At 37.6% G+C, this 72089-nt stretch overlaps 2 protein-coding genes across 3 annotated transcripts; both read right to left on the bottom strand.

The window, feature by feature from the left end:
• Positions 1-18424: 18424 nt before the first annotated feature.
• map2k6 (mitogen-activated protein kinase kinase 6) lies at positions 18425-53886 on the bottom strand. 2 transcript variants are annotated; one of them, XM_055175109.2, is made up of 12 exons: positions 53481-53886; positions 40078-40141; positions 39863-39911; positions 35228-35341; positions 31163-31282; positions 30667-30783; positions 29838-29889; positions 29484-29611; positions 26402-26479; positions 23556-23695; positions 22748-22793; positions 18425-20064 (listed from the first exon to the last, which is right to left on the bottom strand). In XM_055175109.2, the coding sequence occupies exons 1-12, from the start codon at positions 53566-53568 to the stop codon at positions 19987-19989; spliced, it is 1074 nt and encodes a 357-aa protein (XP_055031084.2). In that variant the 5' UTR covers positions 53569-53886; the 3' UTR covers positions 18425-19986. The 2 variants fall into 2 exon arrangements, with proteins under 2 accessions (XP_055031084.2, XP_055031083.2); XM_055175108.2 differs by lacking the exon at positions 53481-53886 and adding an exon at positions 40304-40478.
• A 1940-nt stretch (positions 53887-55826) lies between these two features.
• On the bottom strand, positions 55827-66616 carry btbd17a (BTB (POZ) domain containing 17a). Its single transcript, XM_055175107.2, has 3 exons — positions 66298-66616; positions 64143-64428; positions 55827-57364 (listed from the first exon to the last, which is right to left on the bottom strand). Exons 1-3 carry the CDS (start codon positions 66377-66379, stop codon positions 56281-56283), a joined length of 1452 nt encoding a protein of 483 aa, XP_055031082.2. The 5' UTR covers positions 66380-66616; the 3' UTR covers positions 55827-56280.
• Positions 66617-72089: the final 5473 nt, after the last annotated feature.

The following is a 72089-nucleotide window of genomic DNA, read 5'->3' as shown; positions in this document are numbered from 1 at the left end:
TGAAACTTTTGCGTGCTTACGTGAAACCTTCATGTGCAGAATTTTTTTTTAAAGTTTAGTTTCGTGTGCGCACGTGAAACTAAACCCGATAGTTTCGTGTGCGCACGTGAAACTAAACGCGAAACTAAACTTTATTTAATTTTTGCTCCATGTCCCATTAGGGGCTCTGTACTAAGGTGACATTGGCATAAAAAAATCTAAAGTTTATTTTCATGTGCTCACGTGAAACTTTTATGTGCTCACGCGAACCTTCATGTGCAGAATTTATTTTTAAAGTTTAGTTTCGCATGCTCACATGAAACTATCGCGTGCACACGTGAATTTATCGTGTGCGCATGTGAAACTTTCGCTTTCATGTGAGCACACGATAAATTCATGTGTGCACGCTAAACTAAACTTTATTTAATTTTGCTCCATGTCCCCTTAGGGGCTCCGTACTAAGGTGACAATGGCATAAAAAAATCTAAAGTTTAGTTTCATGTGCTCACACGAACCTTCATGTGCAGAATTTATTTTGAAAGTTTAGTTTCACATGCTCACGTGAAACTATTGCTTGCGCACATGAAAGCAAAAGTTTCATGTGCGCACACGATAAATTCACGTGTGCACGCTAAACTAAACTTTATTTAATTTTTGTTCCATGTCCCCTAAGGGGCTCCGTACCAGTGTTGTTTTCGTCAACGATGACGATAACAAAATGATTTCGTTGACGCACTTATTTTTAATGACACTAGCTAAACGCGACGATGACTAGCTAAAAATTTCTCTAAGATGACGAAAACATGACGAGACGCTTTCGAGTTTTCGTCGACGAAACGAAAATGATTATAAGTCTGACGTTCATAATGCATGTCATTTCTGCCTATTTTGCGTGAAATCTGTCTGTTTTTAGCTCAAAAGTATCAGCAATGCTGCCGCTTTCTATCCTTGTTTTGGTTCAACACTCAACAAAAGTGAGTGAATCTTTTGCTTTCATGTGCGCACGCGATAGATTCATGTGCGCACGCTAAACTAAACTTTATTTAATTTTTGCTCCATGTCCCCTTAGGGGCTCCGTAGTAAAGTTCTTAATATATACACATTTTATTTATCCAAAAATATCAAATTTAACCGTACTACTTTTGCACATTTCTAATTGCATGAAAATAAGCAAACAGTAAAGTAGTTACATTTAGATGAGAGCCATTGAAGGTTAAGCGCAAAGAAAATAAATATAACAAGATTGAGCACTGCTATTGCTATGAATAGCAATCCTCCTGTAAAACTCAGTGGTAAAGCATTGCATTAGCAGCACAAAAGGTCATGGGTTCGAACCCAGGGAACACAAATACTGATTAAAAGAAATGTATACCTTGCACTGTATGGTGTCTGCCAAATGCATAAATGTAAATTAATTGAATGGGGGATGATGCAATGCTCAATATGGCCGCTCTGGTGTCGGAAGCCCCGCCTTCCATTTAAATGAACCAATCATCAGTCGATAAAGGCAGCTATTGTAGCTTCTCATTGCATTTCTCACTGCTAAAAAACCCATACTGTACCTTTAATGGCTCCAACTCAAAATTACAAAACAAAATTAAAACATCCTTCCCTTACCCTGTGTCCACCTTTGTGTACATACTGTATCGTAATAACAACTACTAGTTCCTTTGTTCTGCATTGCCCTTTTTGTTTATGTCTCCCAAATGACTTCTGACCCACTTGTGCTCACTTGTGTGACCTTGCGATAAAAAAACTAAAATGATAACACTAAGTACTACTTGTTGTTGTTGTTTTTGTTGATAGGAGATTATCACGGGGTCAAGTTGCAATTTAAAAGTATCTCTGACTCATGAAAGCCAACAGGAGTTAACAACCACAGAGTAACTGATATACATCCATAAAGCTTCCAGACATCCTGTAATAGGTTGAAGGCAATACAACAACATTTTGGATTTGGATTCATGCCTTGTGGGAATAAAATCCATCATGATGGTTAGAAAATCTCACAGTTTCCCGAACGGAGACCCTTGTTACGTGATTCTGCATGTGAAGGCGGGTGAGTTAGCAGACGGGCCGTATGAACATCCAAGACTCATGGATCATTTCCACCTTTTGCTTCTTATTTGACCTGCTGTATATAAAGCTTACAAACATCCAAACAAAATACTGGCTAGAGAATACCCATCCGTTTGTATGCGTGCAGAGCAAATGTAAAATTCATCACAGATGTACGATGTAGACAGATTATATTTCTTAAAGTCACAACTGACACTATTCCTTAATACTCTTTTCTGGTCTTATTGTACATGAATCATCTTTGCACATTATTTAAAAAAATGAACCTGTATCCTGTTTTGTTCAAAATAAACACCACATTTTAGGCCGACCTTCTATTTACTCTTACTAGGAATTAAAGTGCTTTTTCCTGGTGACGTTCAATCACCGAGAGCTGTCAACCAGGCAATGGGAAACAACAAAAGACGTTTTATATTAATAATGTTTTGGCAGCAAGGTAGAATCCACTGTAGGGAGCACAAAGCCACAAAGCTCTTCCCTATAATTCATCATCTACTGTACACCAGTTTACTAATGGACTATCCATTGCAATGGAGATGATGTACTGTAAACATTTCCTTGCATATTTATCATGGTCCCTAACTATAAAATGTGCACATTTGTGTCTGTTGTCTATACACATCCCTCTCCATTATGATTTAATACAATACAATCAATACAACATGCACACAAACTTATTAATGCATCTTTAATAAATATTTTAAACAATAATTTTTAAAGCAAAGATATCACTTTTGGTCACTTTATATATTATGTCCATATTTAAAAAATAGTTATCGCCAAAATCAGTATTGTATCTGGTCAGTATGATAAAGTAAATTCTTAATTTTGGGCAAAATCGGATATCGACCGTGTTATCCTGTCATCTTTTCTTCCTTTTTTTCCAAAACGCGATAAACGCCAGTCCTCCTTCTCTGCAAAATGCAATAAATCCGCTCAACCAATCACAGTGCACCATTCCACGCATTGTAAACAATAATGGTGGTGCGTTGAATACACACTGAATCCTAGTTTTCCTAATACCTTGTACTTCATGATCAACAAACAAAACAAAAACAAAATTTTGATGGCATTCATAAACCCGTGGTGGTTTTCTGTAGCGGGGAAGAAACGTAAGCCATCAAAATCAAATAATTTACGCGAGAGGCACTCGGCAAAGGAAAATGCCGGCTGTTGCTTGTTCTCACATGACAACATCAAACTTTTGTCATGCTTTCACATTGATCTCAGGGGATCTTATGAAAAACTTTCCATTATTTTACTCAAAGTCAACGAAAATCTAGCAGGACCAAAACATTTTACAGCTGATCGCTGTCAGAAAAGTTCAGCGACGACGTCCCAAGGATGACAGCAGCAATGACAGTGTTCTTAATATGACAAAGTAAGTGTTTTGGTTAATGCCATTAATGTTTATTTTTTATCAATGGATACCACTAGTCAACTAAATGAATATAACATGGCAAAGATGAATGCACATTTATATATTGAGTCAATAGATTTATAGCATTTTGAAAAAAAACTTGTCATAGATTTATTGCATTTTGCAAAAAAAAAATATAATAAATCTTTAAAAATCAAATAATGGATTTGAATTTAATGTTATTATAACCTAAATATGCTATGTGAAAGTTTGTAACAGAAAATATTGGTTTTCATCTTGTCACTTTCTTGGTCTAGAAAACACATTTTTACCAAAATTAGTCAAAATGGATTTAATGCGTTTTGAAACCAAATTCTTCAAATATTTGCATCATAATTTAAAGACTTTAATATTACACTAATGTTAATGCTGATGAATTTATTGTGCTTATATGATGGCTCATATAGTAACTTTTTAAAAATGTAATCATGTGATGTTTTTGAATGTGTGTGCCCATTTGGTTTGTCTGTTAGAAGGGGCGTGTATCTGGACAGACACAGACAGCTGCAGTGCCAGGATGGCATATACAGGCTTTGAATGGCACGTTGATGGGCAAAGATCTGTTTGGCACACACAAATAATCACGTACATCACAGACACCCCATGCAGCGAGATAAAGACGAAAACAGGGCGTGAGCCAAAACTGGACCAAAGAATGTGAGAAGTATCCACCAACCCCTGTTCCAGAAACATGAGTGGTAGATGGGGAGGGGCACGGGTAGAGTTGGCATAGATACACATCAGGGCCTAGCAATTCTAAGGCTTATTTCCTTCATTATCCCAATTACAGATCAATCCTTTCATCAAGAGGAGCAGAAGAGCATGCTGGAAGGAAACGGGCTGGGGCTGATCCAACAGACTTCCATTTGGATCTGTTACATCATCTAATAATTGTGTAATCATATCACATGTTTTGTGCATCGTAACAGGCGGGCCAAGTGGTCAGAATGACAAGGATCGAGCCTTGTGATTTGGCTTTGCCAGAAACACACATGCTTGCCATGCACCTGCTGCAGCTGTAACCATATCTTAGCAATAGATACTGTCTGTGCAGTCATTAAAGCGTATTGAATTGATGTTTTTATTAAAAATTTAAGGGTTGCCTACCCCTAGACCAGGGGGAAGCAACGTTGGTCCTGCAGAGTTTAGCTCCAGCAAAAAACTACAGGTATCAAGGTCTAAAGAGTCACCTGAAAACTACAGGTAGGTGGGATTTTATCAGGGTAGGAGCTAAAATCTGCAGGACATCTGCAATCCTGGACCGACATTGCCTACCCCTGGTCTAGACTAAATGGGTCAATGTTTAGTTAAGAGCCACTTAGTCCCTACTGGTATCTGGCGCAACTACACCATCTGACTTTTTCATCTTTCAAATAAAGCCATCTGACAAAATAATTTTTTATTACTATTTTTGTAATAGATGTTTTAAAGGGACATTCCACTTTTTTTTAAATATATGATAATATTCCAGCTCCCCTAGAGTTAAACATTTGATTCTTACTCTTTTGAAATCCATTCAGTTGATCATTAGCATCGCACTAGAAAATAACCAAAGAGTTTCAATATTTTTCCTTGGTTCCTTTCAATGCCTGGGGACTATTTTCGGGCAGTGCGTAATATCACTACGCCTCCATGTTACAGCAGCAAAGTTATTGATTATTACGGCAGAATGAGAGTATAGTCCTAACCATCCCTACTAAAAAATCCAGCTAAGACCAGCATAAGCTGGTGAGCTGGTTTCAGCTGGTTCCCAACTTGGTTTTAGCTGGTTTTGCTGGTGTAGGAAGCTGGTTTTGCTGGTGTATCAAGCTGGTCTAGGTGTGTTTTGGTCACATTTTAAGCTGGTCTAGCTGGACTTAGCTGGTCATGCTGGAATACCAGCTGGCCCACCAGCATGACCCGCTTTGTCAGGCTGGGAGGACCAGCATAACCCACCTTAAACCAGCTAAAACCAGCTACCAGCTTATGCTGGTTTTAGCTGGATTTTTCAGTAGGGATATCTGGCTAGAAATCGCAACTTTTAATTTTCTGTCGATCTTAGTACACTACAGGAGAATCAAGTTTTAAATAGGAAAAATATTGAAACTCTTTGGTTATTTTTTAGCTCGATGCTAACGGTCTAATCAGATTCAATGGATTATACTAAGCTATGCTAACAGTGGTACCGCCAGGCCCGGAGATCGACTGAATGGATTTCAAAACGGTAAAACTGAACTGTTTAACTCTAGGGGAGCTGGAAAATGAGCCTATTTTCAAAAAAAGTGGAGTGTCCCTTTAACATTGCCTGATTTTTTGAGGTTTTAAGCTAGTTTATTGCAATTAATGCTGATTGTTAATCAAACTGGTGAATGCCTTGAAAGGCATGCATGCATGAATTTTCTACTGAGCCAGATTCACCAAAAATCTTGATGGTTAAAGGAATAGTTCACCAGAAAATGAAAATTATAATAACTTTGCAAGGCACAATTCAAATGAAAGTTCACCTCGATAACATCAAAACTCATTGGTTTTTGAGAGTCTCGTGATGCATATGCATACAACAACTACGAGACATGCAAGACCCAATAGGATTTGACGTTATTGATGTGCCGCCATATTTTAACTTACTGCGCTTATTTGTATGCTTACAATAATACATTGATTAAAAACATGTATATTTTCTGGTGATCTATTTATTTAAGGACATTTTTTCTATGTATTAGACAAGCAGATGCGCCATTTATATCTAGTTTAAACAACCTGTTTATTCTTTCAAATACATAATTTTTTTCTCCCCCGCTCTTGCGTTGTTGTTTAAGGCATGCTAAGCTGAGACAGGAAGTGCTTTTTGTACACAGGATGCACTTTAAAACACCACACAGCAAATAACGTTAACACTTCGCCTTCCCATAGCCAAACACCGTGACACACACACTTCCCTTCACACGGCTTCATCCTCTACAAAAAAGCACGTTGGAAAATCCACCGGGTTTGTAGACATAATTAGCCTACGCTATTGATTGCGACCCTGAATCGCTTAACTACTCAGGTTTGGTAAAAATAGAAGCAAACAACTACTCTGAGGTCAGCTGTTAACTATAACATTACCACGCACCTAACCGTTGTGATGACTGAGACTACATCCTCGGTTCTCTTTGAACGCAGACAGAAGGAAGGCACTCGTAATGAGAAACTAGAAGGAAGTCCGTGTAAACGTGCAGTAATGCCTCACTTTTCACCGCGAGGAAGTGATGGTGCTGCTATTCTCTCACCTTTCGGGCAATATCATGTGGCACAGTTACGGCATGAGGCACTTTTTCCACAAAAGGAAGTGCTTTTATTCCAGTAACAAGACCATTAATTCAGACTATCATTAAAAGGAAAGGATATGCACACACACACACAGTCCCTACTTATCTTTCTCTCTCTCTTTCCCTTTCTTTTTTGCTCACACACAAAAACACATACACTATTCATTGCCTTCCCCCCAAGGTAAAATGACTGAAGAGGTGAATGAATCAATGAAATCCATCTGAGAGGACACGACCACCCACTTTCCATTCACAATTCTCCCCGCTGCATCTTAAATTATTTCATTCCCACTTTTTGCTCACACAGCTCAAGGAGAAGGGGGGGGGGGTGTAACAGGATGTTGTTTAAGCGCCGTATCCTGTTTTTTCCTTTTTCCCAATGAGGAACGCCACTGCAGGTGCAACGGGGTGAGTGCCCCCCCTTTCTTTTTCCATCTTCCAAACTCATCTTCCTCCACATCCACTACATCTGTTATGTGACGCTCCCTATTAAAAACTTCGACAAATATTTTGCTTTTTCTAGCACGAACACATAAGAAAAAAATATAAACAGTTTTGTTGTTCTAGTGGCTGTTGTTTTGAAGTTTTCCTCATTCAGTTTCTCCATTAAGGTTTATAGCCTACTGAACTTAAACATTATTATTAATAGAAAGGATAAACTCATATTAACTTTAGAAATAAAAAATACCAATATGTAAATACTTTTGCCAGATGCTTTTATGCAAAGCGACTTACAAGGTATACATTAGAGCAAACCCGCAACCAATAACGCATTGCACTACCAGCTGAACTATTGGCGTACATTGCATGCTGTTACGTGCAAGAGTCTGATTGTTACCTTATGTAAGATCCTTATGTCATGTCTTTTTAGTCCATGCATTAAAAATAGCCATAGAGTTAACAATGTCCTATAATCATAAGTCACATAACCCCTCAGGTTCCTCCCAGCATGCTTTTCTGTTTGAGCGGCCTGGCATGAGAAGCAGACAGATTGATATAAAGGTCCGGTGAGACCCTGCGTTTCGGGTCAAGGGGTCTTTTGTGCTGCAATCAATTTGCAGCGACCTGCTTGGAAAGAAGAAACGGATGTAGATGTGCATTAAGACCTTCTTTAACCAGAGGCCCGATTTGTGGACACAAAACCACCATTTTAAATCCAATGTGAATAGGGTTACGTAAACACGTAGATATCTGAAATGAGTATAATATTGAGTTCAGCTCAGGTAGATGATTTTAATGAACGCAGGGGCTTAAAGAAGACCCCTCCACACGCACTTTTCCTCGAAGAAGGGGAGAGGAAACGACGGGTGAGAAAGCTGCACTTCATTACAAATCATTTTCCCATTTTTTTTTAAGTGCAGTCATAACAGTTTCCATGACATCATCAGCTGTCAGTATGGGAAGTCGGTCCTTTATATTGTGAAACCCAAACCAGGGCACGGAGAGGAAACCGCCCCCCCTCACGCTACGAGAAGTCCCACTGAGAAACACACTCACGATGATGAATGTTATACATGTGTGTAAAGGTGTGAGAGTCGTGCACAAAGCCGTGGAATAGCATTGATAGTTATGAACATTTTGATGCAGACGCTCACAGGTCTGCAAATGTCTTGCTACATCACGATCGACGTTAAACGTCAATGAGATGTTTAAAAAAGTACAACTTTTAACTTTAATTAAGGAAAGGAAAAGCAACATATTTTAAGTTGTAACTGTAAACATTAGTTAATGCACAATGAACAAACATGAACAATTAACACAAACAAAGATTAATAAATGTTAAAAAAAACCCGATATTGCTTATTGTTCACTAGCTAATGCATTTACTATTGTTTTTTTTTAAAGCACTAAAAGGGAAGTTAAGAAAAGTGTGTATATACTGTATACAGTACATACAAGACAAACACATAGCACATTGAGAAAGGCAAAAAAAAAATTCCTATTTAAATTAAGCACCTTAATATTTACAAATATCAAATTTGACAACAATGCTGGTGTACAGAGCGTATTTTAATACTTCCCCTGAACGTCTTGTGTTTACGACCCTCAGGCCTTGAATCTCATGAGTAAAAGGAAGCAGGTCCAGGGCCAAGTGGGTAAACAGCTTTGCTAAAAATTGGTGAAGGTTTACTGTAGTTAAAGGTTTAGTCCACCTGACAGAACGTATGGCTCTCATCATAAAAATATGGGTGAATAAATGCTTGAAATTAGTTTAATAGACATAAAAAATAATTAAATGTATACTCAAATCAAATATTATAAATGGATGAATTGGACTGGATAGTAAATAAAAGTTTCACTGTCAGAAAAAGTCCCCAGCTGTCACTATGGCAGTACCCCTTCAGAAGTACATCTTTGTACTTAAAGGAATAGTCTACTCATTTTCAATATTAAAATATGTTATTACCTTAACTAAGAATTGTTGATACATCCCTCTATCATCTGTGTGCGTGCACGTAAGCGCTGGAGCGCGCTGCGACGCTTTGATAGCATTTAGCTTAGCCCCATTCATTTAATGGTACCAATCAGAGATAAAGTTAGAAGTGACCAAACACATCAACGTTTTTCCTATTTAAGACGAGTAATTATACGAGCAAGTTTGGTGGTACAAAATAAAACGTAGCACTTTTCTAAGCGGATTTAAAAGAGGAACTATATTTTATGGCGTAATAGCACTTTTGGAAGTACTTCGACTCGGCGCGGGAACACCCTCCCTCTCCCATTATGAGAGTGGGAGGGGGAGCGGACTTTTCGGGCGGGTCGAGGTGCTCCCAAGAGTGCTATTGCGCCATGGGATGTGGTTCCTCTTTTGAATCCGCTTGGAAAAGCGCTACGTTTTATTTTGTACCACCAGACTTGCTCGTATAACTACTCGTCTTAAATAGGAAAAACGTTCATGTGTTTGGTCACTTAAATCCGCTTAGAAAAGCGCTACGTTTTATTTTGTAAGACTAAACTTGCTCGTATAACTACTCGTCTTAAATAGGAAAAACGTTGATTTTGTTGAGTGTTTGGTCACTTCTGACTTTGTCTCTGATTGGTACCATTGAATGAATGGGGCTAAGCTAAATGCTATCGAAGCGTCGCGGCGCGCTCCGGCGCTTGCGTGCGCGCGCACGGATGATGGAGGGATGTATCAACGGTTCTTGGTTGAGGTGGTAACATATTTTAATATTGAAAATGAGTAGACTATTCCTTTAAAGAGTGCATATTAGTACCTTTGAGGTAGATATTAATTGCTTCTTAAAGTGACAAGCACAGCCTTGGGTTTAAATTTAGCCATAAAATGTTTGTATAGGTTTATTTAACCCAATGTGCTATTTTTATGTTACTTTAACTTGTTTAACAAATTAAGTTAATGGGGACTTTTTTAAGGTGTAAAATAAATCGTTGGTGTCCCCAGAGAACCTATGTGAAGTTTTAGCTCAATATACCATATAGATATTTTATTATAGCCAGTGGCGTGTTTACCCACCACGCAAACCACGCAATTGCGTAGGGCCTCGCGGGCTTGGGGGGCCCCCTACTGGCCACAAGGTGTGCGAAAGTATGTTACGTTTATTCAGACCTAAATAGGCACGGATAAAGCACGCGCGAGCGAGAGATGTGCAAGTATGCACGCAGAATAATATATGCGCGCATCCTCGCGAGGGCACATATAGTATGGGAAGCCGAACTCATCAAAAGAAGGACAAAACTGCGCCACTCGAGTGATCTGCGCTGCGCGAACCAATTATATGCGCGGCTATGGCGTTTAATCAGACCCAAAAGTCGCGCGCACAAAAACCACTCGCGAGCGAGAGATACGAGCGCGCAGAACACTATTCGCGCGTGGACAAGCATCCTCGCGAGCGCGCAGATGAGCGAACTCTACGGGACAGCGCACCTCTGCTCTGCACAGCGCGCACAAAAAGCAGCCACACAATATCACTTAATTCTATATACTGAATATTATTGTTGTGCAATTCAGGTGAAAAACCTTTGGCAATGCGGCATGGGGGGCCTTGGTTCTTGGACTTTGCATAGGGCCCCCAAAATGGTAAACACGCCACTGATTATAGCATGTATATAGAAGGTCTGAGCAAAAATGTGCCGTTTATAGGCGTGTTCTTTTAAATGCAAATGAGCTGATCTCTGCACTAAATGGCAATGTTGTTGTTGAATAGTGTAGATTAAGGGGCGGTATTATAACAAGATCCCCTTCTGACATCACAAGGAGAGCCAAATTTCAATGACCTATTTTTTCACATGCTTGCAGAGAATAGTTACTGGGTGGATCTTATTCACATTTTCTAGGTTGATGGCAGCACTGGGGACCCAATTATAGCACATGGTAAAAGTCAGATTTTCATGATATGTCCCCTTTAAACAATTTCAACCTGTTTTTATACGTTATGTCAGCTTATCACAAGACACAACCTAATATAGTAGGTTGCGCAAAGACGCAAATAGATGCAAACTCATGCTGGGCAATGCAAATGGCGCAAATTGGGCAGCACGACTGCCACAAAAACACGCACTATTCGCCTCAAATGCATCTTCGTACAATTATTCAACTAGAGCAAAATTTGCATGACACAAAGTTAAATGTCACATGTAATCTAGAGCGAGGAATGTGTATGCAGCAGGACACGTTTGTAGCGTTTATGTGTCTGGACAAAACGTGTCTTCCGGTCTCTGTTTGTTTATGCCTAGTGGCTAAACTGAACTCGGGAACAAAAACCTTGCCAAAAATAACACATATTTTGGTTTCCTAAAGACGAGGGGAGACGACGATAATAGATCGCTGCTATATGAAGAGAGGTTTGGCAGCTGATCTGTACAGTTAACATTGTATACATTAATTTCACACAGTAACGCTAGCTCAGTGTAATTTTTGATATGCTTTAACTCCCTACTAAAAAATCCAGCATAAGCTGGTTTTAGCAGGTCTCCCAGCCTGGTTTTAGCTGGTGTAGCAAACTGGTCTAGCTGTGTTTTTGGTCACTTTTTAAGCTGGATTTAGCTAGTCAGGCTGGGCGACGAGCTGACCCACCAGCTTTGCCAGGCTGAGAGGACCACCTAAAATACCTCCACCTTCTCTGCTGAAAAAACAATAAAACCATTACAGGAATTCCTAATGGTTTCCATTAAAATACCAATAGGAACCATTAGCTTTTACCATTAAAACCACTACAAAATTCCTTTTTGTAGTGTGTTTTGGGACACATTCCATTAGGATTTAATAGATACCAATACATACCAGTAGAGACCAACAGAGACCCATAGAGACGATTATAGTTTCCAATACAACCAATAAAATTCCCATTAAAACCAATCAATCCAATATAATTTCTGTGATGGTGTCTATTGGTTTTATAGCAGGGTTAAACCAGCTATTAGCTTATGCTGGTCTTAGCTGGATTTTTCAGTAGGGCTGATTTAAACTAAAATAATCTAATTGTTGTTTATTTTGCTTGTTATAAGAAATAAACTACTCTAAATGACTGTTGATTCTTTGCATAAGTTTCCTGGAAGTTACATTTGTTCCATGAAAGCCGTTTGTTTGTTGTTACTGCTGAAACCGTCTATGTTATTGCTAAAGCTAATGTTTGTGAAAACCACACACAATTAATTTGTCCTGATGTGGTGGCACACCCAAACATGAGCTACATGATCAGGTATAATAATCATGTTTCAAACACTTTGCATTTGAATGAAATTTAAACCCTCAAATATAAAACATACTCCTTTTTGTTTACCCATATGTAAATATTAAATGGTCCCTTCTTCTCTTAAGCAAGACCTAGATGTAGGACAAAGTTCATTTATCAAAGGAGATCCTGAAACGGGCCTTGAAGTCGCTAAAAATACCTTCTTTATCCCAACCGGACATTATTTAGCACAAGATCATGGGGGAAGGGACGTGCGTCAAAACACTACGCATCAAAGCAGGTGGCCGTGAATACGTTCCTGTTATCATGCAACACAGAGGCCACAAAAGAGGCCACAGAAGTTTGTCTTAACTCCCTCACTATTTTCCCATTAGGACTTTTGGACAGCCAAGACTTAATTTTGTCATGTTTTGTCTGACGTCTTGCTGTTTTTGGCTTTTCTTATGCAAAATACCCCCAACAAGTTCAGCGAGTTTATGATCTTCTGTATACACAGACTCAAAAAGCTACGTGACTGCTGCCTAAAGCCTATTCGGCTAAAAAAAATTGTCAAAGCTTGAGCTTTTGATTAAACACTGGAACACCGCCATGTGTCAAATGTCCACTAGCCCATTTTTCTCTTTCTGATAGGAAGGGAAGAACAAGAAAAGCAATTGCGAAGTTAAATACCTTCTTTACTGAGGGCCTTTTGCCCCAATGGAAAAAACCTGTCAGTGTAACATACAGATGTGGTTATAACGATTATTAATGTAAAAATTAGCCATATAATACGGCCTGCTTTATTTCCAACTGCTGCAATGCGTGTAACTTGAACTCAAAACCTCTTTGAATCTGGTGTATTAATGCAATCCGTCTTCAGCTCAGATGCACAGTAGCTTTACAAAAAAATAAAGTAAAATTTGCTGACAAAAAGGCAAAAGAAGGTCCTTGAGCCAAAAAGTCACTTTGCCCTTTTAACTAATGCCTCTATACACGCAGGTTGTTGTACATTTACTGCCGACCGCAACACACACACAAAAACATTTTGCACAAGTACCTGCCAGAAGCATCGTGCCTATTTAAAATATGTGGCCTAGAAACACAAATGAATGATTAATAAGTTTGTAATGCATTCAGTTTGAAACTTTTGCGTCAAAAGTCTTTAAATGGCTGATTTATGATGGCTTTTTAAAAGCTCCCCATGTCAACTTTTCTACTTTTCCCAACTTTCAGTGGCGCATAGGGTTTCACAGACTATAAAATAGTAATACAAGCAAGTATAAATTGATATAAATGGTTCTTAGGTAAAAAAAAAGGTTTTCTATGGCTTGGCTGTAAGTAACGCATTTTAAGAGATTTATTGAGCTTGCTCCATTTACACTTTTACAGACCTGCTGTATGCACGTATAAGATAAACCGATAGAGTAAATTTACAAGCCTACAGACCCCCCTACAGATCCGTTGTGATCTTCCCACTGTTTTTATGGCATCGGAACAGGAACAGATGTGTCCTTGCGTTTCCTTGAATTCTTTATTTCTGAACATTCAGTGGATATTAACGTGCACGCAAATCTCAGATTAATTAAAGTCTTGTTGTCATATTCTGGTTAAAGGAGACAGATTCATCAGAATCATCCTTTTGAGAGCACTTGGTTGAAGTGAAACTCGCGTACGTTTATACGTACACGGGACACGTTTTCCATTATGTTGTACAGGTGACATGTTGAAAAACCTGGGTTTAATCAGAGAGTCCACAGATAGAGAGACTGTCACATGGAAGGCCGAAACAAAACAAATACGCACCATCTCGAGATAACATTTTTGACACCTACAGTGTGACATGCGGCTGGACATTTTCCAATCAAACAGAAGTAGACAGAAATTAAAGACAAACCCCTGCATAAGAGGGCAAACATGGAGCGTAATCATTATTATAAGATGAGCTCCTGTAGATACAAGATTATGGAGGTCTTTTGTGTATCTGATTAATAAAGAATATATATTCCTGATCTATTCATTCCTCCTCAAAACTATTGCATCATCATCATGTTGTCTGCAAAAAGCTATTTGCGAGAGATGGTAATGTGAGGCCACAAGGAGTCGATAGGACTGATGGAAGATGAAATTGGGATGAATGAGAAACGAAGAGACCGTTGGAGAGGAAAGGAGATCTGTCTTATTCCACAGACCACAAAAATGTCATTTTCAAAGGGTTTGTGCCAAATGTTATCACTTCTACTGTCAGCTCATGGTTGCATCCACTTAAAAATCATCTAATGGTGTAACACATGATGCCTGGAAAGACTCATCTGGATGAATGGGAGAAAGAGATTTTGGATGGCATCCAGCGGTCACTTCCTGCACTTTTCAGCTTTGATATTATTTGCGTTGCATTGAACTCAAGCTACAAAACCTGAGCAGGTGGTTAATGCTCACAAAAACATGTCACATTTCACCCCAAAATTAATAAAATATGTAATAATATACGCACACACAAACATATTTGCATTAAAGGGCACCTATTATACAAAATCCACTTTTACAACCACCCTATAATGAAAAAATCCACCTGCTCCATGTTTTTTAAATCCTCAACCAAAGCAGTCTCATTAGACATTACAGGTGCATCCTAATTCAGGGGCTGCGGCCTTCCAAGGCCGTGTTTGAAGGCAAATGGCCCTGTCCCAAACAGCATACTCCAGACTTGTGGACCTCCTCAGTCAATACTCTGATGACATCATGTAGTGCAGACCTTAGGGGCCCTTGACGTGGGCGCACCAGAGTCGTATTTTGGGACAGACTTGAGCGTCACGCCGGAAATAGGAAGAGAATTTACAGTGTGAACTCCTCCCTTCCGTCGTCTGATTGGTCTGATAGCTCTTTCGCAAGGACTTCTGGGTTGGTAAAGTGCGCATCAAGGGTGCAAAGGGGGCGCTGATGAGCACACTTTGGAGCGTAAGAATGACAGATGGGACACCCTACGGACTCGTAGACTAAGCGAGCATGCGCAATTTAAGGACACGAAACCAAAAGTACACATGACGTGCGTCATTTGGGACAGGGCCAATGACGTCACCGGACTGCAATGAAGGCTGTCCCAATTCGAAGGCTCCTTTACATACAAGCCTCCACCAAGGATCCATAGATGTACCCCCCACAGCCCTGGCCATCCCAAGATTCAATGCGCGTCTGTGACGCCTGAGTATTTTGAAATAAACGTTCAAAACTGTAGTTAAATAACAGTGTATATTTTGCTAATTAAAGGTCCTTGTAAAGGGGATCGCACACGCAGCGCCGCGTCGTGCCTAGGACAACTCGGAGGTATTGTAAACTGGAAGTGCATGTTAAATAGCGCGAGCTTCTTCAGATAGCGTCTACTTCAAAATGTAAAATATACGTTAGCAGCCAATGTTAATCGTTAATGATTTGGGACAAATATGATGTTATTTAATGTTAAACTATGTTAGTGGCGCTCTGTGGCACGACAAGGATTTGAACAACTTCCTGAGTCACAGCTGGGTGGTGCGGACAGGCGGCACCTGGCGGCGCCGGTGTGCGTATCCTCATAGAAAACAATGTGTTCGATTTTTTTAGAACGGCGGTGTGCGATCCCCTTGACTGTTTTACTATTATACATGATGTTTTAGTGATGTGAAATATTATTGCTGCAATATTGTGCGTGTTGCGTTTTACTGAATTTTACATAGTGTTGGATAGTTTAATCTGCATCAATGTTTTATATTTTCTAAAATAAAATGATAAATCTGTCTCCATAGCCTATTTATTTTTAAAAGTCTTATAGGTCTCAGCTGTTGTGTCCTGCTGACAAGCGTAGTGGGCGGGAACAGGCTAGACCATAGATATGTATAAAGGCTAGATGTCTCGCCCACGCTGCTGGCCAGTTGAGTGGAACGTCCGCATTTGGCGGCCATCTTTACCACAGACAGCTCGCTCACTTGTAGCATTGAGTTTTAATGGTGCAAGTACTTTTAAATGACCATAACTTGCTTAATTTTCTACCAATTTTCAAACGTTTGGTTTGTTATAAACGTCAAAGATGTACCTATGACACTGCATAACTATACTAAAAAAAGATTTATAAAAAAATTATAGCCACGTTAATAACATTTGTAAGAAACCAAACCGTATGAAAATTGGTTGAAAATTGAGCAAGTATGGTCATTTTAAAATACCTGCAAAACATAACTCAATGCTACGAGTGAGCAAGCTGCCTGTAGAAAGATGGCCACCAGGTGATGGGGTTAGAGACTCGTAAGACACCTAGCCTTTATACATATCTATGGGCTAGAGTAGACCGTCTCATTTCAGTTCGCTTTGTGGCTTTTAGAGGCTGCCGCCTTCAAATATGGAGCCTTGCCTTTAAAGTCCGCGGCCTTAAAAGGACCCAAGCCCTGAATTGGGATGCACCCAACGTTTTGATCCTCTTATCAATAGGTGTGTTTGACTTCAATTAAGGCGCTGTGCAGACAGGTCGGCGGCTGACTTGAAGCAGTGCATGCCGGTTAGTAATTTTGTCTGACTTGAGCTGGCGCTAAAGGACGTATGGTTTTAAAGTACTTCGAGAGTAGCCGGCTGTTCAGCCAGCGCAGCCTCTCCATGGGTGCGTTCCCAAAAGCATCGTTGCTAACTAAGTTAGAGCGGCTGCACAGAGTTCTGATGACGACACAGCTATTTGGGATTGGTCCCTCACTGATGACAACAATCATGTGGGTTTTTATAAAATGTTTTTATAACAGATAAAACACATTAATATGCATAAATATGTTTTATGTGGCTTGTTTCCCAGTATTTTCGGGCATACATTATAAGCAGCAAATAAAATATTTGATATAAATAAAACTTTTTATTAAAAGGTTTGTTTTTAACAAATTTACATTCTAATTCACTTCATTCGCTATAAAAAAGGAAACACGGCACACACACGTCACTACGGCAAGCAGCAGTTGTCCGCTTGACGGCTCTGTCTTTAGCTTCTCCTTCGACTGGAAGCAGCAAAACCTTGCCAATCGGTCTGCACAGTGCCGCATGAACTGGAACACGCCCTATGTGAGGTCACATTGATAAAGCACCACCCACTTACAGTCCCACATTATCATAGTTTTCACCCTCAGCGAGTTGTTCTCTGTCCAATATACTATTTTCTTGGACTGTATTATCCAATCTATTTTAACTGAAAGTGTTCACTCTCTGTTTTTAAAACAGCGCTTTTTTGCTCCCAGCCAAATGGGACATTTTGGGCATGCTAAACAAATGATCTTTGGGGTATTTTTGGCTGAAACTACACAGACACATTCTGGGCACACCTGAGACTTACATCTTGTGTCCTTTAACACAAAGTAAATCCCATTATACTGATTCCAATTACTGTAAAAAAGTACCTTACTGTACTAAACAAATAATTGTACATTGTCAGAAAAAATGGTTCCTAGTCGTAACTGGGGCGGTACCATTTCAAAAAGTACACCTTTGCACCTAAAGATGGCACATCAGTGTTACATACTGGTACCAAAGAGTGCATATTAGCACTGCAAAGTTACATATTGGTGCAAATGCATATATATCTGTACTTATACTAGGGTACTGCCGCAGGGACCAATTTTTAGACTATGTACATAAATCATAAAAAAAGTTAAACAAATAATACATTTTGCTTTTCAGTAAAAATAATCAAACTTTTATTTCAAATGTAAGAAATTTTGGAGGAAGGTGGGAGTTATAATAAAAAGTAATATTTTGTGTAAACCAAATAATTGTTCAGGCTCCATCTTCTTTAAATGGAAAAAAAAGATTTTGGGGTAAAATAAGGAACCTGATTATGACAGCTTTCATTAAATATAATAAACGTTGCAGTTTGACAACACGTCTTTAATGCACAAATATAAAGAATATTTTGCTAAATTATAAACCAAGATCAATGGATAAACTTTTTCAGCTTCAACTATTTAAGGATAAAACTGATTTCATTTCAACTTATACCTCACATCAAAAACAAGCAGCAAAGATATGAGAGAACTTTTATGTTTGGATCAAACAATATAACGATTACAGGCAAATCAGCAGTGTTATCCATTCTGTATACAGTGGTCACAAGACATAAACAAACGAACAAAAAAAAACACTAAGAGAAAAATCCCAAACACTCGCACGCATTCGTCATCTTCACCTTACAGAAATTTTACAAGAGTAAAACCAGAAGCCCAGAGAGCAAAGCAACAGACCCGTCGCCACTGAAACCTGTGGAAAGCGAAGCATTGTGGGGTTTGCAGTTTTGATGTATTGTACATTTTTTTGCATTTTTAATAGAGGCACAAAATCAGGCTTCCAAATCACAGTGAAGCTTCGAAATAAGTGTCAGCTACGTGTGTTCAGACTTTAACATAAAATATGCAGACATGTACACGCTCTCATTTGAACAAAAAAGAAAAAATAAATCAATCACTCACGACCGTAAAATTAAAAAGAAATTGTCAAGTTTCAAATGAGGAAAAACAGCAGTTACAACACAAACAGAATCTGCAGAACACCTCATTACTGTTAATACATACGCACTGTGTATAATAATAATAATTATAATAAAATAATAGTAATTTTCCAGTTGGATTGCAGTTGGAAAGAGTGATAATTTCATTTAATTGGCTCAGAACAGAGACAACTAGTTGTAGCCAACAAACTTAAGATACCTTTTGCCCCAAATCATCATTGTATATAGTAGCAAATAAAGCACATACATGCATTCACACGCGCAGACAGCACACACACACACACACACACACACACACACACTGCAGTAAGGCCCTTCTGTCTGTTAACATCTGATTCAGGGACAGCTCGGCGGGTCTAATTCCCGACCCTTACCATTTCGACAGCATTTAAAAATTCAGAGGGGGGAAGAAAGAGATGTTTCATTCATCCATTTTTTAATAACCATAACTCACAGCCAACACAGTATATTGTCCTCATGTACTCGTTTAACAAATTCAAGAAACAATTTGAGTATATATGCATATCTAGATAATAGATAAATATATCTATACCACTCTCTTATTTTCATTTTTCGTATAGGATTTATCAGAACCGGACGTGGCGTGTTGGTAACATTGCTGAATACTTTTACACGATGAAGTGCCTGTGGGGAAACTCAACATTTATGACAGACTCACCTGATGCTAAAACTGCTTTTTGGACTGAGAGGTAAAGCCGAGATTGACCGCTAAAGTGTGAGTTGAAATTCAGACTCGGGACAGTCAAACCCTTTCATGCACACGTACGCACATACAGGCAGGCGAATAATTCACACGCACATAAATCGCTCTCACACACGAACCCACGCATAAGTGCGCACGCGCGCCAAGATCTCGTCCCGGGCCCTACTCCTGTGTGTTGCTTGGAAACGTCCCGCCCCCCTCAGTTTTTGTGTTCTCTCCCCGGACCCTCCTGAGTGCTTGCGCACCGCTGCTGAGGTGGGCGTGTCTTACAGGTGTTAAGTCTTGCTATTGGTGCTTTTTTCTGAAATAGTCCCGTCTCCCCCCGCGGCAACACGTCAGGTTTGCCGAGAGGGACGTGCTCAGTCCCCGATGATGCTCTTCACAAAGCTAGCCACGTCGGTGTCTTTGGAGTCATGGAGGGTGAAAAATGGATGTTGCTGGATGTGGGAAAAGAGTTTTAGCGATAATATTTAGCAAAAATCATTAGAGGTGCTTGCTTATAGAAAAAGCAAATGCATGTACGTGTCTAATGCAGGGGTAGGCAACGTTGGTCCTGGAGTGCCGATGTACCGCAGAGTTTTGCTCCAGCTCTAATCAAGCACACCTTAACAACTAATCAAGGTCTAAAGAGTCACCTGATAACTACAGGTAGGCAAGGTTTTATCAGGGTTGGAGCTTAACTTGTCAGGACATTAACACTCCAGGGCCGACGTTGCCTACCCCTGGTCTAAACAAACATAATAGTGAAAATGTTATATATCTATCTCTTCCATCTATCTCTTTATCCATCTCTCCATCGCTCTAGCCATCAATCTATCATCCATCTCTCTATCATCCATCTCTCTATCCCTCCACTTATTCATCCATCTTCTATCTATCCATCCATCCTCCATCTATCCATCCATCCATCCTCTATCTATCCATCCATCCTCCATCTATCCATCCATCTATCCATCCATCCTCCATCTATCCATCCATCCATCCTCCATCCATCCATCCATCTCTTCTCCCATCTATCCCTCTCTCCATACATCCATCCCTCCATATATCCCTTCATCCATCAATCCCTCCATCCATCCATCCATCCCTCCCTCCATCAATCCCTCCATCCATCCATCCCTCCATCTATACATCCATCTATCTATCCCTTCTCCCATCTATCCCTCTCTCCATCCATCCATCCATCCATCCATCCCTCCATCTATCTATCCCTTCATCCATCAATCCCTCCATCCATCCATCCCTCCCTCCATCTATCCCTCCATCCATCTATCCATCCTCCCATCTATCCCTTCATCCATCTATTCCTCCATCCATCTATTCCTCCATTCATCTATCCCTCCATCATCCATCCATCCATCCATCCATTTATATATCCATTCATCTATCCTTCCATCTCTATATATCTATTCCATCTCTCTATCTGTATATCTACTCCATCTATCCCTCCATCCATCTATCCATCCTCCCATCTATCCCTTCATCCATCTATCCCTCCATCATCCATCCATCCATCCATCCATTTATATATCCATACATCTATCCTCACATCTCTATATATCTATTCCATCTCTCTATCTGTATATCTATTCATCTATCTGTCTATCATCTCTATTTCTCCATCTATCCCTCCATTTCTCTATATATCTATCCCTCCATTTCTCTATATATCTATCCCTCCATTTCTCTATATATCTATCCGTCATCTATCCGTCTATCCGTCATCTATCCATCTCTCTATCCATCCATCTCTGTCTGTCTCTCTATCCATCCATCTCTGTCTGTCTCTCTATCCATCCATCCATCTCTGTCTCTCTATCCAACTCACTCACTCACTCACCTCACTCACTCCCCTCTTTTTATCTATTTCTCTATGCATCCATCTCTCCATCCCTCCACCCATCTCTCTCTCTCTCTCTCTCTCTCTCTCTCTCTATTCATCCATCCCTCTTTCTCTCTCTGCATCCTTCTCTCTATCCATCCATCCATCTCTCTCTCTCTCTCTCTCTCTCTCTCTCTCTACCCATTCATCTTACTGTCCATCTTTTTATATATCTATTCATCTATCTCTCTATCCATCCTTCTATCAATTTATCTCTCTCTATCCATATCTCTCTCTCTCTGTCTACCCATTCATTACTGTCTACCCACACATCTTTCTATCTCTCTCTTTATTCATCCATCCCTCTTTCTCTCTCCATCGCTCTCTCTCTCTCTACCCATCCATCTTACTGTCTCTCTCTCTCTATCCCTCCATCTCTTTATACATCTATCTCTCTATCCATCCTTCTATTAATACCTCTCTCTCTCTCTCTCTCTCTATGTCTGTCTACCCATCCATCTCTCTGTCTACCCATCCATCCAACTTTCTGTCTCTCTCTTTCTCTCTCTCTCTCTCTATATCTACATGTATACATTATCTATGTATCAGTGAACAATGAATTCACAGTATTAAAGCTTAGGCCACCATCAGCTTTTGTGTTTTAGTTAAAGTTTTAAAAACCATCCATCTTTATTTTTCTAATCTTTTAAGGAGACTGAAGTCCTGAAAGTCAGTATTAGAAATTAGGACTTCATTTCATTAAGGTTTAAGAGAGCCTACAGTTTCCTGCTATTGCTCAAGTGTAAGGGAGCTTACACTAAATACTTGACACTTTTAATTTTATTCATATTTCTATATACTGTGCACAAATTTCATGTATTTCCTGGTTGTATTTGAATAAAAAGATTGAGAATTAATTATATAAACCATTGCAAAAATAACCTAATGGTGGCATAAGACTTGACATCTCCAGTTTATAATTACTAAATAAGAGTAACTAAATAAAAAAAGTTCTAAAAATGTATAGAAACTGCACTGAAAGACAAAGATATCTAGAAAGACAAAGAAGCATCTAAAAAAATGTATATGCACTATAGAAATGTCCATAATCATGACTTTTCCAAGGCTAAAAAAGTAAAAAAAAAAAATGGTCAAGCATTACCTAAAAGCATCAGAGAGCTGCTCTGAGCTTCTGTCTCTACTGCTATAATTTTTTGTGTGCAGTTGAATGGCCATTAAAAGTGCAAGGCTGACATCTAAAGGCAAACCTGGGAACTGTTACCTACAAAACAACTTACCATTAATTCTGTGTAATTTGGCCGCTCTTGGGAATTCTTCTTTAAGCTGAAACACAAGCAGACAAAAACAGACACGTGCGTTAGTAACGTGTCAGACACAGACAGCTGCAGCAAAAGCGCCCGGTAACCTCAACGCAGTGCCCACATGATGTGAAAAAAAGGATGCAATCTGGGTTTCAACATCCTGTTCGATTTCCTACTACACAATGCAGAGTCAAGGCACGAGTCTTTTCACTTTCATGAAACTATGTGGTGTCAGTGGTGTTATTCTAAAGAAATGCTATTCTACGGATTTACCGTCAGCCCACGCGTGTCACTAAAAACACATCCTGAGCCGAATTACTTGTATGACTCTGTAAAGCCTGCTTTAGGTGGTTGAAACAAACAACATGCAAAATAATGCTGATTTTGTCTAACCTAAAGCACGCAAAAATGTGCATTTTAATGCATAGCTATATTTTAAAATATACAAATATTTATGATTCCAAAAATGTTAACCAAAGCATTCAAGCTATAGATTTTATCAGTATGTGTGCAATCTGGGATTAAACCCATGAACTTTGCACTGCTAACACATTGCTCTTCTAATTGAGCTACACAAACAGTTTAACTATTAAAATGTATAACTGTACGTGCAGGGCTTGACAATAAGGATATTTCTTTAATAAATTATATAACTACAAATACCTGCGATGGGCCAATGAAAACGTTGGCAGGGTAGGTAAACATCGGCAAAAAAATACTGCAAAAAAATTCTTATGGTCAAACCCTATTGTGCATTTGTGTGCGTGTATGAAGTCTTTCCCACCATTGTGATGTGAAGTCCACAAACTCAGATGAGAATCGGTCCGCGGGCAGCTGAGGGGACGGCTCCTCCACCACCTGCTTGAGCTGCTGAAATGGTGTTCCCCATGAGTCATAGGGGAACCGCAGAATGGCCAGTTCAATCTGACAACATCAAGAAACACACCTCACAATATATTCATCACAGATTACAGCGTTACGCAGAAGACGAAGACCTGATTTTATGAATGTTGCATGACAGTTACATAAAAACATGAAGTGATACATTTTCAAATCAAATGTATTTGTACTGCAGCAACTTTGACAATAAATCTTGTTTCATAGCAGCTTTACATGAAATCCTGTCTTATAACCCCCAATAAATGAGATAAAGGACTGTAATAAGAAAAACACACTAGATAGATACAAAGCAAATAATTAAAAAATTATGTAACAAAAAATAAGAGATAAACACAGATTCAATCAATTTTACAATTTTCTTTTGAAATTTTCTGGGGATCCCCTAGAATCTCCTGGAGGCCCCCTGTGGGTTGCCAGTCCCCAGTTTGAAAACCCCTGCCTTGGTGCATCTCATACATGACTTATTTTAATGTTTTATAACTTGTATTTGCAATTAACAAAATCTTATTGAAATTAGTACACCCTTTTGAATATAGTTAAATTTATAAACATTAGTTAATGCATTAGCTAACATGAACAAACAATAAGCAGTATTTCTTAAGGCATTTATTACTTAGTTGTATTACATGAACTAACAAAGTAATAAATACAGAAAGTTTATTGGTCATTGATGTTGGCTCACCGTGCATTAACTAATGTTCCCAAATAGAACTTTTGAATTTATATATGTATTAGAAAATGTTGAATTTAACATGAAACAAGAGTAATACATTTTGACCCTAGATCACTTTTTTTTCTTAAATTGAGATCTATACATTATCTGAAAACTGAATAAATAAGCTTTCCATTTCTGTTTGTTATGATTTGACAATATTTGGCCAAGATATAACTATGTGAAAATCTGAGAGTGCAAAAAAAACTAAATATTAAGAAAATTTGCCTTTAAAGTTGTCCAAATAAAGTCCATAGCAACGCATATTACTAAAGTGTATAAAAAATTTTATATATATATATATATATATATATATATATATATATATATATATATATATATATATATTATATATATATATATATATATATATATATATGTAAGCAATAAGGTACGAGAGGCTGTGCTGTATCGTGAATAAGTAACGGCTGAAGGGCGTTGTTAGGCACGACGCGAAGCGGAGCACTTGCCTCGAGTACCTTATTGCTTTTATAAAACGGTTACCACACAATATTAAAGTAAAAAAAATATTAGTGCAACTTTCATGAAGTTAAATCAATAAATGCATTCCTTCCGCTAGAAAAAAATAGTCCCTGACTGCGAACAATAACATGAAAGCTCAAATAAAAACAACAAACTGTTCTCAGACTTTAGCCGTTTCTCAATATGCGTTCTTGTCTGTACTTGCGTTCTTGTGGACTTGTGAAACGTCATCAGTCGCGGCCCAAGTACTGTTCCAATTCAAAGTTCGCATCAAGCCCAAGTTCACATAAAATCCCCGGATGTGTTCTTGATCCGCCCATTTTATCGAGGATGCATCAGAGGAGACTTGTGTGGACTTATGACAGCGAAGTTTCCCCGAATGCATTTCGCGTCAGAAGTTCGTTCTTCCGAGTCTGAACTTGCAAGTCCGAACTAGGAAGGACACAAGTCCGAACTTGGCGTACTTGGTATTGAGAAACGGCTCCTGTCTCATTATATGTTTATGTGTTGCTAAGGGTGTTGCTAAGGGCGCAGTGATATTAAATAGAACCGTTGGGTGAAGCAGTCATAGCAGTGTTTTATCGTGAATAAAGCACACCTATTGACCAATCAGAATCAAGGATTGGAACTAACCGTTTTATAAATATATATATATATATACCATTTATAATTTATAATTTTGACCCTTACAATATATTGTTGGCTATTGCTACAATATACCCGTGCGACGTATGACTGGTTTTGTGTTAAGGTGTCAATTCTTCAAGTTTTTCATGGTTAGTTTATGATAACTAATGTTGTTCAATATGTTAAGAAATTGATGATTTCCCCCCTTCCGACAATCCTAGCTATGTCCGGATTATCTTGATGGTTCTACAGATTATCTTATCAGATTTTCCCTTGGTGTGAGGTGTGTTAAGAGTGTTTGAACCTGATCAGAAGACCGTCGAAGCCGGCATGTTTAATTTTAACGATCAGAAATCCTGATGTGTGGGGAGAACCCCGAAAACAAATGCATGCACGCTCTTGAGATTATCATGAAATGAAACAATATCCAATCAGAAAGCGAGATGATGGAAGACGGAAGCAGCACAAAGTGAAGTTGATGCAAAGTGAACTTGTACAGACCATGTTCACCATGACTTCACCAAAACCCTTTTCTTTTTCCTTGAATTTTATGTGAAAATCATTCATAACACTATCATTGAAATTTCTTCCTGCATATCGTCCACTATGCTTATTCTGAAGTCTGGTGAGATTTTGCGAGATTTCCTGTGTTCACAGTCGAGACTCTGGTTGGAAATCTGTGTGTGTGTGGTGTGCTGTCTTTGTTCGTGTGTGGTGTGCTTTGTGTCTTTGTGGTCTATCGCATTTTGAAAATCATAACATGTAAAACATTTTGTGGTGTGTACCTGGTGTTATACCTCAGCATTACCAAGAAGTGAATATAAATGAAATGAATATTTGAACGTATACATTAACAGTGTTCTCAATTATAAAACAACATCCAAGTATTTGAGGTGTGAGAGACATACCATTGTGATTCCTAAACTCCAGATATCAGACTTGACATTGTAGCCTTTCTGATTGGTTTCTGGGTTGATTCTCTCAGGCTGTGAATCAAAAAGCAAAACAGTTATTGTGGGAAAAAGATAAAGTGTGTTTTGATGAAGACGATACACTGAGGGAGTCTGAAACAGCGGTATGAATGCTACACTCGCTTGTACTACATTCTATCCTTGAAGACACAAGTCTCCTTTTGATATTTATACCATTTACACATCCGTACAGATCCAGCTGTGCATTACTAGAGGCACAATTGAATTCTGTCTGTATGGAGACTCTGAGCTAAAGCCTGAGGCGAGAAGTTTCAGGAGAAATCTCTGGAGCCTCAGTGTCTCATTCTCCAAGCACTCAGACTTCATCAACATCTCATTGTCTCTTAAAATGGAGCTAAGCCTGAGGTCTGGGTCTAAGCACAGTATAGTGAATTAAATATTCATGTACTGCCAAAGCCAAACTATTTTCTGACCATAGATGTTTGTTTATACAATATAATGGGATTATAATCAATCTTACCTTCGTAACAAATAAATTACTCTTTGCCCACCATTGACAAGTTATCTCGTCAATGAAGCAAAAACTAATATTTCAACATGTAAAACTCTGTGTTTGTTTAGATAACCATTTTGAGTCCGTTTTAGAATATTCCTTTAAAAAATGCAATTATTTCAGCTTTTTGCTCAAAATTTGGTATTTTTGAGGAAACCTACCCATATATAAAAGGTTATAAAAAGCGAACAAATTAAGATAAGATGAAACTTTTTTCCGTTTTGCTTGTTTGTTTGTTTGTTTGATTGAAAGCAGAGGGTCTGTTCTTTCATTTGATATATTTGTATGCTTATATATTTATAGAAGAACATTTTCCTGGAAGGCACTTTGTGAAATGTATGAAAATCACTAAAAAACGCTGGGGGGCAACTTTTTAAAAAAAGGCTGGCGGGGAATAAGTTAAAGACTATGTTGAAGATATCAAGGTTATGTTTTCTCAAAGTGCATTATATAGGGCAGTGGTTCTCAAACTTTTTCCACGTGCTACCCCCCTTGTGTACGGTGCATTCCTTTGCGGCCCCACCAAAGAAAATGTATCACAGAAACTGTTCTAAAATTTTACATTTTAATTAAACAAAACATATTAAGTTATACAAAGTAGTGCTGTTGATTAGTAGCCTTATTTTTTTTTTAGGTTTAATTACACATTTTTTATGATAAATGAATGTATTTTATAAAATGTCATAAAACTGGGGCTCCCCTGGCATCATCTTGCGGCCCCGGACCCCAGTTTGAGAACCACTGATATAGGGTAATATTATGTAAAAAAAAAAAAATAGTAGACCATAAAAATATTACGTGAGCGGGGTTTTTACAAACTGTATCTGAAATATATCTACGTCTAATTATTAATAGCCTATAAAAAGTGAAAGTTGTATCCATTTAAAAAAATATTTTTATTAGTAACACTTAAATTCTCATTTTAGGTAAAAAAAAGTTTAGCTCTTTCTCCATCAGCATTTTTTTTTAAGTTGCCGGCCGGCGCCAGCATTTTTTACGATTTTCACAAATTTTAACGCCTTCAAGAAAATGTTCTTCTTTAAATATATAAACATACAATATATCAAATGAAAGAACAGACCCTCTGGCTTTCAAAAAAAAAAATTAGGGATGCACCGATATGGAAATTTTGGCTGATACCGATAACTCTTTATATTTGGGGGCCGATAACCGATATATATATATATATATATATATATATATATATATACACACACACATATACATATATAGGCAGATAAATATTCATTATTTTCACAATGAAAAATTCCCAGACCGCGGACATCTTGTCTTTGCACTAGACTAGCCTCTTCTTAAGCCCGCAACACATGTCATCTTCGTGCTATGTCACAGAAAGCACCAATCCAAACTCCACATGGCCAGCAATGAGCAAGTGAAGTGGTTAAACAAACCAAAATAATCCATGATTTATCTGCTTTCATTTATCGGCCTAATTTTGCTATCAGACCGATAACCGATAATATTAAAAATAAGCAGTTATCGGCCGATAACGATATGTCGGCCGATATATCGTGCACCCCTAAAAAAAATTATCCTATCTTCATTTGTTCTCTTATCATCACCTCTAAAATATGGGTAGGTTTCTTAAAGAATATCAAATTTTGAGTTTTTATAAGTTGGGTAACAGTGCCACCTGGTAGATAATAACGGAGATACGGATTGCTGAAAAAACTCGTCATTGTCAATTAACAGAAAACGTTTCCCTGCCAAAGTTAACTTGTCAATGGTGGGGAAAGTTTAAAAAATACTATTGAAAAAAATTGTTAGGCGTTACCAAACTGAAGTAATTTAATCCAACTTTAACTTTTTACAGTGTATCAGCTTAGACCATTGAAAAGTTAATTTGGGGACGTGTACACCAAAGCGTTTAAAACGCTTAAAACACCATGCGGATGCCAACTGTTGGCGCTTGCCAGCTTTTTTTCCAAGCTGAGGGCTTTGGTTGCTTTAATACTTCTGCTTTGTTTATCAGTCGTTGAACAATGCACCAGTAAGTTGTTGTGATATTTGTCCCACCCCTACTCCACTGTGATTGGATGGCCGAGTGAAAAGCGCCATTGATGAGCTAAGCTTTTCACTCAGAGTTGGCACTCTTGAAAAGTGTGGCGCTTCCATTGGAAACAATTAAAAACATACGCCAGCGTAAACGCCTTGGTGTGCACGCCCCCTAAGAGGTGAAAGTGACAAGCATGTCAAGTATGCACTCGAAATGTGACCTCTGCATTTAACCCATCCAGTGAATAGTTAACACACACACAGCAAGTCGTGAACACACACAGACCCGGAACTGTGGGCAGCTATCCCAGGCGCCCGTGGAGCAATTAGGGTAAGGTGCCTTGCTCATCGAGCCATGAGACTCGAACTCGTAACTCTTGGGTTACAAACCCAACTCTCTAACCACTACAACTGCCTAGTGTAGCCTAGTGCCATGCAAAAATTAAGAGCACACAAATGTAAATATATTAATAAAAATAAAATGCTTACCGCCATGTATGGCTTACATCCGGCATCCATGGTCTTCGCCACTGAATCCACCAAATACCCGCTGATGCCAAAATCACACATTTTCACCTGCCCTTGCATGTTTATCAGGACATTAGAGGGTTTTACATCTAGAAAAGGGCAGACAAAAAGAATTAAAACTAGAAAGCATGTTACTTAAATACACAGTACAATAAGCTCAAAGAGAGAGAGAGAGAGAGAAAGAAGTTGAGAGAGAGAGTTGAAGAAGCTGTTAGCAGAAGTTTATCATCCAGTCTTATCACACCTACACCTGAGAAATCAAACGCAGTTTGTAAAAGCAAAGTGAGCAAAGCGCTCGCTCGAGCCTCATCTTACCTCTGTGGATCACTTGCAGGTTGCTGTGGAGATGCTCTAATGCTTTCACGATCTGCAGCGGGGATATAAAACATCAGACTCAATACAGATCAGCAGGGGCTCAGAATTAGATGGTGTTAAAATGATCTCATGTGTTCAGGTACTGGGCATGCAAATAAAAGTATTAAGCATTAAATCTGTATTAACGAGTTAGGAGATTTCGCTCTTCTAATCACGAACCAATCTTTTCACAGCTCTATGCTCATATCGCTTTTTGGTGAAATAAGTGGAAGAGATAAGAAAGAGAATATAAATTTTGCACTTTTACTATGTATAGCAATAAAGGGTTAATTCTTTTAAATATAAAAATAACTCTTACTTTGAACAATTTTACAGCTGCTTTAAAAAAAACTTGCCCTAATGTAATCCGGCCATTTTAATACGGGCATAATGCATCATTTGGGGCGGGACTATCTATTTACTGAACCAATCAGACAGAGTCTGATTCACCTGCCTCAAAACAATCATCATTTCTGTTGATAGAGGAATAGAAATTACTAACTTCTCCTTTAATGTCAAAAACAAGTGATGGGGTATAACAGGCGTGCACAAAGACAAACTTGGGTTGCAGCCATTTACCAATTTTTGGCTTAATCCAAGGCAACTTCCAATGCATTTTTATTAGTACCCGTGTTGGAATTGAACCCGTGACCTTTGTGTCACTAATGCAATACTTTACCAATTGAGCTATAGGAATGCTACAGGAACGGTATAGGAAATTCAGACTCTAGCTGCCACAAATCCTCATAAATTAGTATTTGTGAAACAGAGAAATTGAGTCTGTACTCACAGAGACTGCAATCTTGCCCAGAATGTCCTCGGGTATGGCCATACCCTTCTCGTGTACCTGCTTATAAAACTTATCCAGAGAGGTGTCCATCAGCTCCATGCAGATCCACACGTCGCCCTAAAAACCGACCAATCAGGTAAAATCATGCATTAGAGAGCGAGAAATAACAACAACAACAGAGTCATACAAATGAGACAGCAGGAAAATGACTAATAGTATTCCCATTGTAGGACTTCCTGTGGAACTTTTCTATTGGTTTGACTTATAACAGTGAAGCCCAGACGTGAGGAAACCTATTTAGATTGCAGGATTTGCTCGACCCCCAGTGTTGCTTTGTGCATGGTGTATATATATAGCGCTTCATTAGGTAAAGTAGACGCTCGATAAAAATCTGCCGTTGATAACATCATATGCATCAACAAATGCAACTCATGAGTTAAGTGCGCTCGGTTTTTCCCTTGCTGTGCGCAGTGGTTTGATGTGCGTGTGGTTGTACCTCTCTGAAAAGAGCCCCGTAGAAGGTAACAGTGTAAAAGCAGTCGACTGTTCTCATCGATATGTCCAGATCCATCAGCAGTCGTTTCTGCTCCTGTGTGTTTACTGTGGCCCGGATGCGCTTCAGGGAGAGCATTTAGAGCATATTGTCAATTATTGAATGCATTTCATCATTTAAAAAAATATATTTAGATTTAAAGTCCCCCTGTGGTGAAAATCAAATATTGTTTTTATGTCTATGATGTGTTTTTAATATGCTTTAAGACAAACAATTAGACAATTTATTTTTCGGCACCATTGCAGAGTATTTTCTCCATAAAACTGCAGTTTTCCAAATTTCACGGATTTCAGGGTTTGAAAACATGTAACCAATCATATCATCACAGTTGAACGAGGTAATCAGGCAGTTTGAGCCATAGATATATTTAGTATAGATGTTGCATAGACTCATCTCTACTTCTGTAACACGGGCATGCACTGCTTACATGTACACTGTGAATTACAGCTGTCACGATTATAAAATTTATAATTGTTTAATAAATTCCGATGATTATGACGATTAATTGCCTGTTTATTGCTTTGACATTTAATTCTCATAATTTTTATTGTTAATGAAATCATTTTCACAGATTGTTGTGATTTTTTAAGTTAAATCTTTTGCCAGTAAATGCGGCAGTAAATATTTATAAACATAACACATTTTTTAAAGTAATCTAATGCTATCTCGTTTATACAGGGGCTGCAGCTCCCCCTTGTGTTTTTAGAGAGATGTGCAATCATTGCGGTGATCTGACGATTATTTAATCATTGTGACAGCCCTACTGTGAATGCTTTAACCTGTTAAAGCTCCCAATAAAACACGCTGTTTCTACGTTTTTAGTGGTGTGTAAAGACCTTACATAAGAAACAGATGTTTTTATTACCTTAGAATGAGCTATTTTATCTACATACACCACGGGTCCCCTTACATGGAAGTCGCTGTCATGTTTCTACAGTAGCCCTAAACGGACCAATTGTTCAATAGAGCGAGTTTTGTCACAACGTTGTCTCAGACAATGACATGTTTTTCTTATGGCGGCTACTATAGCTTTACAATGCGCTTCAAAAAGGACGGGTGACCTTTGGACTTAGCCATTGGTAGCAATTCACAGTCTCATCACTAGATGCCCCTAAAACTCCCTGATTACACCTTTAACCCTTTACATGGCACAGCCCTTTTTGAGTGGGGGGGGGGGGTGAAAAGGTGATAAATTTATTATAATAAATAAAAAATAATGCAATATAGTATTATTTTATACATAAAATTATCAAAGAAATTAGGTTTGTGTTGGCTTGCTGCATACATTTGTCACAAATTAATAAATTACAGTCACTGCATTATTATTACCACTTAAAGGTTTTGAAACATGAAAACTACATTCTTAGATCAATATATAGTTTGTTGTGATAGATTAACATTAACATGAAAAATATTGAAGTACAATTGGGTGTCCCACTCACGGGACAGTTAACGGGTTTTAAACATCTGCAGGAAGTAGTAAGGTTAAGCCTGAACCCGGACCTTTAGGTTAGGGATGTAACGATATTTCGCAATACACCATAATACCTGTCCAATATCGATTCTGAATCGCAAACACAGTATTTGAGTCGTTTATAATATGCATTTGAAAAAGCAACACCCGTCAAACATAATAATTATAAATATTCTTTATTATCATTAAAAAACACCCTAAAATGTTTGAACGATGTAATTATGTTTAAACATTTCCTGGAGCTTCTGTGTAATGGTACTTTTTCTGCGGCGCATATTGAGTTTCTGCACAGGAACGCCCTCTGGCTTTTGGATGTAGCGACATTTTACCATAATTCATTGAGAAGTATCGTTACACCCCTAGCTATTATGAACCTTAATTACAGTTTATAAGCAGTGGTGGACGAATTACACAAATCGTGTACTTGAGTAAAAGTAAAGATACCCAGGGTAAAATATTACTCAAGTAAAAGTAGAAGTACTTGCTTAAAATTTTTACTTGAGTAAAAGTACAAAAGTATCTGCCTCAAAATGTACTTAAGTACAAAAGTACTGTGATTTATTATGGCCGTATCATTTTTGTCACAAAATTCAAATTATGTGAAATAACTCTCTTGGCTAACCAATCAATTAATAGAAGGACATTAATAAATCAGACACTGATGTCTATTAAAATTATCATAAGCCTAAAACCTTAAAAACAAAAAATTTCCTTTAGCATCAAATGAAATAACAGGATTTGATAGCAGTAAGTCTCATTTCAAGATTTATTTGTTAAATAATTTATCAGTTTAAGTGTAATAAAAACTTGACTTAAGCACAGGTTCACAATAGTTTTCAAAACATTAAATACATAACATTATATAGAAATCAGTCTCCCTTTCTTTGACAAATAAAACAAGCCTTACAGAATATAATTTCAGAAACGTTTTATGTGCTTAAGCATGTCATATGTATATTGTAATACATAATTAAATGTATATATTTTGGAAGCAAAACTTTTGAAAATATTAATAACAATCTCAGTTAATAGGGAGCACTCAATCCACCTGCCTGTTTAAGCATCATACACTGCATGGCTAGTCAAAATGTCATTTATATTTTACAACAGTGTTGATAGTGATGAATTGTCATTTCAAAATAACAGAGCACTGAGCTTCAAATACAATGAACTTAAGTGAAACAGCTAACTATACGGCTAAAAATAGCTTCAGCCTGCATAGCTTAAAGTTCATTCATGATAACGTCGTATATATTTTATCAACACAACAGTTTTCTGCAAGCTACTGTTAAGATTGCTCATTTAAAAATATAACCAGAATAAAAATGGCTTACCTCTACGCGTTTCCTTAGATTTGAAAGAGTATTCTTTTAAAACGAAATAGCACAGTTTCAAGGCAGGCAGAGAAGACACTAAGGACTCGTTCTTTTATTCAAGGACTTAAAAAAACGCGCGTAAATAAGGCCATTGTTGTTGTTATCTCCTCCGTTGTTTTTGAATGCAGTTTCATTCTCCAAACGATGCATTGGCTGGCTGCACTCGCGTGACTCGCGTAGCTTACGTGAAACAGTGCGGCAACCAAAACAAGTTCGAAACTAAGCGCATGCTGTACCCTGATTGGTGGTTTGACGCATCACGTGTGCATCTTAGTTTTTTTGTGCAGCTTTAGTTTGCCCAGTTATGTTTTTTATCCAATGATAAATAAAAAGGAACGACCGATTTTTTAAAATGTATTGGAGTAAAAAGTAAGATATTTGACTTTAAAATGTAGTAAAGTAAAAGTAAAAGTCTCCCAAAATAAAAGTACTTGAGTAAAGTACAGATACGCGAAAAAACTACTTAAGTACAGTAACGAATTACATTTACTTCATTACTGTCCACCACTGTTTATAAGGGAAATCACAAACATATATAAATAAGCATGGAGTTATGACTTAAAGTATTGAATGAGTTCAGTTCTTATTGGCTTATTGGATTATTGACTTATAGGAAAACACCACAGTTTTTCATGATGTTACTGCACGCTGATGTCGAACTAAGTGCCCTTCCATTATACAACATAGTTCTCATTTTTATCCACTTAAAAAATTGCCATGCTTTATTTTGTGCCACCATACTTACTTGTGTAACTACTCATGTAACAGTCTTTATAAAGGGAAAACATAAAAGGTTTTGGTGGCTTCTAAATTCATCCCTGTTTGGATCCTAAGGAATGTATGGGGCTAGGCTAAATGCTAACACATTCACGACCCGCTGTACAAAGATGAAGTGCACGCATTGAAAAAAGATAAGCATGTATTAATCAGTCTAAGTTGAAGTAAGAACATGGTAAAATATTGAAAAACGGTGGTGTTTTCCTTTAAACAACAGCGTATAAATGTCTATTCAATTTTCTTTTAGATATTCTGTGAATTATTGCTTATCAAGTGTGTATTGAATTCTGAGATAAACTTCAAAGTTAACTTCAAGGAAAGATAGTGAGTTTGACATTAGTTTCCCCATTGCAGTCTTTGAGTGGGTTCGTATCTACTCACCTTCACAGCCATGATGACTCCACTCGGGATGTGTTTCATCTTGTCCACCACTCCATATGCTCCCCTGCCCAACTCTCCAATCTGCTCCAAATCATCTGCCTTCACCACAAAGTTCTGCTCAGATATACAAACAAAAGAATTTAAGGTATTTCATTGAGCGACGATATTCTGATTACCAATGAATGTCAGATAATGAACAAACATGCAGACGGCCAATCATAGACGAAAACCAAAATTCCAAACAGATAGTCTGGAAGATCTCTAATGGAAAAAGAGATGGCACAGTTCTGTGAAAATTGATGTATGAAGGTATACAGGATGGAAAAGCCATTCCTTCATTATTCCTGGAAATAATGTCTTCATATCCTCGTGTCTGCTTGCTAATCGCCAGCAATCACAACAAAATCCTCATAGCTCGGAGCCACGAAACGCAGATCCTTGCAAACATGCCAGCCTTACTTTATCATAAATACAACCACAGATAATGTATCTTTGTGTTAGGTTGCAAGACAAAAAGCCTCCATCTTTGCCAATGGAAAATTCCACTTATTTGATGAGTTTAAAATAAATATTTTTACAGCCCGAGAGGCAGTAAAGTGCATTCCAAGGTACCTACAATCAGTTGCATTCAACAGGGCAGTAATGTGCATCGGGCCGTTCTTTACGACACGCAGGTCCGAGCCGAGCTTACATCACCATACGATTACGAAGTAATGCAAAATATGACATTTGAAAAGATGTGACACGCAATCATTTGATATAGCCTTAACACGCGAATGCAAATGGCTAGCCGCAACGCTTTGAAATTTGGTGATAAACATGGATGCTGTTAGTGTAAAATATAGACGAGAAACTGCTGCGTTTGAATTGAAAGCCTGCAGCGACAAACGTTGTGAATTATTAAAATCGCTTCCAGGAATTTCCTATTATTTTGCATAACAGCTATAAATAACGCAATGTTAACAAAAACTGAGATTGAAATGTATCGTTTTATATTATACGTTACAGATACTCAAGATTTTCATGTTTAAGCAGCACGTTTTCAGAAACATTTTTGATATATTTATAACCATTAAACATACAAACATGTGCATTATGAGTAACTTAGTAATATTTAGGGATAAACCAATATATTACAGAGGCCATTATTTGTTTTTTTTATCCAACTGGCCATACAGCTTTCTTAAGGGCTCGTTATAGTCGTGCGTAGGTCCTACGGCGTAGCAGCGCCGGCGTAGGTTCCGCGTCGGTTTTCATTTATACTTTTGCGTTGTCGTCCGCATCGACGTGCAAACACACCGCTGGTAGGCAGTATCCACGCGTGTAACCACATTAGCAGCACAAACGTGAAAGAAGAAGAAGCTTAGCAAGTTAACCCACAAACGAAGAAGAAACAGCAACTTGTTGTGTATAATTTGAGAAGACCAGCAATGATGGAAGTAAATAAACAGCGACTTTTGGTGCAGTTTGAGTTAAATCACTCCTCAACTTGCCCCATCTTTGTTTTCACCGTCACAAACGGAAATACCTATGACGCAGTTTTTTTTACCTGACGGGAGGGGTTCTGGTGGACCAATCACATCGCTTGCGGTCTGCATAGATTTGACGCGCTGTTAAATTTTTTGTGAGGTGCGCGTCAGGCTACGCAGACCTACGCACAGGCTACGGATAGCCTACGCACGACTATAAATCGCCCTTTAATATCGGTCTCGGCCATAAAAAAAACATTGTTTTACCACTAATCAGTTCCTTCAGAAAAACGTGATTATGCGATCGCATGATTCAACGCATAATCAGCCAAAGTCCACATATTTATGCGGAGGCCGCATTTTTTCCAATACGCCGCACTTTCGCAGCATGAATTGCAGATTTCTGTGTGCAAAATGTGTGGGGCTTGCATGATTACATAATCCGCATTTTCGTAGCAAAAATCACATATATCTTAGCAAAAAGTTGAAAAATGTTGCATTTACCTCACACAAGCGCAGCCATGTCCCCTTTTGCCATGGGAACGTTATGAAGTGACGTGATAATGTGACGTGAACATCAATGAAAAGCTGCAATTTTTTGCACTTTTTGCAAGTTCCCACAATTTTTGCAAGTTCCCGCAATTTCATCGCATAAATTGCATAAATATCCATTTTTTAAGAAAACGTGCAGCAAGATCAAGGATTTTTGCCCACAACAATCACAAAAAAAACTAAAAAAAAAATCCTATTTTTAAAAAAAATATTTTCCAGACTCTAAGCCGCTCCAGAGTATAAGCCGCATCATTCAAAAATGCGTCATTAAGACGAAATAACATATATAAGTCGCAGTGGATTATATGTCGCATTTATTTAGAAAATTATTTCACAAAATCCAAGCCGAAGAACAGACATTAATCTGGAAAGGCAAGTTATTCAACTAATCAATAGCAGTCAGAACAGCAGGCTGAATAGATGTCTGTACGTTAACCTCTTGAAAAGCACCCCCATTCTGGCCCCAAACCATGAAAATACCTACTTTCACTAAAAGGGCTGTTTTTACTAAACTATTTAGAGTACAAGCATAACTGTGGTATCATTAGATAGAATACACTTTGAGCTTCGTTTTCCATGTTTCAAAATAATTTTAAGATAAAAATTAAAAAAGTTAGAGAGGCTGAAGTACATTGTAATAAAATTTTTTTTGCATAACATCTTTTTTAACACTAAAAATCTTAATGATAAATATATGTGTGGAACCTAGAAATGCAATGATGCCAAAGCCACAAGTCTAAAGAAGTTATGTTTCACGTTTGAAGTCAATAGACCCAAAAATGAGGTTCTTGCAAGAGTTTTTGTAAGACTAGTGCCTTTTCTAAGTGCCAGTCAGCCACAAAATAAAAGTCTTTTGTTTACATGCATACACGTTCGTTCTTTTTATTGTTTATCCTTATGTAAGCGTATGAAATGCAGTTTCCACACCAGGAAATAAAGCTTCACACAAAGATCGTTGAATTCGTTATCTAATTGGCTACACGTTCTGTCTATCAATATTTTCCATGAAGTCATTGGAGGAACCCGCGAGTCAGATGACGTCACGATATTTGACAGCGCTGTTTGGATATTATGTATTATACTCCCGCCTACTTGTACAATCAAGTTTGAGCGCTGGTTTTGAACGCGAGTGTAATCTCATATACAAGTGTTACGATGTAAATAGTCCTCAGATTGTATATTATAATCTATTACAAGACGTGCATCTGAAATCTGATGTAAACAATGGACAATATATCAATATTTCACGGATTATACGCATTTGTGGACAAAAACGGTCATTGGATGTACTTTGTTGGAGAGCTTTTATGGGTTATTCACACATCTGAAACAGACTGGATTCGATTCGCGTTCCTTATACCAGCACAAAGGTAAGGAGTCAGCTTATTTTATGCATGTTGTCATCTGGACTTCTGTAACAAAATACTATATTTATGATGCTAGAGCAATTGTATCTCAAAACGGACACCATACACTGATGCTAAACCTTAGACCTTTTAAACGATGTATAGCAATGTTATTATTATTGTTTGTTTGTACACAGTAGGCTATATATATAGTGTTAGCAGCATTAAAAAAACTGACGTTTTTCCGTGCACGAACTAGTGCGCGTCGAGAGGTTAAAGTAATATTATCAGTTATTTAAACTATAAACCATAGCATACAAAACTTACCTGGAAGGTTGAATAGGCTAAATTAACAGAACAAGCCAACTAGCATGAAGTTCGCATACTCTTCATTCCACACCACTGAATCCATTGAATTACATAAATACTGAAGCAGCATATAGCGGACTCTTGCGACTGTAGACGTAATGATGTCTCGTGCCTCATAAATGTCAAAATTATTCATACTGACTTACAAGGCGCACCTGACTATAAGACGCAGCACCACCCAAGTTATGAAAAAAAAACGCGGCTTATAGACCGAAACATAAGGTACATAAAACTACATTACTGTTAATGAACAAATCTTTTAAATGAAATTTACCATTTATCAATAAACTCAATAACAAGAAATCAATTATATAGATTGATTGTAATCTAAGGCTGGGCAGTATATTGAAATTGGGTAATACATCATTTTTTCCAGAGGGATGCAGGATGAAACAACATCATTATCGGGATGGTCTGATATGACCCCCCTTATCTGCCCCAGGAGCTCTGTGAGAAATGTACAGTGAGGTAAGCACACATAAGCTTTCCAAACAGCTTGTATATTGTGCAGCTGTATATTTTCAAATTGGGAGGAACCCCTGCCGATAGAGGTTTCAATAAAGGTGTTTGATTTGCATGTAAACATTTATTCCACTTTGAAGAAAATACAGAGATATTTATCATCTATTGCCATTCATCTTAAATTACAGAGATATGAATTTGGATCAATACTTCCCAGCCCTACCGTAGAATAAATGTATAATTTTTCCTTTTAACCACGTAGGTTTTTTTAATTAACCATATAAAGAGAAAAGAATGTAAAAATAAAAAACTAAGGTGCAGGTAAAACACAAAGCATATGTCGCCGACACATGAAATGACACAGAGTAAGTAATACAAGCTTTTTCTTCAGTCAGTCTAATTAAAAAATGAATGAATGGATGAATGATAAGCTGTACCTTTTCTCCAATGGTAACGTAGGCTTTAGAGTCCAGGTCTCTTGGGGGTCTGTGTGATAGAGAAATCCCATTGAGCATTCACATCTGACGGGTTCCAGCTTTAATTACTAAATCTATTCTACCTACAAACCCGGAGTGAATCTTTTACTTTTAAACACACTTCATGAATAAAAAAAGCACTTTCAGTAAAATTATGCTAAAAGCTAAAATCTTACGTGGGTGCAGGCTGGGGTTTCTCAAACGCCTCTTTTGGAAGCTTGAGTGGGGGCTTCTTTTTACCTGTGAAGAGGAGAGGAAATCATTGTTACATCAAAGTCTGCAGAGATGTTTTGGTTTACATTTTGGTTATGAAGAAGATGCATATAAAAGTAAAAGGCTTGATAAAAAAATCAAAAAGGCAGAATTCCTAGGAAAACTATCCTATCAGATCCTGGCACTCACGTTCAGACAGCGGCTCCAGATCCTGGCCGAGCAAAAGCGAAAGAGTAAGAGAGTGCACGTGTGTGAGAGGGACGCGAGGCGGCAGGGTCAGGTGCATTCTCTCTGTCTGGAACGGAGCAGAGATGCCCCGCCAGGCGCTAATGCTGCGGGCGTGACCCATCTTGACTGACACCTGAGTGGGGCAATCCGCATACCTGACGCCATGCGAGAAGCATGCATCATAGCCACGCCCACCTGACAACCAGATGCACTCTGCTAAACGCAAACAATGGGAACAACTTGTGCTGAAAGACTGTGTGTGTGTGCAACATATGCAAGGAATTACGACTGAGGGTAAGAGCCACAGAATGTGCTGGAGGCATTTAGCATTCGCAGGGATGAAATGAAGAACCATTTTAAAGAACTGATTTATTAAAATGACAAGACCATCTTACTGGATGTCATTGCGCTGGTGCTGCAAACAATGATTATGTTTACCAATAATGCGATTACATTCGATAATCAGAGTAAGGACTTACTCGCAGTGGACTGGAGCTAACTTTTTCACTCCTGTTTACATGCAGTTTTTATTTTCTGATTATTCAAACAAAACCCAATGCAGAGCACAAATGATATCACATATACTGCCCACCGTTTTAAAGGGGACATATCATGAAAATCTGATGTTTTAGTGCTCTAAGTGGGTTAGAAAATGTGAAAAAGAACAACTCAGTAACTTAGTTTTGGTAAACCATTCTCCGCAAGCGTGTATAAAAATAGGTCATTGAAATTTGGCTCTCCTTGTGATGTCAGGATGAGATAATACCGCCCCTTAATCTGCACTGTCCAACCACGGCACTGCCATTTAGTGCAGAGATCAACTCATTTGCATTTAAAAGGACAAACCCAAAACGGCAAATTTTTGCTCACACCTACAAAATGGCAATTTTAAAAGTTATAATAAATTATCTGTGGGGGATTTTGAAGTAAAACTTACACACTCTGGGGACAACAAATAATTATTTGAACTCTTAAAAAAGTCTTGTGAAATATTACTTACTAAGCCTTTAATATTATTTATGTTAAATGACAAACGCGTTCTTATGGACACATTTCGTTATTCGGTGCCACGATGAAGACAGAAATATTATGACAGTGCCTGTAACGGTTTTACTGTATATCCTGCTGTCGCGTTATTTGAGCCGTTTTTGGATGATGGCAGACTGCTGACATCTGTGTTGACAGAAAACTTCCTAATGTAAAGTTTAAAATGAATTCGCGCTTAACGTTCGTGACAAAAACACGTGCGCAATTCAGTTAGATTAAAGTGTTTACATGGATGCATACTGCGATTAAAAACGGCGTACGCCACCTGTTCTATATAGGATTATGTTTCATGCGATTATGAGCTTAATCACATTATTTTTATTGAAGTATTGTGTTTACATGAGGTAAAGTATAAATTGCAATAAAATCCCATTATAATCACATTTTTTGAATGGTTTGGTTTAAATAGCGAAAGCATAACTGTATGAGCAATAGGGGTGTAACAATACATCGATATGGATCGATGCATCGATGAAATGTCTAATGACACAATCTCTCATTAGACACATGTAAAATATCGATATGATGTACCTTTATTTTGACACTCTCCATATGTCCACGTAACGTCCATGTGCTACCAAAGCATGTATTTTAATTTACTGACAATGCTGTCCGGTCTGTGCAGGGCTACCTAACAATTAGTCACGACTATATGCAGAATATATGTGAGGTTAACTGTCTGTGTATAGACGGTTTCATCGGACGCACGTTTGCTGACACGATACATGTCTGGATCCGAACTTTACTTCCGGTTTCGTTTTTTTAAAGGTCTGACTAGTTGCTAAACTGATCTCTTGAACAAATGCCTCGTCGAAAATAACAAATGTTTTGGTTTCCTATGTAATCTATGTGTTGTTTTTTGCTTTTTATATAAATAAACTACGTTTAAAGAACTTTGTTGTTATTTATTCTTAGCGGAGTTTACCGGAAGTTACGTGCAAACCACGACAGCCGCTTGTTTATGTTGTTACTGCTGAAACCGTCTATAATAATTATGTATATATAAATACATATTTACAAGTGTATAAACAATTTCACATTCATATATAATTAAATGATAATAATAATAATAATATTATTACTATTATTATTATTATTATTATTATTATATAAAAATATATTTTATTATTTACACCCGATTTGCACCCACAATGCAAAGTTCCTTTAAATTTTACCTCTATATCGCCATCTCTGTTTGACGCATAAAATTCCAGATTAATTTACATGCTTATCTTTACATGGGTTACAATGAAATGATGTAAAACTGATTTCGAGCTAAATCTTACCCGATAGCTTAACTTATAAATCATTACTATAAGCTTACTGTTGTAAACTGACCTTTCTGGATTTTTTTACCAAAAGCTATGCATTGCTTTTTTAAGAATCAGCAGGAAGACAAAAAATGTCTCTAATACATGAGTTATAGGACTGAAGCAGTCTGAGTCATTTGCTGAATGAATGGGCAGGAGCGGTTCTTGACTTACTCACTAAACCGCAAGTCATTATTTTCATTTCCAACTTAAAATTAGCCGATACCTGTTACCTGGTTGTGTGTACACAAGGCTCGGAGACTTAAATCAGTGTAATAACTACATATTGTTATATAAACGAAGTCAATACAGACACCCATTCAGAAGAGAGTTTGGTCATTATAAAGAGTTCTTTAGCAATAATAAGGAACAAGTAGCATTGCATTTTTTTTTAATAATAAGGTCTATAGAAATATTGATAAGGAATCATCACGAGACTAAATTTGGTGGAATCAAAGTGATATCAAATTCCCCATGGTTTTCTATAATTCAACAAACATTTAACATCCACACATACAGTTTCTCACTACACAATAATAAAAAAAAATTTGCAAACTAAGGTGTGGCTTCAGAACAATCCTGACTACGCCACACACCCACAGACAGGAAATAAAAACTGAGACACTTCCCATTTTTTCACCATTATACAATAAAGTGCGTCTCATCCTGAGCAGCTACACACATTTACCACAGTAGCGTGAGAAGGTAGATGCATATTATCAACCTTCACCTCTTACCCCGTAGTATGCCTGTTACACTATTGTTACCTGAAAATAAGAGTCGTTCTGAACCCCTCCCGCTTGCATTTACACACACAACAAAGGATACGGAAAGATGACACGCAGAAAACTCACTAAGGACTTCCTATAAAAGTGATGGTACAAAACCACAAAACGATTGAAAAAGCATCACGGGTCAACACTGCCAAAATAACTGCGCCACATTTGGAAAGCACTCCCTAGCAACCAACTCAAGCAGCGTTCTATGTTGAAAGGCCTAATCCTTAAAAATCACACATGCTGACGCATTACTGGCCGACACCCGATAGCCTTCCACATTCTGATCAGATCAGCCATGTGGGATAAAGGCTAGTCTCACCGAGTGGCCCTCCTTGTGACTTTGGTAACTGGGGAATTCATCAAAACTGTTGCATAAGCGTTAAACCGCCACTTCAGTCTCTCCAAATATAACAAGTGCTGAACCGACAGATCGCAGCTATTAGGACTCGGTTATGCGGCTGAATAGTGGATTGTCATTTTCTTAGGCAGAGATGGGTCTCATCCTGTTGAAGCAAAAGCACAGATGTACTGTGCAAACTTAAATTTACATTTATCCAAAATTATTTCGTGCATTTATAAGCTTTACATTTAATCAGCAAGTGTGATTTTGGGATCCATGACCTTTGCAACCTTTATCCAAAGCAGCCTACAGTGCATTCAAGCTATACATCTTATCAATACATATTGTGGACCGAACACATGACTTTTTGACAAAATCAGAATTCATCTGATGTTGAAATACAACATAAAACAGCATGATAATGCATAAAAATGGATAAGTGATGTAATCTCTGAAACATCTTCCTTTTAGGCTGATGATTATTAAGCAACTTTTTTTACAATAGCATGCAACTATGAACCATGCACCATGTGTTAAAGGATTAGTCCATTTTCTTAAAAACAACATCCAGATAATTTACCCACCACCATGTCATCCAAAACTATGTCTTTTTTTTGTTCAGTCTAGAAGAAATTATGTTTTTGAGAAAAAACATTCCAGGATTTTTCTCATTTTAATGGACCCCAACACGTAACAGTTTTAATGCAGTTTAAAATTGCAGTTTCAAAGGGCTCTAAACGGTCTTAAACGATGCAAACGTGTCTTATCTAGCTAAACTATAGCGCTTTTGGGCAAGAAAAATAAAAAATACCCACTTTTAAACCAAAACTTCTCGTCTTCCTCCGGTCCTGTGAAGCGCCAGCGTGACATCACGCAACACGCCATCACATCAAGAGGTCACGGATGACGTATCGAAACTACGCCCCAGTGTTTACAAGGGTGGAGAAAGAGAACATTTCTGACGTTGTTGTATGTCGAATGATATAATTAATGTCTTTGGGTCAGTTGATCGTTTAAAATGGTCCGCAAATGTGCGTTTCATATATGTAACACGTGACCTTTCAACGTCACTACGCAATTACGTAAGGCCGCACTGGATCGTCACACAGCCGGAGGAAGAAGAGAAGTTGCGGTCCAAAAGTGCATATCCCTTATGTTTCTTGCCAAAAATGACAATTGTTTCGCTAGATAAGACCCTTATGCCTCGTTTGGGATCGTTTAGAGTCCTTTGCAGCTGCACATTACGCGTTGGGGTCCACCGAAGTCCACCAAAACGAGAAAAATCCTGAAATGTTTCTCTCAAAAAACACAACCTCCTCCCGACTGAACAAAGAAAGACATCAACATTTTGGATGACATGGATTTTTTTTTTAAATGGACTAATCCTTTAAAGCAAACAGGATCTATTTTGATTCTGCATTGACTTTAATAGAGTTTTGTGGATCACAGGCCATTGAGATTTTCACTGGGGGCGGAGTTAAGCCACAGCAATGACTCTACAACCTGATTTAATAGCTGTCAGTATGAACGTACCTTTAGACTGTGCAGGAGTAAACAGATCGCCTTTAGCTGCCAGGACATGCAGCGGCGTGTCATACATACAGACTGGAGAACGTCTTACCCACCATGCAAATTATCAGCTACCATCAAGAAAAACGCAACATGGACGCATATTTTGTTTGCAAAGAAATTCTTGCCATAAGGCCATTTGCATGGATGAGATAATAAAGGCACCTGAGATTCAACAAAATGGATATCTAAAATAGCAAAATAGTTTGCGGGTAATCGTTTGATTTTGCTTTTGATTTGCTTTTTGATAAAGTGTCCTTGGATTTGCCGTAAAGTTTTGTTTTATTTCCAGAAGTTAGTGCAAACTGTCTTTCAATCTATCAATTCAAAACCATTTTATAAAAACTTTGAGTTGACCTAAAGCATACTACCACAGTAAATTGAAAAATGAAAAAAATATGGGAATGATAAAGATGTGTGTGTAAATAAAACAAGCAAGAAGAAATAGATCAAGAGATTATATAATGCAGCACTAGCAGAAATCAAAAGTATGGTTTAGAATATGTAGCAAGAACATAATGTCAACTTCAATATTTGGACAGCTGGTTTTGAAAATTATAGTATAAAACCTGAAATATAAGTTCTTGTGGCTTTCAATTGCTTTAACACTAAGGACGACTTCAGAACACACACAGCTTTTTTGCTGAGCTCAGCCTTCTAATGGCATTAAAAGTACACAGTGTTCAAATGCATCAAACTGATGGCAAATTTCTGGTCCGATTTAGTACAAATGTGTACAGCGTCCGGCCTCAGGTGACGATTTACCACATAAATGCATGCAGGGACAATGGCGCAGTGTTTACCACTATGGTGTAACATGAACTTTATTGACCCGCTGTTCATGTCTGAGACGTTTAGCTGCAGTTTGTTTGACTGGTGGTCGTCTGCCCAGGGACGAACGTCAACATGTCTGCAGTCCAGAAGAACCAAGAGCCAGTTTTCACCCTTCGCTATCCCACTCACGCGCATTGCCCAGAATTCCAACAATCCCAAGAGTTCTTCAATGGAATTTCAGGGACCCAGAGGAGGGCCGGTGAATGAGAGAGAGAGAGAGAGAGAGAGAGAGAGAGAGAGAGAGAGAGAGAGAGAGAGAGAGATCAAAATAACTTCTCTGTGTGGCCCCTCTGACCACGCTGGCAGTTTGGAAGACACACTACACTTCCAAAGATGGCAGACCCCTCTCTTTATGGCAGCTGGGGGCGCTGCTTTAAGACTAATCCCATCATTGGTTCGGGCCGTTCATCTTTCACTGTCTTTCTACCGACAGGTCTATCCCTCGATGACATGTCATCTTGAGCCGAGACGCATAACAGCCTGCGTTATCGAACAAATACTCTATGCGCCAATAATGACTACAAGCTAAAAACATACTATATTCTATTCATGCTTAATAAGCAACCATAAGTCTGTAATTTTGGGAGGACTCAACTAATAAGTATACACACTACATCTATTTCAAAACATTACTCTTAGAATTATACCCAATGGCAGAAACGTTGGTTTAACCAATGGTATGAAGCTGGACAATCCGACCAATAAAAGACAGAAAACCTTTATTTATTAATTTGTGCAATTGGGTGATTCTCGCGAAATTAGACTTATGAGGTGGCATGAAACATTTTGATAAAAAAGTGAATGCTATCAAAATAAGAAACATACAGTTACAAACATCTCTACATGTACTATTTTGCACATTATATCAAATGGCATCATACAAACAAATTTTGTTGTTTTTTCCACATTTAAAAGGAAAATTGTCATTACCGCAATGTGTCCATGAATGGATTTGGGTTCTTTGACATGGAAATATTTATAATTAAAAAATCTAAAAAAAAAAAAAGAAAAAGCTTCAGTGCCTGTTATACTATAAACATTTACAGTAAAGAAACATGTGGTATTTGGTGATCATTGGTAAATGTAGAGACAATAATAAGGAATATGAATGTGTCCAAGATCAATTTTTCTCATCCTCCGCAACAATTTTTTATCATTGTTTAAGCCCTCAAGAAACTAACATTTAAAAAAATGTTGGAAGGGAAATAATTGACTGTGACACTCAAGATGGCTCCCAGGTAACCATTTCTTATTTTTTCTCTCCAGATAAAAGTTGAAATTTTGTTTGTCATAGTACCTAGACAACTTTTTAGTTCTCATTACCAAACATGAGTTTGTAAATGCATATATTTAATGTAATATCATGTTGCGGTAATGATAATTTTTTATAATGATAATCTAAAAAAATTAAATAATTCTATAAGAAATATTTTTTAAATCCTCTATAAATAATGGTTATAGTAAGTTCAGACCTTAATCTTATATGTGCAAAAAAAAATTGGCTTCAATGATTTTTTAAACATTCTGATGCTGGACACCTTCTGTATCTGGATTTTGTGAGATTCACCCAATTTCTTTTAACACACTACATCTCTATCAAAACATGACATGCATTTAAATAAGCCTTTGTGTTGGTAATATGTTAGTTATCTAAGAAGGGGGAGATGTCAGGAAACCTGTTTGAAAATAGTCGATTTATTTTGAAGTTTTTGTTTACATCATATATGTGTGTGAACTGTGTATAATAATTATTTATAAATAAATATGCACACATGCATATATAATTAAGAAAAAAAATATATATTAAGTATTTATGCTTAAATACAATGTGTATACACATGTAAACATTTCCTATATATACACACATGCATGTGTGTGCATTTATCTATACAAAGTTACTATACACAGTTCACACACATATATGATGTAAACAAAAACAAAAACTATATATTAATCGTGATTAATCGTTATGCATCCCTAATTTTGACACACTATAAAGACTAGATAATAGATGCATCAGTCCCTGGTCAATAATGTTTTTATTCACCTCCAAGCAAAAGAAATTGGGACACATGCTTTAACCCCCGGATGTGTCCCAATTTCATGATGCATGGACCATTGGACAGAATCAGAGCAGAGGGCGGAGTCGACAACCTGTTGACGCTTCATCTCAACTTCCACTTCCATACAACACTGCAGCAGTCAGAATAAGTAAAATATGAAATCTTTTTCTTTTATTCAGCACTTAGCATAATTGCTTGCAAGATGATAACAGTAAAAATGCAAGCATTAGATAAACCACCACTGGTGCGGGTAAATATTAAGCAGACTGTACTTTAAACCAATCCATAATGTGAAGAAAAGCATGCTGAATGTTATGAGCACAATTCTTAATGTCTTCATAAACGCATTGTTTTCCTTCGAGTCAATCTGACTGGAGACCTTGCAAGATTACTTCTGCATATGAGGGAGTTTCAGACAATTGTGCATGTGATACCAAATGCATTTGGATAACAACAGAAAGCAATTTACTGCCCCCTGCAGAAAAAAACGTCCTTCCTCCTGTGCTGTAAATACTAAATGTGTTTGACACGCTCTTCGAAAGCATAATCGAAATTAGGGATGTAAGCTGGGCTTGGTACATAGGGCGATTTGGTACAGTCGATTCTAAATAAAGTAACAAAGCGAGTCTATCTAGAACATCAGAAGTACCAAATACTAACTCAATTTACCACAATAACGTCTGACTGAGATGTCTGCTTTCAAAAGCTCACATGAGCATTTCCATGCACGCTCTATGAAGAGCACCTGTTTATCACGGTAAGGATCTGTAATCGTAAATGGCCAAAATCGAGGTAACAATGCAATTTTGTCGTGTGTGAAAGTAAACAGACGGAAGGGGGAAAATGCATCTCAAAACAGGAGACCTGTGCATTAGGCCAAACAGACCTGTTTAGTAAACAACAACCTTTACAAGGAAGCAAAAAAAACTTGCATTAGTGTTAAACAGAATGTACAACCGTTTACTTAAAGCAGTTGAGAAATGCATGCATTTCACAATAGGGCTCCAGAATATGGGCGCATTTTGAGACCATTTTATACAGTGCTAGCATTTTTACAACCAGTTGTTCATGTACGACCTGCAAATTTGGATTAGCAATATCATAACAATTATGCTGCAGTGCATGTGTAAATTTTATTGTTGCACGCTCGGGTGATTCTCGCGAAATTAGACTTATGAGGTGTCATGAAACATTTTGATAAAAAAGTAAATGCAAAGTAAGAGTATCATAATAAGAAGCATACACTTACAAATATTTCTTTGTGTACTATTTTGCACATTTCTAATGACATCCTACTAACCAATTTTGTATTTTTTTCCACATTTTAGGGGGAAATATTCATTACCGCAACGTGTCCATGACTGGATTTCGGTTCTTTGACATGGAAATATTTATAATAAAAAAAATTTAAAAAATAAAAAGCTTCAGTGCATGATATACTATAAACATTTACAGTAAAGAAACATGTGGTATTTGGTGATCATTGGTAAATGTAGAGACAATAATAAGGATAATGAATGTGTCCAAGAAAAATGTTCTCATCCTCCGCAACAATTTTCAATCATTGTTTAAGCCCTCAAGGAACTAACATTTTCAAAAAAAAAATGTTGGAAGGGACATAATTGACTGTGACACTGAAGATGGCTACCAGGTAAGCTGTTCTTATTTTTTCTCTCCAGATAAAAGTTGAAATTTTGTATGTCATAGTACCTACACAACTTTTTAGTTCTCATTACCGAAACATGAGTTTGTAAATGCATATATTTAATGTAATATCATGTTGCGGTAATGATACTTTCTGATAATTATAATCTAAAAAATTTAAATAATTCTATAGGAAATAAATTCTCTAAAAATATATTAAGTTCAGACCTTAATCTTATATGTGCAAAAAAAAAGTCTTTAATGGCTTTTTAAAAGAAATCTGATCCTGGACACCTTTTAAGTCCGGATTTCATGAGAATCACCCGCTCCAGTCCTAACATGCAACGCGATGCGCCTTTACATCCCATCAAACAGAGTACACAACGTATGTATGTCTATTGCGGACATTGCATCATCATGCCGAAAGTTTATTATTTGCATGCGTTTTCAAGTTTTGACAGTTTAAACTTTCATTTCACTTCCAGCTAATCCTGTCCACAAACACCCGTCGTGCACACAGACACCTAAGCCTGTCATTCAGCACGAATACAGAGAAAACATCTCTTTGCTGAACTTCATAAGAATCAGTGTACATTTAACGATGACGTTACCAAAGACAGAAGAATCACAGCTTGAAGAATCGGAATCGTAGTTGGTATCGGCTAAAAAAATTTTTGCAAATTTTTGTCATGTGTAATAATCAACGTCTGATGTGTTACATTGCAACTGTGCCCCTGATGCAAACAACACACGTGTCTGTAAAGGTGTGAACCAAGTGGCCCATACAATCAAATGATCGATATGCAGGACAGACCTGCTCTCGTCTTTTGTAAGGTCTCCATAGCCTGATCAAATCGGCCGCAAAAATCCTGATCGGAGCATCCTTAATACTTATAAAAGAAAATTATATTAAATTTCATTTCATTTGTTTGGTTTCAACAATGGGTCCAATGCACTGCCTTTGGTTTTGCTTGCTGAAATTGCTGTTATGACAACCCTAATCCCAAAAAAACTAACGCCTGCCCTTTGTGGAAAAGTGATACTGTGGGTAATACTATGGTAAGAGACACCCTGGCTGTCTTTGAGAAAAAAAAAAACTCTAAAAGTAGTCAATTATTCAGAAGTCTGCAATAAGATGGATCAATGTCAGAATGCAGTTCCTGCGACCAAGCAAAGCTCATGTCCCACGGAAGAGAGAGAGAGAGAGAGAGAGAGACAAAGAGAGAAAGAAACGGAAAATAAAAAGACAGTAGACGCGAGCCTCCCTATGAGCCAATAGAGTCATCAGAATAGTCACACCCAAACAATTCAATAGAAGGACACTCCCATGGTTGCCCCATTAAACACAGGTTAGTCGCATATGAAAATGCATGCATTGCTTTTACTAGCCACAGAGACTAAGGTGCACGCCTGTTAACCTGTAGTCTTGCATTTGCATGCAAGCATCCAGTGTGAATCCAATGCCCTGATTTTCAGCATTCAAGCACATGCATGCACTAACATGAACGAGGAGCATGCTTGTCCTCTTCATGCATGCAGCCAAAAGGTGAAAGGTCAGGATCAGATGCACAAAGCTTAAAAACAATTCTACTGCTATTGCATCAAAAACACTGCAAGGCTGAATGGTCACCAACAATCGCGCCATCCGCACTGGGGATTTAGCATCTCTGCGACCGAAGCTTATGGCTCGTATTTGCATGACAAACGTAACAATCGCGTGTGGCAGCAGCACGCTGCAAAACAGCAGGACCGGCTGCAGGGGGAAAGGCATGGCAATGTGTGCACCGCTGGGTCAAGAGGGGGGCACACTATGTAACACCGCCCATTCTCAGCAGTAGTGCAAGCTCAGTAAATCAGTGGCTAATATGCACAAGATAGACCCCTACTGACAGGGGGGGGGGGTATTTCCAAGAGATCACTTCCAGGCCAGGAAAACAGTTGCCAAGACTTAAACATCTACTTGCGTTTCCTCACAGTACACACTGTACTCAAAACAGTCCTGCAGTCGCACTTTCACTTGGCATAAAGAGCTTTGCACATTTAAGATACTTTCACAGTGAAAACACATTTGTGCTTTCGAATGATAACAAAAAGTGTGCATTTGCATGGCCAAGAAATTAAGTAACTTAAACCTAAAATAACAGGTACTTCTCGATTAAAAACTTGCATGAAATATAATGCATGCAGAATTGCATGCTTTCAAGGAGGAGAGTAATGCATCATTTTTATCGTTGCAGTTTGGCTGCTTTTACTGCACAAGAGGAGGTCCTTCTTAACGTCTTCGTCACAATCCACTACCTAGAACTTCCCTCCCTGCACAGGTAAAGCCGTGTTTGTTTGCACGACAGAGGGGTGGGTTCATAGGGATTTAGTTCATCAGGTGTGTCACTGTTGCACAACAACGCCATTACTGCTTATTCAACGCTAAAAAATCACCTCATTATGGTGTCAGACATTCTTGAACCACGCCTACTAATGCACGATTCACAAGCCTTGTGTGTTTCGAATTAAAACGTTTTTGCATTGCAACCAGGGATCAGACACCGGCCCTGCAAAATCAGCACCAACAGTTGACCTTTACATTGATTTGGACTCGTGCATGCATGCAAGCCACTTTGGCCAAAGGTGTGAGAAACTTAACATACAGACTCTATACAGTGCTCCTATGTAAAGCAGTGTAGCCATGGAGTCTAATTCCAGCATTGCTGCTTTAAAAGGTAGCCTACTAAACAGGTTAGCAGTAATCTTGCATGCACAGGGTGTGGGGCAAGCACCAGCTGTCTTTTGCAGCTTTTGGCTTGAGATTGCATGTTTCTTCATTGTGCATGGAGACTTGCACATTTGAACCCCGTGTGCAGCGGCAGACGCTCGCAACAAAACTATATTTAGCTCTTTATTTTTGCAGCGTCCACCTATGCATTACTGCTGGAACAAAGCTTGCTTGCATGACAGAGCATCCCAATTATTTTCCATTACGCCCATCGGCGGGGACACAACGGGCAACTCATAAAAATCGTCTGAAGTTCGTCGTCGTCGTTTATTTTTTCTGTGCGCAACCTGGTTGTCAGGTCCCAGTTTACCTATCGGACCTGCAGCCGTCGGCCAAAGTTTAGCGTTATTTAATGCACCTCGCGTGCAACGACGTCAGAGGTCCCGCACGCGAGTTTAAATCGTCGGATCGCGACCGAAACCCGCGTGACGTCACAATCGAACCCCTTTCCCGACAGAAAATCGCCTTGCGCGCGCGTTATTAAGTGGGGCGCGGGCGACGCTGCCGTTGCACAATCGCTCGCATTGCTGGCTAGGCAGTTCCTCAACGCGGAAAGAAGGCGTATCTTTTTAATAATCCTGGCAGAACGAGAATGCAAATAGCGAGTAAGGGGTGAATCGCCACCCCAGAAACTCTGCAAAAAACGGGCAGATGATTAAAACAGGAAATGCAAGTGACCCTCGCGAGCCATCAAACTTTTAAGATGCATCGTGCACTTTGCATGCCGTGCAACGCTGGCTGCATTTCCGAGGTTTTGCACGGATCAAATAAAAAGTACTTACCTGGTTTTTGCGCAGACATCTCCCCTTTTGGATTGGGGGAAGGGGAAGCACAAAAGACTTTGCCTTCCTTGTCGCTCCCTCCCTCCATCTATCCCTCGCGGCGAGGCTTCGAGCGGGCTTGCTTTGCAACAAAGGTGCAAAATACAAGCCCCGATCTTCATGCACTAGGACGCTTTGGCCGTCGGGTGAGCTCTTCTCCGTGCAAACGACTGAATTTCAATTGCACGCTTCGCAAAGCGCGACTGGGAGATTTCTGCAAGCGCTCTGCAAAAGAAACCTCGGCAGGCACTTTACATGATGGGCCAAGGCTAGCAGCTGAGAGCTCCTAACTTGGATCGGCGCGAGCCCCTGCTAACACGCGTTCTTCCTGCCTGGCGCAAGGGATCATGGGTTTGGTAGTTTCACGTAAATGGTACGCGTCGGTAAAACAGGAGGAGCCGCTGTGTATTCATACAGGCAACAACAGTGTGTATGGTAGGTAAGTTGTGTAAGGGAGGTTAACTACTTTACTTACAGTAGCCTACTTTATTACTGAAGTATTATTATTTAGTAGACTAGTTATTTGAATAATTTGTATTCAAAGTAGGCTAATGCTAAATTGAAACTTTAAAGTGATAGTTCACCCAAAAATGAAAATTCTGTCATCATTTAGCTACTCACCCTCAAGTTGTTTAAAGAAAAATATTTTGATGAATGTTTGTGATCAAGCAGTTTTCAATCACCATTGACTTCTATAGAAGGTAAAATACTTAGGAAGTCAATTGTGCATTTAAAAACAGACTTAATAGTTATTATTTGGACAATTTCCATATAAGTTACTGTGTTTAAGTTAAGTTGATTAAATTGAATTGGCTAACTTAGGTGTAGTACTTCTCAGCACTTACTCAGTTAAAGGGATAGTTCACCCAAAAATGAAAATTATGTTATTTACTCGCCCTCATGTTGTTATAAACCTGTATAAATGTATTTTTTCTGATGAACACGAAGGATGATATTTTGAGGAATGTTTGTAACCAAACCGATCATGAGCCCCATTCACTTTCATAGTAGGAAGGGCTCATGATTTGGTTGATTACAAACATTTCTCAAAATATCTTCCTTCGTGTTCATCAAAACAATTAAATGTAAAAGGGTTAAAATTTCAAAATAAATTTGCAGATTACTTGCATACATTCTCTTTTTTTGAGGACCAAGTCAAAAAATTTCTGGTTTTATTTATTTTTTATAAAAATATAAATATACTCATAAAAAATGTGGAATAAAATATAATCATAGAGTTGAATGTAATATGATTTTTTTTACATACATTTTTACATAATTTGCCAAAGATTATTTAGAAAACACAGCTGTTTTCAACATATGTCATGACAAATATTACAAAAACGCATTAAACTTTACATTTAGAAATAACTATTAAAATTATATTTTAAAATGTTTTTTATTTTATTTTGATGATTATGCTTACATGCCATCAAGGTGAATAAAGTATTTAATATTTCTCATTTTTTGGCACAATTGGTGGTTACACCATTTGACATTTTCAGGTCCATTCATTCTTAACTTTCATAAAAAAATTAAAATAAATAAAAATAAAAAATAATTTTTTTAAAGATTTTTGAATTTCTCCTCCTGCCAAACGGTTTTTGTTACTGATCCAACAACATGAGAGTAAGTAAACGATGACATAACTTTTGGGTGAACTATCCCATTTCCAAGGCTTATATTATTTACATTTTTTGTCATTTTTTCATATGTTATGTTAATGTTGATAAGTAGTGTAAATATGAATAAATGTGTAATAAAATGTAAACTCAAACCACATTTTGATGATTTGTTACTTTATTTCTTTGGTAAGTAGCCATGTACAAAGGGATAACATACAAACACAGTGAACGATATATTAGGTAACCTGTTGAATGAGACAATGCATAGGCCTACTAAACATACATAATCTATTCCAACATGCAAGAAAAGCTCTGATTTAAAAATTGTACAGCCATGGACAGGATCATACAGAATAACAGGTTAAAAAAATAGTTAATCTACATAATATAGCTTGACATAGATTACTGTTAATTAATAAAAACCTCTTTTACTGTGTAACAATTGAGGACACTGGAAATATTATTTTTCAAATATTTCAAAGTCGATTTAGGGATGTTGCGCCACCAGGCAGCTATGATTTTAACTAGGCTTTTCAATCATGCAAGTCGTCCTATCTACTTGAATGGGAAAAGAGATATATCTCTTAAATCACATTGGTTAAATTTTTGTTGTGCGATGCTAATGGTCTAATCCGATTCAATGGATTGTGCCAAGCTATGCCAAAAGCGGCAGCGCCAGACCCGGAGATCAGCTGAACGGATTCCAAACTGGTATAAATCAAATGTTTAACTCTAGGGGAGCTGGAAAATGAGCATATTTTTAAAAAAAGTGGAATGTCCCTTTAAATAGTAAATTAAAACTTTAAACATTGAATAATAATAATGTGGTGTATGTCAAAGCCTATATTAATTTAGTAATTGTATACCATAAGCCATATTCACAGAGTTGACATAGTATTTAATTTTATCCCATTATGTAAGACTGGTGGGATGGATCTCTTCTCTACTATTCTTATATTGCATTTTAATATTGCATTGACCTTCTAAATCATGGCTATGTCCTCCTACTTTCTGTGTTTTTTGGAGCTCAAATGCTAGGCCATGATGCTTAAGACCATATGTAAGCACATTAACTGATAGAAATGTAAAAAAATGAAAATAAATGCACCAGATTGATTCAGATAAAAATGCATACATTATTTCTTGCTTGCTATGATAGTCTGGTAGATAGGCTTTACAATGATGTGCAAGTGCAGTGCTCCATCCACCAGGTACTCGGATGTGCGTTGTTGCAGGTCCACATCAGAAAGGAAGTCCACCTCCTCCGTGCTTTGGTGAAAGCTGAAAACATGCCGCACCACAAGTTTTCCTTGCTGCTTTGTTAAGATGAGCACAGTCTTCTGGAAACTAACCCCCGCAAAATCGGCACTGGAAGTAGCAGGTGTGATGATGATACGAGGCCGGCCGGCTCCGTTTCCTCCATCTGAGCGCAGAGGCGGCATGGCACCCTGTTCAGTAAACATAGGCCGCATGCTGAGAGGGAGCCAACGGGGCGAGAACAGGGCGTTCCATGTGACCCGCTTACTAGAATCGAAACCACTGGGGCCCAGCTGCGTCTGAAAACTGCTGCTGCGGTCATCCCGTGACGGGTTACTAATGATCCATTGGGAGCCCCATACGGGCGAGAGATAGTTGCGGGGCACGAACAGGTTGCAATTAACTTCGAAGAACTTCGCCAGCTGAAGTGGTGAAGCAGAATGGAACTGGTATGACATGTAAAGCAGATCACGAACCGACTCGAGGTACCGTGTCAGCATCGGAGACTGCCGCTGCAGGCGAAAGAGATCTCTCGGAGGGATCATTGCATAGCGCACCAGGCGAAGGGCGTTCTCTGCAGTTAGGCTGTCCGGGTCATTCTGGGTGAGCCAGATTTCAAGGGCCTCGAATAGTTCTAGCTCGCTCTTCAGTACTAAGTCAGAGCGCTGCAACAGGGTCATTAGCAGTTCCACGCTAACCGTCGGCCATTCTGAACTCTGAAGCACAGATGACAGATTCCACGACAAAAACTGAAGGCAGTTGTGTTTCAACACCGTGTCTCCAACCGTTGTGGCATACTGGAACCAACCCACCACATGACCGCCAAGTGAATCGCTGGGCAAATTCTGGCTCATGTACCGGGTTAGACCTTGCTGGAGGCTGGATATGCCATACTTGGTAGCCAATCTGTGCAGTGATGTGGCCTGGTCCAACTGCAGTGATAGCTCTCCACAATACAGATATCTGCAAACCAAGATAAAAATGAATACCTTTCTTATACAAAGTTTTGCAGGGTTGTGCACCTATACAATTACTGATTACTGAAAAGTTAATGATAAAGTCCTGTAAAAATGTGGATAAATTGTTGTAAAGTGAAGTGCAGTAACATACTGTAAAGAAAATGTTTATTTATTATGTGTATGCGTGTGTGTGTGGGGGGGGAGGGGGTTGCTTCCATAAAAAGGGCCAAAACGCCCAATTTCTACAGTTACCTTTACTGTTTTTATTAAAATAGATAATATAATGTTGAAGTTTGTATTGTAAAATCCATTCTGGAAAATAGTCAAATATATTTTTTGTTTATTTAAAAAAAAAATAATATAACCTACATCGATTAAAGACAGTGAAAGTGTGTGTAATAAACCCACATTCCCAGGGAACAATCATACTGATAAAAAAACCTTAAGTTACAATTCACTTTAAGTCACTTTACACAAAAGCATCTGCAAAATTCACAAATGTATAATTGCTCAATGTGTAGTTTAAAGAAATCAATCTTATTTTTTCACTAACACAAACATTATCATTATGTTTTTCTTTTTTGAAAAACAAAAAGAAATATATATATATATATATATATATATATATATATATATATATTTATACCACGGGTCTGTTGAATGCTGCATTCTAATTGGCTGAGAAATGTTCTATGGGTGTTGATTATTTTTCTGTAAACCGCACACCTAACTTGTCAAATGTCTTAAAAACAGGCACCAGAGCAATGTTTGTGGTAACCGTGGTATAAGCGGAATAATTGACTCCGGTCCTTTGAATTATTTGAAAATAATGCACACCTGCGGTGTAACGGCACTCCGCTTCGCGTCGTGCCGCATTACCACCTTGGTGTGCATTATTTTCTTATAATTCAATGGCCCGTCGTCAATTATTCCTTACATATGGTTGCCAGTATATATATATATATATATATATATATATATATATATATATATATATATATATATATATATTTATACCACGGGTCTGTTGAATGCTGCATTCTGATTGGCTGAGAAATGTTCTATGGGTGTTGATTATTTTTCTGTAAACCGCACACCTAATTTTTCAAATGTCTTAAAAATAGGCACCAGAGTAATGTTTGTGGTAACCGTGGTATAAGCGGAATAATTGACTCCGGTCCTTTGAATTATTTGAAAATAATGCACACCTGCGGTGTAACGGCACTCCGCTTCGCGTCGTGCCGCATGACCACCTTGGTGTGCATTATTTTCTTATAATTCAATGGCCCGTCGTCAATTATTCCTTACATATATATATATTAGTAGCTACTGTGCAAAAGTCTTAGGCCACACTGTAAAAATTGCTGTAATTATGCAGCTGGTTGCCAGTAACTTACCGTAAGAGATAAAGACTAAAAAATGTTTAATGTTCATTTACTTTTAACCAAGTAAATAACATAAATGTAAAATCTACAGTAAGTTACTGGCAGCTAGTTGCCAGTAATACCCATTAATACTGTAATTTCTACAGACATTTTTCAGACTTGTTTTAGAAGTTTTAATGTCCATCCATATTTATTTTTCAATCTATTTTATTAAGATACAAACAGAAAATACAATGTACCAAAAAATAAAAAATACATTTTTCAGGACTAAAATCTTCATTAGTCATCGTCAGTGTTTAGTGTGACCTCTCTTTGCACTTAACCCATCTTGAACGTTTTTGAGCAAAATTAAGTAACAAGATTAATTTCTTTCAAATTAGAAATTAGGATTTAATTTTATTTAGGTTTAAGAGATAAGAAGTATCTTTTAATATATAGAGATAAGAAGTATTTTCTGGATGTATTTTATTAAAGAGACTCAGAAACAATTATATATGATCACTATAACATTGCAAAAACAACAAATCTAATTCTGGCATGGTGACCTAAGACTTTTGCACAGTACTATATATATATATATATTTATATTTATTTATATATTTATTTTTATATTGATATATAGATATATATATATATAGATATATATATATATATATATATATATATATATATATATATATATATATATGGTTCATGTTAGGACCTTTTAAAGTGGACTGCACCTTGACAGCTATGTACCTTTGTTTCTGAGAGTGTAGATCAATGATGAATATTTTAAATGCCATTTTAAGAAATTTTCATTAACTTGACACATACAGTATTTATTTATATGTAATTACAATGAATTAACATTCATGTATAGACCATGGCAGAAAACCACACCAAGTTTTTTTTTTTTTAAATGCAATTCAGTAAAAATTCTCCTGTCATTCCAATTAAACATCCTGCAAGGTGCGGCACATTTAAATTCCTTATGAACCGAAAGAGAGCCAGTTCTTCGATTCAATATACCAAGTACAGTATGTGCTCTATGAGTCATAATGTGCAATCCGATAAAGCAATGTGCACAAAAATGTAAATCTAAATACACCTGGCATTATAGTAAGATTTAATGTATCATTTAAGTTCTGTAGTCAATCTTGTCTACCAGTCGAATTGATTTCGTCTCTGTAAAATCCTTTTAACTGTGTCTTTGTTGACTTATCCATTGGATTGTTATAGAGCTAATAAAACCCTAAACAAAGGAGTTCAGCTAATTCTGACTGTGTAGGCGGTATGTGCTCTTGAAACCAAAACATCTTCTCACGCTAGCCACACTTCACCATTGTAATATCACCTGGTTATCATACAGTAATGCTGGCTTGCGCAAGATCAGAAAGTTTTAAATCATTGTTATGTTTCATTGATTGTATCTGCACTAATATTAACAGGGTGGTTGTAATTCCAACATTGTCCATTAGGTAGAGTCTTGGACATGTGGGAATGTGATGATCATATACACTACATGTCCTGACATGTTTTTGGTATGGTACATCACAGCATGTTTTTCTCATCTATGCTCTTTTAAAAAAAATCGTTCTGAGGGCTTTCTCTGCACCGATGCCATAGGAGAGGGGGTTTCAAATTTGAAACCCCCATAACAATTATATGATGAAAACATTCAAAAATGTTTTGTCCTCTTTTTGTCCTTTTTATTCATAGATAATAACAATTAAGATGTCAATGATATTTTGACCATTGAACTACCCCTAACCCCTGAAATTTAAAGTAAATATTTCAATAATTGAATAGCATATTTGCTTATTTAACTTCGAAAACATTTATTTTTTATGCGTTTTAAAGTTTTTATTGGTAGAATTTTACATAGTTATTGTTATTATTACCTATTTGATCTTCATCTGATATTTTGTACATAAAATATATCTGTCCAACTAATTTTTTTATTTTTTAAAATATTGTAGTGTTATGTAATGGTCACATGGCATGCAGTATTTTGTTTTATTTAGATTTCTTTCATTTATTTACATTTTATGAATTTTTTAATTGTTTTTCATCAACTCATGAACTCAATTGTAAAACCTTTGAAAACATTTCTGTCTTGTGTAATGCAGCATAATAAATGTTTATATTTTAAGTTAGGTTAAAAAGGTTCTGGGGTTGTTAGAGGTTCTTTGTGGAACCAAAGTTCAATTTTTGGAACCTTTATTTATTTTTTTATTTTTTTTAATACATGCACAAAACCTTTCTGCTACACAGAAGGTTCTTTGTAGCAAGAAAAGTTTATAAAATAAGGGAAGAAATGCCTTTTTATTATGTGGTTCTCATATGGCAGGGTTTCCCAATGGGGTTCGTGAGTTGATGAAAAACTATTAATTAATTACAATTAAATCATTAAATGTAAATACATCATTTATCTGGAATGCAGCATTATACACCCAACTTCATCATGTTGTCCTTACAAACTATCAAAGTCACACTCGTTTCGAGCTTACATATGTGTGAATTGTCAATGTAAAAATATATACTTTCTAAAATTACAATCACAAATGCTTTGATTAAAGGGACACTTCACTTTTTTGGAAAAAATGTAGAGCTCATGTAGAGTTAAACATTTGATTTTTACCGTTTTGGTATCCATTCAGCTGATATTGGGTGATCTCGGACCACTTTTAGCATAGCTTAGCATAATCCATTGAATCATTAGCATCACCCTCAAAAATAGCCAAAAAGTTTCGATATTGTTCTTTTTTAAAGCTTGGTAACTTTCAATAGCAGGGGACTATTTTTGGGCACTGTGTTATATCACTGAGCTTGCTGCAGCCATGGTATGGCAGCAAGGTCCTTGATTATTACGCCAGAATGAGAGTATAGTTCTTAACCATATCGGCCTAGAATATCGCAACTTTTAATTTTCTGTTGGTCTTAGTACATTATGTAACTACAGAAGAGTCAAGTTTTGAATAGGAAAAATATTGGTTATAACTCTTTGGTTATTTTAGAGTGGGATGCTAATGGTCTAATCAGTTTCAATGGATTATGCTATAGGGTTTGCTAAAAGTGGTACCGCCAAACCCGGAGATTGGCTGAATGGATTCCAAAACTGAAAAAATCTAATGTTAAACTCTAGGGAAGATGGAAAATTAGTTTAATTATTTTTTTTAAAAAGTGGAGTGTCCCTTTAAAGGTGCCGTAGAATGTAAAACTTACCTAGGCATAAATTAATAATAAGAATTCTGTACATGGTAATGACACATCGTGAGGCTCCAACGCGATTGTTTCCTCCTTCTTATTCAAACAGTGTGCATGCAAAAGACTGCTGGAAAACATGCCAATCTGAACACCGGTTGTGATGTCACCGTTAAGATGTACGCCCCAAACTTAAAGACACACTATGCAGTTATTTACCTTAATATAACAGCTTCAAAGTTATTTCAGTGGTAAACAAAGTCATAGGGCGAATCATCCTTCTGTTGAAGCTCGGGGAGGACGCCGCTAGCAAAACCACCAATGTAAGCTTGAGAGAACCGTCCCTGACAAATCTCGCGAGAATCACGACTTGCTTTACGGCAACGACGTCACATACGTTAGGCTTGTTCGACTTCGTGTGGCGCTGCAAGAACCGACCGCCGGATGACGTCGAAGTACCGCGAGAATGATCCGAGACGGCACTTTGACGTCATCCGGCTGTCGGTTCTTGCAGCGCCGCATGAAGTCGATCAAGCCTATGACAACAACTGCACACGCGAATTTGAGACGTGAGGCTAAACGATTTAAAAGTTAAGAAAGCGCGTTCGGAAGAGAGTAGGAAAAGGAAAAGAGAATCTGACCGCGTTAGGAACCGGACAAGAGTCCCACTCGGTCAGGTTTTTACTCGTTGGCGTGAGCTAAAAGACTGCACTGGATGGGATGCTGATCTGGCGATCTTGTTGATGGACTAGTAAGTAATTCTCTCATTTGTAAACTTGTTTGCGGTCTATGTTGTATGCTGTTGCGCTTGCTTGTAGTATGTCATGCGATTATCATGACAACAGTTGTAAATATCTCACATAATTATCAGGAGATAAATAAGCCTAGAGGTTGTAAATAGTGTAAACATGCACAATTAGCAAACTATTATGATAAATAGCAATAATCATGTATAGTGACATTATAACGAACAATGTTATGAAATAATGCAACATACACAATTAACTTTGTCATGGCATTTTGTAATGTTTACTTGTGATTTAGCTGCAATCATGTAAAAACGTTATAAGCTAGCAAACACGGTACTTTATTATTATATGCACTCTACACTTGGAATAAACTTCTTATTATCCTATTACCATCATCTGTAGTTTAGTAGACTATGCAGTAGCCTAATTAATATTTGTATGAAATTGTGAAACATTACCTGGTCATTATCTTCGGAGTACTAGAGTGGGAAATTACGACAGTTGCGAGTATTCTCCAGCGACTCTAGGGGTCGCTGTTTGACAAAAATGCCGAAAATGCATAGAGCAGCTTTAAAATGCACATTAAGTTAATAACAATGTTGTTACAATGCTAAAAACAAAGTTGTGACTGCTGAGTTAGCACTATATGCTAGTTAATACTATATGCTAGCGTTTAAGCTGAAGTTCTACTATTGACGTTACCGTTAAGTTTTGCAGGTCTATACTGGCAAAAACTCAAACTTACCACTCAGAACTCAAACAGAGCTACTGAAGGAGCTGTTCTGTGAAACAGCCAATCAGAGCAGAGCTCAACATTTTAGGGGGCGTGCACACCAATGCTTTTACGCCCGCGGCCGGCGCATGTTTTCAATTGTTTTCTATGAAAGCTCAGCGCTTTTCAAATAAGCCAGCAGCTAGCGGTTTTCTTCCGCGCCGAAAACCGGCGCCCGGCGGTTTTTACGCGTTCAGCGCTGAGCGCCGATAGTTGAGAAATGTTCAACTTTGGAAGAAAAGCTCCGCTCGTCAATGTCAGTTCTCACGCGGTGTCCAATCACAGTGGAGGTGGGGCGGGACAAGTATCACAGCAACCAACCGTCTCACAGCTGACGTATCAGAGCTACCAAAGCGCTTAGCTGAAGAAAGCTGGCACTCAGCTGAAAAACAGCTGGCATTCGGCGTCCTCAAGGCGTTATCAGCCGCGTTTAAAAGTTTTGGTGTGTCCAGCCCCTTATTCATGACCCTTTCAAATAAGGTAATAATAGACCATTTCATTCTAAAGGCAAATCCTAAGGTTGTAAATGGACATGTAAAACCATCTCTAGATAAATTTGCACTTAATAAAGACACATACCTTTTATGTAGAGATCAGAGAACAATTTAACATATTATTTCAATGCATTCTTGGCACCTTTAAGTAAATCCCATACTTCCCTCACCTGTTCCTCAATGTATAGATTCTCACCTGATGAATTTATCAAACACAGCAGTACATTCCGCCGTTTCTCGCAGCACCAACATGCTGCCATTGCGGTTTCTGAGCATCTCATCAAAAACCCGGCTTTGCAGCGACAACACCAGCGTGTGGGCTTGGATGACCTTGACCTCATCCGCATCCACGGTTTCCACACGCAGAGAAATGTCACTGTTATTCCCCAGCACCAGGAGACCCTCCAGCCGTGCCACGAACCCCTGAGAATGACTGATCACATCTGTGGTGTCTCCTACCAGATCTTCTGTCCTCAGACCTGCTGCAGGTGAAAAATTTCGTAATAAAATTGTAAATGACATTTCTTTATATTTAAGGACTTTCACAGGACTGTGTTTATGGCAGTCTTGATCTCCTCACTATGGTGGGGCTATTGACACATTACAGCAATGGGCGTAAGTGTGCAATGCAGCATCTACAGTATGTATGTCTATGATAAGAGCCATGCCAGTTAAACATCAAGTAGAAACTCAGACAATGGTATTTCAGAAGTGCAACTAGATCTGCTTAAAATATTTATGTTAGACAATCCAAAGAAAAATGCAATGCAGCAAAAATTAAAATGTGGACCTGTCTGTGAAATCAAAGATAACGTTTTTTAATCTAATGATGAGATTAGGAGAATGAAAGTTTGACATGACCTTACTCAGGCAATATTAAAGATATCACGATTATATTTTTACATAATGCTCTTTATATTATGTTTACATGGTTGACATGGCAATTCGAGTGAAAATTTTATTTTTTCAGGTATTACATTAAATTCTGTAAGCCAGTTTTAAAGGTACAGTGTGTAATTTTTAGAAAGATCTTTTGACAGAAATGCAAAATAATATACAAAACTATATTATCAGGGGTGTATAAAGACCTTTCATAATGAACCGTTATTTGTTTATTACCTTAAAATGAGACGTTTTTATCTCCATAAACGAGGGTCCCCTTACATGGAAGTCGCCATTTTGTGCCGTCATGTTTCTACAAAAGCCCAAACTTTTTTACTGAGTTGTCTCCAACGATGACATGTTTGTCCGGTGGCGGCTACCATAGCTTCCCCATGTGTTTCAAAAGCAAGAGGTGAGCAGTGGATTGAGCCATTGGTTGCAATTCTCAACCTTACCACTAGATGTAGCTAAAATTTACACACTGCACCTTTAATACCAAATAAAAAAGGGACAAACCCAACCTGTTGGGTTGTAATTTAACCTATGCTGGGTTGTTTCAACCCAAAGTGCTGGGTTGGTTGAACACATTCTTGGGTCAATTATTTAAAAAACTGGCTTTAACTCAACAGCTGGTTTTGGCCCTTTTTGATCCAACGCTGGATTAAAAATAACCCAGCATTTAAAAAGAGTGGAGGTTTGTAAGCATTCGGTTAAAAAGGGACAAACCCAGCAGCTGGGTTACAGCTAACCCTAATTTTTTTTATATTTGACCCAACAATGGATTAAAATAATCCAGCATTTTGAGTTGAAACAACCCAGCATGGGTAAATTACAACCCAGCAGGCTGCGTTCGTCCCTTTTTGACCCAAAGGCAGGTTGAAAATAACCCAGCATTTTTTAGACCACATGTTGTATTAAGGTTCAGTGTTTCCTCTTTTTCATTGTTAAAATTACACATAGAAGTGTCTTAACCTTCCTGTTTGCCCAGAAGGGAACAAGTATGTTTAAACAGCAAGTGTTTGATCATGTACAAGTGGATCTACATCCTCAAAAAGATAATCCACCTTATAAAAGTCTACTTGTGTATTTCCTAGAATATTAGAGTTCTTAGAAATCCCATCATTTGTTTGTGCGCATGTATTTGCTTTGAAGTGTGTGCGTGTGAACAAACCACTTCGTAGCACAATCATTATGAGTCATAATAACAAATGTCCTTAATAACATAATGCAATATAGACAGAAATCAATAAAAAGCTGATTTATTTAACAATGGCACTATTAATCAAAATTTTTATTTGCTTTAACTGATTAAATATATCAATGTCTTTAAGAAAAATAATTTTATGCTTTAATATCTAATGTATTTTAATTTGTGATCTTCACGTAAAATCTCTTCACATGCAGCTCTCCAGCTATGTCCCAAAACTGTCTTTATCATCTGTGCACGAAAACAAAAGAGATCCCCTTACCTCCACGGACAAGTTGCTTATGGGCCCAGACGACCAACAGCAAGAACGTCAGGTAGATGTGGGCATCAACCAAATTTCCCATATTTTATTTCCTTTCTATTTTCTGACTCTGTTCTGTATCTTCCCCTTTCTTTATCTCTTGTAAATCTTTGTTTTACTGTTTCTTCTTCGTTGATGATGGATATCCTGAATGTTCTCTTTACGTTGCATAAAGTCTATGGTACATGGCTGGCATGTAGGTTACTGATTGTTTTGGGTCAGTTCCACCCTCATGCTATCCTATCGATCAGTGGAACCTATAGGGGGTGGGGAGTTAGTTTTGGTGGGAAGGAACGCCTGTTGCTATGACAACGGCTTTGACTTTTCTCTTTTTCAATATTGTATGACATAGATCCTCAGATGTTCAATCGAAGCATGCATAATTTGCAGTGCCGCTGCTAGCCATTTTGGTGCCCTAAGCATAATTCCTTTATAATGCCCCCCACCCCGACCCTAAGAAAAAAAAACGTTTGTTTTTGCCAGTTTAATTTTTTATTGCCAAACATATAACTTAATAGCAGAAAGTAAAAACTTTAGCCAACACCCACTACACATTTGAAAGTGCAAACTTTTTATAGAATAGCAAAACAGAAAAATTATCAAACTTAAATTATCAAAATAATCCAGACATGTTTTTCCCAAGTACAATGTCACTTTAAATAAATTACATTAAATAAACATCAATAAGTAAACAAGAATACTCAATATTCTTAAATAAAACAAAGATTCAGAGAACTAAGTGTCACAGTAATGTTTGCTTCATATCATGACGTTTTATATTTATATATATTTAAGAGTGATGAATTGTAACATGTGCACTGACTGCTAACGTTAACTTTTACTGAGAAAGTATTAACCACCGTCACGTCAAAATAAACCACAAAATAAACTACTGCCCAATATCTAAAGAAACGTAGTAAAGAAAGTAAAAACTGCGCCAGTTATTTGTAAAATGCATATGCATAGGTAATGTTTTACAGTAATGTTTCTCAATTTAGCTTGCACTGAAGTTATAACAACATAGTTTGCTAAACATTAATATCAGCACAGCAAGTTCGAGGCGCATTACGATTAGCAGCAGCTACAGCTGCAGCCCTTGCGCATTTCCCTTATTTAGAAGTGAATGATTAAACATGATGGACTTACCTGCAAGTAATGCACGGGCATCATCCCACAGTTTCTTCTTTTTTTTCCGATACTGACTCCTGCTGTCTTTTCGGGGACATTTCCAAAAGTTGCCTTCTGACTGGCCGTTTCTATATTCGAAAGCTGCAGCCTGCGCGAGGTCGCACATGCAGGCTGCATACGTCATCAAGCTTTATTTCAGTTAACTGAACATTACATTAGCAAGTCATAAGCATATTACAACAATTTACGATTAACTAAGAATAATAGTTAAATTTATAATTGTTAATATTACGAAATAAGAAAGTTTTGATGACGTATGCAGTCTATAAATGTGACCTCTGGAGGCTGCAGCCTTCGGATTGAGAAACGGCCTCTGTCAAACTTCGTCAGGCGCCCGCGCGATCAACCGGCACGGACATTCAAAGGCTGGGGGGCATACTTTCTAGACTAGAGCCATTAAATTATCTCGTTCCCCCTTTTTTGTAACATATGCATGGATAAAAAGGGCCTAATAATATTTTTATAGGCTAATGAAATAATTTGAGCATTACATTTTTTTTCATTAGGCTATTATTTTTGATGCCCCCTCAGCACGTGGTGCCCTACGCACAGCGCGTGATGCGCGTTATGGGAGCGGCGGGGCTGATAATTTGGAACGAAATTGCGTTTGCATGCATGAATTATCCACGTTTATGCAAATGCATTTGCATGCATAACTGGATGCACGCTTTTTTTATAGTAATTCATTTTTTAACTCAAAAGTAAATGTAGTGCATGCAATGCCAAACTCCATGCATGATGCATATAAGTGTACTGTAACAGTACAGTAGCCTACTGGATGAAATGGATACCAAAAGTTATTAAAATAAGTTGGGGGTATGTACAGGTCCCATTGTATGAGAAATAGTGATGCTTGCATTATCAACAAATTGAAATAAACTTCTGAAGATTTCCTCATTGTTTTTTTCGATTCTCATAATGCACGTATCATTGTGAAATACTCCAGGCAGAAATATCTATTCAACTTTTTCAGCAGAATTTGGGATGTGGTTGATGCTAAGCACTGAGCGAGTCGCTTATCCAGGTTGAACATTTCATTTTGTCAACACTTGAAGAAGCACCACAGTTTATTTTTCTCCCTGTATGTAAGGACATCTTCCCCAGCTGGAAAGACTTCTAGTTAAAGGTTATGTCATATGTTTGTTTATGTCTGTGTAGAAATGGAAATTTGCTGAGCAATTCCAGAAACGGCAACAGTAGGAAGAGATATACGCGTGTTTGTGTAGTCGCGTGGGTGTGGTGTGCGTGTCTGAGGGACTTCCAAGGAAAATCTAGGTAAATCATTTACTTACGAGAAACCCTGTCATAGCTCCTGAACTAGGCCGAAAGTTGTGAATGGATTTGCCTCACGGTGACATCCAGTCATGTGCATCAAAATTGATTTTATTTTTATTTGGGTCACGGACAAAGTTTACTAGATCTGATGACGGCCTGATGCTTATCAATGCATCAAACACTTAACATATAATAATATTATTAAAATAATAATATTTTAAGTACTTCTCATTTAATTTATAAATAAGATAAACATGAAACAAGTCATATAATCTTAAAGAAGATGGTTTGGTAGAACAATAGTATCAAAAGAGTTTACCTGGAGCTTGTCAAATATTGGGGAATGCTAAAAAAACATGGATTAAACGCAATGTTTATAGTGTTTCATTGGTAACCTATAGGAACAGTCAATATTATGGAGTGTTAGCAAAGTAAATAGTGTATAAGTGATGATGTGACTCATTGCAATTAACCAGAAAGTTCTCATCTACAGTCACCGCCACGGCAATATACTGTTTATATCCATATCATGATGTATTTACAATATACAAAAGCTTAGAAATGATGTATTGTTCAGTTTAATCATGGTTAGAACAAAAAGTGACCAAGATATTATCATTTTTAATACAGAAATTATATTACTGTATAAGTTTCAAATCATTATGACATTAGTTGATGCATAATCAATTACATCCCATTACAGCATTTATAACAAGTGTTTATTGTCATTTTTATGCTATTTAATTGCATTAACTATAAGGTTAATACATGAAACCTAATTTTAACATGTTACTTAAGTTATGTCAGTTATGTCACTCAAGAGGAAGCCATCCTGGTTTGCCTGCATTTATATTGATTATTGTTAATGAGGATGTCAAAACCAATGATACATTGACCCAGTATTTCTCTCTCTCTCTCTCTCTGTCTCTCTCTCTCTCTCTCTCTCTCTCTCTCTCTCTCTCTCTCTCCATATTTGACCTACTTGGCACATTTTAATGCATTGTGTGTCTGTAAGAGCTAGAGAGCATATAGTTAGTAGTCACGGGTTGTATGTGTTTTTACTAAATTTGTTAGCTTTTTATATTAGTTTTTTAAGTAAATTATTTCACATGATATTATTTTACATGCCTCCATAGAAATCAACAACACTGTGCATTTAACTGCACTTATGACTATTGTCCCTAGAGGGCAGTCTTGTCAAAAGAAACGTACATTGCATTGTTAAACCCTCTTTCTGCTGTTATAGAAACAAAGCATTAATAAATCATAATTCCTTGCAAAGGTCTCTGTATTTTCATTCATATCTCTTTATCTTTATACGTTTCACATCTCTTCATTAACTCTTTTATCTCTTGCTTCATCTCCCCCACATGCCTCAAAAATTTATGCATATCACATTAATAATGTTAGCCTTGGTGACCCTGCTCACAGTAATTACCTTATGTGCTGTTATGAATTAATGTATTTAAATGAAAAAAAAGGATCTGTTAAGTGGTTGAACTATGGGTTTGGGTTGTCAATTTTTCTTTCTCTGCTGGTGAATTCAGTCTGTCCATGCAGTGCAAAAATACAAAAAGTTGAGATAAATGAAAGCGAATCAGTAGTATGGAAAAAGTGTAAATATATTTCCTTTCAGAGTGCTTTTGTGGCTTTTCAGTTGAACTATGATGTTTGATTATGGACTTCTATTGTTTGTGAAACAATTGATTAAACAATTAAAATAATAGAAAATACCGTAATAAAGAAATTGAACTCATAAAAATTTCTCTAGCGGTCACTGGGGTCGTACTTTTTCAAAAGTACGCCTTTGCTCCTAAAGAGGTTATAATACCTCAGATATGCCATATGTGTTTGTTAAATTTGCAACTTGCTAAATTATTCAATGCACGGTATACAATGCGATAATGCTTTAGTTCAAATTCATTTCAACTTAATGTTTTTCATTTTTCAACAAAAAATGTAATTGGCCTACATGTTTCACATTTCACATCATCTTCCACACGTCCGCTTCTTTGCTAAGAAGTCGCGCCAGAAGTCAGAAAAGACATAAAACTTGTGTTTAATACCTCAGATTAGATAAATGGGCGGAAAGAAGGCGGTCCGTGTGGCTGTTTGAACACATTCAACCACATGTGCGTTTACACTACAAAAGCAATCCGATCAAAAGGGTTTTTGACTATATCTCAATGTGGTTGAAAGTGGACGAGCTCAAAATGTTTTGAACACCGTTTACACCTGGCATTAGCGTGGTCCACTTACAATCTGATCTACGAACATGCATGTTTATGCCAAGTGTAAACAGCCTCTCAGAAATAAAGGTACAAATGTTGTCACTGGGGCGGTACTTTTTAAAAAGGTCCTAATATGTACCATTTTGATACAGATATGTACCTTTGAAGAACCGATATGTAACTCTTAACAATGTGTACATTTTATGTACCAATATGCACCTTTAAAGGTACAAAAGTGTACTTTTTGAAGACCCCAGTGACAACTTTTGTACCCTCATGTACCTTTTTTTCTAAGAGTGTACAAAGTAGCAATTTAAACATGCTTTAATACATTATCTATATGGTATTTTGGGCTAAAACTTCATATACTGTATGTACTCTGGGGACATCAAAGATTTATTTGACATCTTAAAAAGGTCTTGTGAAATGTCCCCTTTAATACAAATTTAACTAAGTCAACTTCATCGGCCAGTGACATCTTTTTTCGAGGGCGCTTGATCCGAAGTTCGTCACAACATGTATGTAGCCCGTCGTGTGTGGTTTGTAATATCAAAATATGTGTTCTGCGCGTCGAGTGATCCTGCATGCATCTAGTGTATTGTCAAAATAAGTGCCTGCTGCAGACGCGTCTAAAGGGTTTATGATAAAAGAGACGCTCGCGTTTGCCAGATACTCTCATAATCTCATGCGTAATCAGAGTTTACTGTTAAGAGTGTCTTGCGTGTATTTTGTGAACGTGTGCGTCTCTTTTATCATAAACTGTTTTGATGCATGTGCAGCAGGCACTTATTTTGACAAAACATGTGATGCAAGCAACACACATGACACTCCGAACACTTATTTTGAATTAGCGCCCCTCGGATGAGCAGTCACGAGCCGCCACTGGTTAATACTAAATAGCATTGTTTGGCCTGAATAATTCATTATTATAAATGACACAATATAGCCTGGCCAATTGTATTTTATTGGTTAGTTTATATAGAATACAATATAACAGAATAATTAAAATATTAATATATTTAAAAATATGTCTTATATAATTTTTTCTATTTCCACTGA

This window comes from Misgurnus anguillicaudatus, chromosome 4 (genome assembly GCF_027580225.2).
Source record: "Misgurnus anguillicaudatus chromosome 4, ASM2758022v2, whole genome shotgun sequence".
NCBI lineage: Eukaryota > Metazoa > Chordata > Actinopteri > Cypriniformes > Cobitidae > Misgurnus > Misgurnus anguillicaudatus.
The sequence above is the reverse complement of the archived record's forward strand: the minus strand, read 5'-3'. Positions and strand labels throughout refer to the sequence as shown.

What these genes read in the sequence shown, in the direction of transcription:
- map2k6 (XM_055175108.2), bottom strand. Translation starts at nt 40,463, where the DNA reads ATGGGTCACGCCCGCAGCATTAGCGCCTGGCGGGGCATCTCTGCTCCG. An exon ending in TCTGGAGCCGCTGTCTGAAC is followed by an intron (nt 40,142 to 40,303) that starts GTGAGTGCCAGG and finishes TCCTCTTCACAG; the next exon opens with GTAAAAAGAAGCCCCCACTC. An exon ending in GATGTAAGCCATACATGGCG is followed by an intron (nt 26,480 to 29,483) that starts GTAAGCATTTTA and finishes TTTGATTCACAG; the next exon opens with CCTGAGAGAATCAACCCAGA.
- btbd17a (XM_055175107.2), bottom strand. Translation starts at nt 66,379, where the DNA reads ATGGGAAATTTGGTTGATGCCCACATCTACCTGACGTTCTTGCTGTTG. An exon ending in TAAGCAACTTGTCCGTGGAG is followed by an intron (nt 64,429 to 66,297) that starts GTAAGGGGATCT and finishes TTTCACCTGCAG; the next exon opens with CAGGTCTGAGGACAGAAGAT. An exon ending in GTGTTTGATAAATTCATCAG is followed by an intron (nt 57,365 to 64,142) that starts GTGAGAATCTAT and finishes CTTGGTTTGCAG; the next exon opens with ATATCTGTATTGTGGAGAGC.